Source organism: Mauremys reevesii, unplaced genomic scaffold (genome assembly GCF_016161935.1).
Source record: "Mauremys reevesii isolate NIE-2019 unplaced genomic scaffold, ASM1616193v1 Contig68, whole genome shotgun sequence".
Classification (NCBI taxonomy): domain Eukaryota; kingdom Metazoa; phylum Chordata; order Testudines; family Geoemydidae; genus Mauremys; species Mauremys reevesii.
Window position 1 is genome coordinate 519 of NW_024100882.1, and position 72,089 is coordinate 72,607.

Genomic DNA, 72,089 nt, shown 5'->3' on the forward strand with positions numbered 1-72,089 from the left:
CTGTGTGTTAATTGGCCTGTGGACACATTAAATGCACAAAAATATCTCTAGTGCACTTGATCTACTGCTGCATTCACACTTGTGCTGTACTCACCTGTGTGAGAGTCACTAGGACTTGTCCCAGGGCTCTCAATGCTGCTCCAAGCTGCACAGCTCTATGAATTTGTTGTATTGAATAGTGTGGGAGAACCAGTCTGTTCTTCTCAGGCCACTGCGGAGATGTGGTTTGAGCCCACCAAATGAGTAAAGAAAAATATATCTTGTGTGCTACCTCCATTGGAACTGGCGGAAAGGCAGGGGCCTGACTCTGGATAACCTGTTCCAGATGTTAACATCAATGCAAATCACATTTTGACAACAGCAGCAGTTATGGGCATGATACTACAAAGGACATTGTGACAATGGCTTGTTGCCCAAAGAAGGTGGCTGCATGCCCTGGTAAGGAGAAGGTGCAGACTGAATACAGACATGGAACAGTGGTGATAGCTGATGCAGCGTTTAATAGATGTGGATTCCCTCTGTGCTCACCTGTGGCTCTGGAGCAGGGCCACAAGCTCAGAGTGGTGGGACCACACTGTCATGCAGACCTGGGATGCTCAGCAGTGAGTCCAAGACTTCTGTATGAGGAAAGACTCCATTCAGCTATGTGAGAAGCTCCCCCGACCCACCAGCATAGGACACATAGGTGAGGGAGGCCATATCAGTGCAGAGGCAGGTTGCTGTTGCCATCTGGAATCTGGCTACCCTAAACTGCTACAGGTCTGTGGGTAATCAGTTTGGTGTTGGCAAGACAGCTGTTGGTGCTGTGGTGATGTATGTTTGCAAGGCAATTATTGGTGTGGTTCATTCATGGGTGGTGAAGATTGCTAATGTTACCCAAATAATGGTTGGCTTTGAGCAAATGGGCTTCCTGAATTATACTAGGCTCATCAAACATTGTCTCTCCTACCCATCTCCCACCCACGCCATCCCAAGGTGCACATGAACATGTAAACAAGAGAGGTCACTATTAGCTCAGTTAGCAGGGCTTGGCTGACCATAGAGAGCAAGTTTCATGGGCACCAATATGGGATTTTCTTCCTGATCCTGTACATGGACAGGACCTCTGGCCCACTGAGGGCCCCAGTCCTTAATACAGGACTGGAAGGACTTGGCCTAATGAGGCCACATAAGACTGAACGCTTACTCTGGGCTGAAACTATGATGAATTTATGACGACAAAGGAATCCCCTTGGGTGGAGGTTTGAAGGACAGCTCCTGTCAGAATCCATGTTGGGGTTGGGGGTGATTGCTGATAAGCTTCTTAGCATGTGTGTGAGTTATTTTATTATTTTAATAAAATAAAATAAATCTGTAATGCTTTTTACCTTATGGATAAAGTACATACATCATGCTATGTCATACCTTATAACTGTAGCAATTACACCTGTTAACTATCTGAGAAGAGAAAGCAAGCAGGTGCCCTGGGCAATCTGTCTGTGCCGGGAAATACACAGTGAAGGCAGGCAACTGTGCACCCTGAAAATATCCTGGTGAGAAGGACATAGAGATGTGAGTTTCTGTGCAAGAGAGGTGATGGGTGGGGAGCCGGAAGCCTGATATTGGGTGTCCTTGCTCAGCTGCAGAGGGGAAATACAGGTGCAGTTGTCCTGAACTGTGACAGTCATAATTGACCATCCCCACAAAGGGACACAATTGTGTATCAATGAGGTGCCATAAGGACAGCTTCCACTGTGTGCTGTGATTAACACAAACCATCTCTATCAGTGGTGTGCCTGAAGTACAACATTGAATCTATAAATATCATATTTTTCTTTGTTTGTTCTAAGCCCACATTGAGACAACCTCACTGGTACCTTGGGAGGTGTCTGTGGTGTTCTTAATCACCAGCTTCCATGACCAGTATATCATCCAACACCGAGTGCCAGGAATACCCTTTAATATCTAGTCTTTTATTTTCTTCTAAACTAAACAGTTGTAGAGATATTATCACATTCTCAGTGGACCCACCATGCTGTGACCTGCAAGCTAATGCATCTGAAATCCTCTGGTATTGTCCTCATGTTGTAATTATTGTGTATTGCTCATGAACCTCCATATTACTGTGTGAGCCCCAGTTTGTTGCAGTTCCTACAGGTTTTGTCCTTAAACCGTCAATCAGTTGTGCTGTGAGACTGTTTTCCAAATGAAAGCACCCAGTCTGTGTTAGCACTGTCCATTTTGCGCTTTCCGCTTGACTGCCAGTTTGTTTATTGCTCAAATCACATGATGTGATTGCCGCTCCATTGATATAGCACGTCCTACCACATGTTGTAGGGTCCAATCAGCCTCAGTCAATAACTGTTTTGGATTCCTTCATTTTGCTTATTGCACAATAACTCTCTAAACTGGCCATACTCTGTTAATATCATTAAATCAGCCACATATTCAGGAATTGTTTAGTTTTATTTTTAATTTTGTTTATAAAATCAGAAACACTCTGCAATTGCCAGTGGCTTTGGTAAGAGGTGATTTTGGAGAATTTCCATAATCTCAGCAAATGTTCTGTTTGCTGGTTCAGCAGGAGCTGTCAGGCTACACAACAGGTTACAGCCGTTAGTCTGCATTACACTCAGGGCTGGCTCCAGACCCCAGCGCACCAAGCGCGTGCTTGGGGCGGCGCGCCACGGGAGGGCGGCAGGCGGCTCCAGTGGACCTCCCGCAGGCATGCCTGCGGAGGGTCCGCTGGTCCCGCGGCTTCGGTGGAGCATCCGCAGGCACGTCTGCAGGAGGTCCACCGGAGCTGCGGGACTGGCAACTGCCAGAGCGCCCCCCGCGGCATGCCGCCCTGCTTGGGGCGATGCAATTCCTAGAGCCGCCCCTGATTACACTAAGTAAAACTGATATAATTTTGCTGAACATGTCATTAGCTATCACTAAGGTTACAATTCTGGAATGGAGGTCACATATTCCATGACTTTCTGGGTCCTCCAGGAAGGGCTGGAGCAGCTGTCAGTGTCCTGCAGTCAGCCCTGGTGCCACCAGAACATTGGTCTCTGGGCTGATGGAACAGCAGACAGGAGTCAACCCTGAGGTCGTCAAAGCCAGAGGGCTGATGGACAGAGCAGCAGTCCCCGGCCCCTGAAGCAGTGAGACTCTTGGGGCTGGAACAGTGGTGGTCAGTCCCTACCACAGGAGCAGCAGTGGGGCTGGAGCTGCTGCTTGAGGTTAGCAGTGCTCTGTTAGTCCCCTCACCTCTGGGGTATTTTTAGTAAAAGTCAGGGACAGGCAGTGGGCTTCTGTGAATTTTTGTTTATTGCCCAAACCTGTTCCTGACTTTTACTAAAACACCTGTGACAGAATTTTAACCTTAGCTGTCATGCTCTGTTCCACTCTCCCACCACAGCTCAGGGAGGACTGACTCACTTTATCAAAGAAATCAATTTTCCTCAAACAGCCAGACATTTACAAACCTTTCTCCTCCCCGCACAACCCCAAATGATCGGTTTTCTCACAATCCCAGTGGCTGCAGTTTCCTTTTAGTCTAGGACTCTGCAGTTATTCTCTGTTCTGCAATACGCTGGGATTGGGCTTCCCTCGTTGTTACCAATCATTGTGTCGTCTGCTCCTTACAAATACAAAACAATATTAAGAAACCACACAGGCACAGCGGATTCCAAATAAACAAGTTTACTAAATCTGCACAGGCCTAGGACTGTACATATTGTGGCTCTGACTAGTTTCTGGCACCTTCTAGTTCATAGACTATGGTGACCACAAACAGAAGGCTCATAGACTATTTAAAAGGATATTGCTCTATTTCTACAAACTATACAACCGATAAATAAAAACACTTAGTTTTTAAAAGGCTTTTGGCCAGTTTCATTGGTCACAGTTTCCTGAATGGAGGATCAAGAAGGTGCCCAGTCTAAGAATGGGCTGAAGGGTGGTAAATGGATGGTATGGCCGAGTTATTATAGTCAGATCCCCATCTAAGTGTTGAAGACTCATGAGATTCCAATCGGAGACAGGTGAGAGCAAGAGGTCTCAGGGTGGGAGCTCTCAGAGGGACTGAGAAGGGGTCAGAGGTGCAACTGTCTTGTAATTATGACAGTAACTCCTGTATGGCTGTGTAGAGGGATGGGGAGTATTTGATATTCCTTTACCCTGTTGTGTAGCTACACAGGCCAGTCACAAGCCCTACATTAGTTATAAGTTTGGTGGTGGAGGAGTTTCCAAGAGAAAAATGACTGTGTGAGACAGGATGGATTTTTCTCACATTAATATCCACCCAGCAGCTCCCACTTTGTCAGTTTTTGTCAGATATTTTAAGGATTTTCATGCTGGGTAATGGCAGCTGAGCTCTTGAAAATCTTGAAAGCCTAACTGTGGAAACTGATTTCTATTGAAAATCTATAACACAACTATCCTTTCCTTAAAAGCGTAGTCAAATAACACTATTTGCCAGAAGTAACAAAAAAAATAATTTGTTGTTGAAAGCAAGTAATTAAGATGGCAGCTCCCAAAGTGCAGAGTAAAAACTACAGTTCAAATTTTATTGGAGAGAAACTAGCTGTCATAGGTTCACAGCCATAAAATGAATAACAGTGCTGTTTTAGAGATGGCACCACAGAATTAATATAGAGGCAAAATGTAATTCAAATTCATTGATTGGAAATTTGATTTCAAAGATACAGTGGGATAAGTGAGTGGTGGTGCCACTTTAAACTCATTCATCTTCTCTTATAGAACAAATTCTCATTGATGTTTCTTTTTGGGAATTTTTGAAGAATGGATAAACCTCTCCTGAGAATGAACAATCATTAAATGTGAACAACACAGACATGTCAGTTACATTGAAAAAGGTCACCTGATTGTCTTGGTAACTAAGGTAAACTCCAATTTTCTTGGGCTTTTTTTGCACCTCGACCCGGGTCCATGGATCAGTTTTTGCCCAGTAATCTCTCCCACTGAAACCCAGAGCCCAGAATCTCTCTTTAGGGGACAGGGAAAGTTTTCCTTTTCTCTGTATGGATTCTCTGGCCACTCCCAGGTCCCAGTCATTGCTGCTCACAACCTCCACCTCCCAGTAGTGCTTTCCAGAAGAGAATCCTTCAGAGCCCAACACACAGACAGTCGAATCGAACCTCTCTGGAGTTGATGGAACATTTTGAGGTTGGGCTTCATGAGTAAATTTCTTATCCCCAGAAATGGAGAGGTTTGGGTGAGCTGTGCCTGCATCAAGAGTGATGTCATCTGCAAAGAGAGAATTTAAGAAACCCATGTCTAATTGCAGTATAAACTGAAACATGGGTGATATGGCTTGTGGGCCAATTCCTGCTATACTTACTCAGGCAAAGTGCCTACTGATAAGGGGTTTTGTTCTATTCTGACAATTTGGTTACACTAAAATATTTCAGAGATATGATATTTGATTGAACAGGACTCAAAAATGGAAAGAATCCTGGAATGTTTATCTTATTGATACTTAAATATATTTTGCCAGATTATGATATAAATTACACTGGTTGAAGAAACCAAATGAAAAAAGCCTGAGATAAAATGGAGTAGGGCCTCAGATTTCTTCTCCATGATAGCAATATGTTCTGTTTCTAGTTTTTTTTAAAACTATGAAGATGATTTCTTATTACCAGGAGAAATGTGTATTCTATTACCTGCGTACTTGTGAGTCTTTCTCCACTCTGAAATGAAAGTGAGAAACAACACACATTGAATTCAAAGAGGCACATACTGCTGATTTTCTACCTTTGGGCAGCAGAAATGTCCCAGGTTGAGAATGACTAAGGATGTCAGACACAATACAGAGTGATGTACTTGTGCAGAAAAGAGAAAGTAAAGCACATTAATGGTACACACACTCTGTGGTTATTGTACTGTTTTGGGGACCATTTGTGGCTCTTGTGGAGTCACCAGGTCTATTCCATACTTCACTCACTCCTCAGCTTGAGACAGAGACAGCAGATCACTAGGAAATAGGTGTGGTGAGGCTTGCAGTGTGGGGGATTGCACTGTCTCTCCCTGGAGCTGTTGGCTTCCCTGCTATGAGAGAGATGAAAATGGGCTACTACAACAAGGGAGATAGGAGAGGAATACAAGAGAAAGCCCTGCTCCCTCCAAATAACCAAGAGGGGAGTGAGTTTAAGGGTGGTGAGGGGATGAGTGGATGAGACATAAAAAATATCATTGCACAAAGATAAAGTAAACAGATGTTTGTGTGATAATGTTCTACCTTTACTTACTGATATTTCAACTGGGCGACACCCTTCAAAGTCTAATTGGCTTAGATCTGCCAGCTCTGTGGGATTTCAGATGACCCCTAATTTGCAAGGACTATGGGATTTCCCCATAAGCCATAGGTTTTCAGCTGTTTCTTTGGGGTAACCCCACTCTGATTGGCGACCTGCCCAACTCCTTTCCTTGCAGCCAATCAGAGCTGTTGCACATACTGAGAGGCAGCCTCTTCCCTCAGCTAATGAAGAAGCCTTCTCCCTTCCCATCTCCCTGTACCAAAAAGGTGGAAGAGCTCCTGAAGTCCTCAGCCCTTTCATCCCTGTGCCTGCTAGGAAGAAGCCAATCCATATTGGCTCTGCTACTTCTCTCCCCTCTAGCTCCACCAAGCCCCTTAGGTCAGGAGTGGAAGTGAAGAGATTCTCCCTCTACCAGCCCCCAAAGATGTGCATGTGCACCCCTCAGGCCTGGCCAGTGTAACAGGCTTTGGAGGGGCTCCTATATCCTTCAGATTGGCAGGAGTGTGTGTCTTGCCCTCCCCAGACCTCAAGGGAGGCAGGAGGGTCGTGGTGGAGAAGACAATTGCCAGCTACACCAAAAAATCAGCAAGGGTAATAGACAGTTCATATTTTGAATGTGGGATACTCACAAACAGTCACTGTCTCAAAGGGTGTGATTCTACTGCCATTGTTGATGTCACTGGCAAATTCCAGATCACATCATTGGAGACACATTGTCAGGGCCTAACACCTTTCAAAGACATGTAAGAATTGATTTGGGGTGAAATTAATCTCTGGACGGAGAAAGTGCTAGGATTATGCAGCGCAAGATACTCATGTATGCCCTATTTTGAAGGGATAGGTGGGGTTTTAGTAACACATAGCCCATTGCATAAGTGAGATTTGCACCCAATGGAAGCAGAAATTGGTCTGTAGCATTCACCTGTCCATCCTAGCAAATGTTATCAAAATAATATTCTAACAACAACAAAGATCCTTCAGTTCCCTTATTTCTAACTGTGAGAACTTCATTTCTATTTGCATCACTTTTCCACCATGGAATTGAATAAACTTTTACATTCAAAGAATCAACACATACTTACTCAGTTCTACTTGGAGTTCATCTGCAAAGAAAAAAAATATTCTTTTAATTCACACACTCTGTGGATTTCAGTTGGGTTAGCTAACAGATATTTTGCCTCTCCCCAGAAGCTTCTAATCTGATACCTCACATCAATTATGTTGCAAGAATCCAAACCAGACTCATCCGCTTACTGTAAAAAGTACCAATAAAACATGTCACTGCAATAAAAAAAATACTGAGCATTGTCATGGCTTTAGAGATGCTACACACTGCCTCTTTCTGGAGTCCAAACACAATGCATGAGACTAATTAAAAGATTATTAGGAAAAATATTTTTTCTCCCATACCTCTAACAGGGAACACACAGTTCTTTATAGATGTGTTACCAGTATAGTCAGTTTAACAGAATTATACTGAAGAAGAACCAATTAAAAGTTACCTTTTTTTCTGTTTTGATAGTCCTTTCTTCTTGCAGTCATTTGTGAGTGCGTGTGTGTAATAGGTTAACAAATACTCATGAACGTTACTTTTGAACAACTCCCAAGCCTTCAATATGAAACACTCCATATATTCCACTGCCAAACACACTCCCAACTGTTGTCCCTATGCCCAATACTCAACCAGACTTATCTCCCCTCCATGACGGACTTCTGAGTAAACCTCATCCCATGAAGAGGAAATCCTAAACCTTCTCTTAGCATGGGAAACTCTACAGACTCCTTCTCTTCCCATGGAAATTGTTCTCACAACCCATCACTCCCATCTGATAGACCCTTTTCATTGACACTCTGACAATCATCAATCTTTTCTGTACTGATAGTTCCACATCTCCACAAATATTATCCATCCAGACATCATCAAAACAAGAGAAGTCAATGGGACTTAACCATTTTCTTTCTGGAGTCTTCCTGAAAAAGAAAAACAAATAGAAAATCATGTGCTTAACCCTGTACTTCCAGTATTGTCTCCAGAGCACATAGAAATAATGTCATAGCCAGAAGCAAGACAAGGATTGGTAATTTATAAAATATAATAAGTACAGAAATAGTACAATGCAAGAATCAAAGCCAATGATACTTGGATACCATGGCGGATTCCTAGATTCCAAAGCCAGAAGAGACCACTGTGATTATATAGTCTGAACCCTGGGATAAGACAGGCCACAGAACTTCCCCAAAATAATTGTTAGAAACCCTTGGTAAATTTTTCAAATGATTAATTACTCTCACCATTAAAATGTACTTCTTATTTCCAGTCTGAATTTGTCTAGTTTCACGTTATAGCCATGTAACCACATTATACCTTCCTCTACAAGATTGAAAAAATGATTAGCAGAGAATGGTATAAGTTGAAATTGGCCAAATTCAGACAGGAAATTAGAGCCGACTGGGAATTTTTTCAATGAAATGTTTTTTAGTTGAAAAAATGCTGATTCATCAAAATCGAAACTGTTTGAGAAATAGTGTTTTGTTCACTGAATCTGTGAATCAAAACACTTTTTATAAAAGGTTAGAGATTTTAAAAACATCCCATTTCAACATTTTTGTACTAAGAAGTTTTGCATTTGAATTTGAAAGTAAAGAGATTTATTTTGTTTATAAATTTTAGTAAATATACACTAAAACGGTTTTGAAAAAGGAAAACACTTCAAAATATAAAAAACCCAACATTTCAAATTTATCAAATCAAGATGTTTCAATTGACCTAAAGTGCCTGGCAGGGGTAGGGGACCTTTGGTTTGTGAACCATTTCATGATTTCAACTGTTCATCCTGATTCAGGATGGAAAATTTTTTTGAAATGTTGAAAATTCTAATGGGACAGGAAAACCATTTTCCACCTACCGCTATTAATAACAAAATACAATAAAAGGGAATACATTGATAAAGAGCTGTTTGGCAGATGATACAGTTTGAAAACATTTGTCCTAGCTCTTGTAAGGTGAGGATGGAGGGCATGAGGTGAAAAGATAAAGAATGTGTCCCCACCTACTCACACAGCCTGTCACCTTTTCACCTTTTGCTAGGTGCAGGAGCGATGTTTTTCTAATAATGTGGAAAAAAATATTCATTCCCTTCTCAGAAAGAGCTGAACAGCTTTTGTTCAAAAACTTCCCAAAAGGGAAATAAAGTCTTTGGGCAGGAACATAACAGAGACCTCTCTAGACCAGAACAAGCTCTGAGCATCTGATAATAGGGCTTTATAACAGAAACAATTTTCAGCCTTCTTTCTATGTGCCACTGGTGGACCAGCTGTGATTTTAAATAGGGTTACTAAAGAATTCATTATTTCTTTACTCAAGAACACCAGAAGTTTCATTTTTTTTCTTACCTACTAGAGACCTCAAAGTCTGTAGTTCTGGGGGAAAAAGGCAGTAACAGGATCAGAAAAGTCTAATGTTGTTATGAATTTTCCAATTTCCATAATAGCCCACCCTTCCCCCACCCCTTGGATCTCTGTAATGGCCAGCTCCAGTTCCACTGGAGTGAAAGGAAAGAACAAGATGAGGAAACAATAAGACCTGTTATCCTCATTCTTACGTCTCTTCAACATAACTGGACCTTAAAGTCAATTACTTTTGCCAAGCAGGGCCATTCTGCAGATTCCCAACACAGACCCAGATTTGTCCTTGTGGTGTAGCTGCTCTATGCTCAGCCCTCAGCACAAGGCTGACAGCCACAGGAGGATTGGCCCATTGTAGGAGGATCCTCTGATAACACCGAGCCAGTATAGTGTCTGCTACACCATCCGGAACCTTGAGTCCTTCACTGGGGGTGTGTTCATGACAGTCAGAGCATGGAGAAGGGTTTATTTTCCCACCAATCCCAACTGCTGCATCAGTCCTGTGGAGCCAATGGCAGCTGTTGTAACTAGAGTAAACCTCAGGGATGGGGGTACTTGACTGGCTCAGCATGTGGGAAACTAAGAATTGGGGAAATGCAAAGCTGAACCTCACATCACCTCATTTGTACATAGAATCTCAGGGTTGGAAGGGACCTCAGGAGGTCATCTAGTCCAACCCCCTGCTCAAAGCAGGACCAAACCCAACTAAATCATCCCAGCCAGGGCTTTGTCAAGCCTGACCTTAAACACATCTAAGGAAGGAGATTCCACTACCTCCCTAGGTAACGCATTACAGTTCCTCACCACCCTACTAGTGAAAAAGTTTTTCCTAATGTCCAACCTAAACCTCCCCCTCTGCAACTCCCTGTTCTGTCATCTTCTACCACTGAGAACAGTCTAGATCCATCCTCTTTGGAACCCCCTTTCAGGTAGTTGAAAGCAGCTATCAAATCCCCCCTCATTCTTCTCTTCTGCAGGCTAAACAATCCCAGTTCCCTCAGCCTCTCCTCATAAGTCATGTGCTCCAGCCCCCTAATCATTTTTGTTGCCCTCCGCTGGACTCTCTCCAATTTATCCACATCCTTCTTGTAGTGTGGGGCCCAAAACTGGACACAGTACTCCAAATGAGGCCTCACCAGTGCTGAATAGAGGGGAATGATCACATCCCTCGATCTGCTGGAAATGCCCCTACTTATACAACCCAAAATGCCATTAGCCTTCTTGGCAACAAAGGCACGCTGTTGACTCATATTCAGCTTTTCGTCCACCGTAACCCCTAGGTCCTTTTCTGCAGAACTGCTGCCCAGCCATTCGGTCCCTAGTCTGTAGCAGTGCATGGGATTCTGCTGTCCTAAGTGCAGGACTCTGCACTTGTCCTTGTTGAACCTCATCATATTTCTTTTGGCCCAATCCTCTAATTTGTCTAGGTCCCTCTGTATCCTATCCCTACCCTCCAGTGTATCAACCACTCCTCCCAGTTTAGTGTCATCTGCAAACTTGCTGAGGGTGCAGTCCACACCATCCTCCAGATCGTTAATGAAGATATTGAACAAAACCGGCCCCAGCACCGACCCTTGGGGCACTCCACTTGATACCGGCTGCCAATTAGACATGGAACCATTGATCACTACCCGTTGAGCCCGACCATCTAGCCAGTTTTCTATTCACCTTACCGTCCATTCATCCAGCCCATACTTCTTTAACTTGCTGGCAAGAATACTTTGGCAGACTGTATCAAAAGCTTTGCTAAAGTCCAGAAATAGCACATCCACTGCTTTCCCCTCATCCACAGAGCCGGTTATCTCATCATAGAAGGCAATTAGGTTAGTCAGGCATGACTTGCCCTTGGTGAATCCATGCTGACTGTTCCTGATCACTTTCCCCTCCTTTAAGTGGTTCAGGATTGATTCCTTGAGGACCTGTTCCATGATTTTTCCAGGGACTGAGGTGAGACTGACTGGCCTGTAGTTCCCTGGATCTTCCTTCTTCCCTTTTTTAAAGATGGGCACTACATTAGCTTTTTTCCAGTCACCCGAGACCTCCCCCAATCGCCATGATTTTTCAAAGATAATGGCCAATGGCTCTGCAATATCATCGGCCAACCTCGGATGCAGCGCATCCGGCCCCATGGACTTGTGCTCATCCAGCTTTTCTAAATAGTCCCAAACTACTACTTTCTCCACAGAGAGCTGATCATCTCCTCCCCTTACCGTGCTGCAGAGTGCAGCTGTCTGGGAGCTGACCTTGTCTGTGAAGACAGAGGCAAAAAAAGCATTGAGTACACTAGCTTTCTCCACATCCTCTGTCACTAGGTTCCCTCCCTCATTCAGCAAGGGGCCCACACTTTCCTTGACTTTCTTCTTGTTGCTAACATGCCTGAAGAAACCCTTCTTGTTACTCCTAACATCTCCGGCTAGCTGCAACTCCAAGTGTGATTTGGCCTTCCTAATGTCACTCCTGCATGCCTGAGCAATACTTTTACATCATACTTGGCATTGAGTCTCCTACTCCTTTGCTGTAGCCAAAAAAAAAAAAAAGGTGCAAAAACGAGTTTCCCCAGATCCCTAGAGGCCTTAATGCTCCTGAAAGTTGGATTCTATCACATAGCAGGCGATGCTACTGCCATGTTTTATCTTTGATCATAGAAACGTCAGCCTGAAAGGGACCTCAAGAGGTCAACTAGTCTAGCTCCCTGAGTTGAGTCAGGGCCAGATAAACCTAGACCATCCCTGACAAGTACTTATCCAACCTGTTCTTAAAAACCTCCAACAATGGGAATTCCACACCTCCTTTGGAAGCCTACTCCAGACCTTAATTACCCTTGTAGTTAGAAAGTTTCTCCTAATATAGAGCCAGAATCTCCCTTATTGTAGAGTAAGCTCATTGCTTCTTGTGCTACCTTCAGTGGACAGAGAGAACAATAGATTGTCCTCTTTATTAAAGCCTATAATATATTTCAAGACTCTTATGAGGTCCCCCTTCAGTCTTCTTTTCTCATGACTAAACCTGCCCAATTTTTTTAAACCCTTCTTCATAGATCAGGTTTTTTAAACGTATTAGTTTTGTTGTTCTCTTCTGCACTCTTCTTCAATGTGTCAACATTAATGCTGACAAAGAGGTTTAAACCATGTGTGTGTTTGAAGAAAGCAACTTTCTACAATTAGCAACTTAATCCAGCAAAATAGTTTGAAATTAGCAACATTGATGAATCTCCAGTTCCAGAGGGATTCACTCTATTAAAAGCTCGGCCCTCCCATAAAGCACCTCCTTCTGCTGCAGTGGCACATGTCTTTAACTGGCATACAAAATATCTATTTGCCTTCTCCTTTCTCTTCTCTCCATATGACTGAGTGAGATTTGACCCAGCTGAAGGGCAAATCGGATTCTGGGAAACCTTACCTTCTTCATAATGCTTTTCTTTCCTACCTATATGCAGAGAAAGAAAGAGAGAACATTTATCATTGGTTAAACAGGCGTGTTTCTCATCTCCATGTCAACATACATACACTCTCCCAACATTCCTGATCTTGAACTTATTCATGAGGTTAATGGCAAATTCCAATCTGACACCCATGTGAAGTCCATTCTAAAAAATTCCCAACCAGACTCAGCTCCCACCTGTAAATCTCTCCCTGTTACTGCAATGGAGGAAATGCTGATCACTACCACTGCTTTAGAGATCCTATATGTTACCTATTTCTGGAGTTTGCACTTTGAAGTTTTGTTTTGACTGTTTAAAAAAATGAAAACAGAGAATTTGTAGTTAGTGAAATAAAACAATTTCCTACTAGTAAAAAGAACAGGAGTACTTGTGGCACCTTAGAGACTAACAAATTTATTTCAACACATGCTTTTGTGGGCTACAACTCACTTCTTTGGATGAGCTGTAGCCCATGAAAGCTTATGCTAAAATAAATTTGTTAGTCTCTAAGGTGCCACAAGTACTCCTGTTCTTTTTGCGGATACAAACTAACACGGCTGCTACTCTGAAACAATTCCTACTAGTGTAATTTTAACATTTAATTTTAACAAAACCCTCCCGCCTATCCCAACTCTTACCTTGCTATGGACCTGGACCGAGGTGGATTCATCTCCCAACACCGCCACTCCCAGGGCAAGGGATTGGGGCTGCCGGTGGATCCCAGCCCCGCTCATCCTTGGTCTTTGCCTTAGCCCTGGCATGAGCTGGACTCAGCCCGGGCTGCTGCTCTGCTCCCCTCTCCCCTCCCCTGGCAGGAGGCAGCACAGAGGGGAGGAAGAGGAGGAGGAGGAGGAGGTGATGACAAGCTGAGTAGGAGCGGCCCGCCCGGGCGCCATGTTCTCCCCATCCTCTACAGCCGGATCAGGGCCGCGCTACTGGCTCCCACCTGGGGGGTGGGGGTGGCCGCTGACTGTGGGAGAGCAGCGGGGACAAACTGAGGAGGAGCGGCCCGTCCTCTGCAGCCAGGGAAGGGCCACACTACCATCTCCCGCCGCTCCTCCGCGGTCAGCAGCCAACCCCCACTTCCCCCAGGTGGAGCCGGTAGCACGGCCCTGACCTGGCTGCAGAGGATGGGCCGCTCCTCAGCTTGTTCGCGCCACTCTCCCTCGTCAGTGGCCATCCCCTGCCCTCCCAAGTGGGAGCCAGTAGAGCAGCCCTGCCCCAGCTGCAGAGGACAGGCCGCTCCTCCTCAGCTTGTCTCTGCCGCTGCAAGCCAAGGAGCGGCCCCGGGCAGGGCTCCCACCGCTCTTCCATGGTCAGCGGCCACCCCCACTCCCAGGTGGAACTGGTAGTGCGGCCCTGCCCCACCTGCAGAGGATGGGCTGATCCTCAGCTTGTTTATGCCGCTCTCCCACTGTCAGCGGACACCCCCGGACCCTTCCAGGCAGGAGCCGGTAGCACCTCCCTGCCCTGACTGCAGGGGACGGGCTGCTCCTTGCCTTGCAGCAGCCGGGACAAGCTGAGGAGGAGCGGCCAGTCCTCTGCAGCCAGGCAGGACCACGCTACCAGATCCCACCTGAGTCGGGGGTGGCCGTTGCCTGCGGTAGAGTGGCGGGGATATGTTCTCCACTTAGCTGGCTCCCTGCCCCACCGTACTAGGTGGCAGAACAACAGGCTGGTTACCGCCCCCCGGGGCGGTCCAGATCCAGCCTGGGATGCCGCTTCAGGTATGAGCTGGGGCCCCAGTATTATGCCGCCCCATATATTTTGCCGCCCTAGGCACCTGCTTGTTTAGCTGGTGCTTAGAGCCGCCCCTGGCTATTGCTATCTCCTCCTGTGGTGTTTCCTGCAACAAATAGCTTCTGTGCCTAGGGGCAGGTCTACACTTAAAAGGCTGCAGCTGTAGCACTGTAACGAAGACACTCTAGGCTGGTGGCAGAGAGCTCTCCCGAGGGTATAGTTAATCCACCTCCCTAAGGCTATGACTACAGTAGAGATCATACAGCTGTTCAGCTCTAGCAAAGCAGCTGTGCTGCTGTAAGATTTCAAGTGTAGCCTCTCTACACCAACAGGAGAGAGCTCTCCCATCGACATAATTAAGCCTCCCCCCGTGAGCAGTGGTAGCTATGTTGGGGGACACCAACACCCCTGAGTGACATAAGTTATGCCGACCTAAGTGGTAGTGTAGACGTAGTGTGAGAGGTAGTAGCTATGTCAGCAGCAGAAGCCCTCCCCTCAACAGAACACTGTGGATAGGGGCAGGTTAGGTCAGTTTAACTATGTGGCTCAGGTGTCTGGATTATTCACACCACTGAGCTGACCTGATCCATCATGTAAAGTCAGAATCCCCTATAGCCAATCATCCTGATACACACAAGCATCATTCTGAGCCACAGAAAGTTCAATTTATGGTGTTCCTGGGCAGGGACTTCTGTGACACTGGAGGAAGGGGAGAATCAGGCTGTGTCTGCCCACCTGGTGTACCTCTAATCCTTTAAGTGTTTTGCTGGCTCAGATGGAGAGGATGACTGGGGCTATGGCACTATATGAGTTCAGTTTAGATGATAATTCTACTCAACCAGAATAAGTGAAAATCCTTTCCCCATTTGCTCTACTGTCACCCTGTGATAAATTCAGTTGATAAAGTAAAACTCCTCTGACTTATTTAGTAAAATGTCCAGCATATGGGCTGCAGGGGAAGCAGACCCATTTTCTCTGCCCCCTGTGGGGCACTGTACACACCAAGGGAGCAGGGAAAAAGCAGTGACTGTGTTCCCCTGAACACAAGGCTTGAAAGTCTGCCACATGAGAGGGAGGGGTATTTTCTTCCTGCTCATTCACACTGTGCACCTGCACCAGGGCCAACAGAATCTGCTTCTTGCCCCAAAGGCCACATGCCTTCCTAATTAACCGACTGTGAACTGATCTGGATGGAAAGAAAACCCAGCAGAAAACAAATGGCTGCATGTTGAGTAGTGACATCTGAAAGTAATTATACGGGATCACTCCCAGAGCGTTATTCTGTTTGGCTGTCAATGTACAGAAAGCATGGAAACTTACCCTCCATGTCTTGGACATGGTCTGAAAGAAAAATCACCAAGTTATCTTTACAGTTTTCTCACAGACTTTGTTTTGAACAGAGATGCAGTTCCCAGCGTGAAAAATTGCTGCACGTGTAACCCTCATCCCACATTGCTTAGCCTTTGTATTCTCCCCCACCCTTTGATTAATGGTCTGATCCAGCTCCCGTCGCTGGAAATGCTGCAGAATCTTTCATCACAAAATACAAGTGTAAAATGCATCTCATACCTACAAAAACACTAAGCCCCCATCTCCCTGCCACAGGGACACCAAAATCCCACTGTCTAATACAGAAAATTGCAACCAGTTCCAGACACACTGCAGGCTTCCACCACCCCCAAGCGTGCAGTGTTACCCAATCAATGGGGGGAGGGCAAAACCTGAACAGATTTTAATGAAATTCTGATAACACTAGCTGATGGCAGGAACCGAATCATATTCAGTAAATTTAGGGGTAATTCTTTCTTTCTTACCAGCAAAATTTTTATTTACTAATCTTAGAAAAAATATCAGTATGCAATCTTTGAACTATAATGTTAATAAACCCTTCAAATTAACTTCAACTTGTGGAACAATTCCCTCATTAATCACTGCACTGTGTGTTTCACTGAAAACACTTCTGATTAATAGACTATGTTGGGAGGTAGCACAGGTGAGATGAAAACCCACATCTCATTGCAGTCAATCCTCTGCCTTCAATTACATTAAAGCACAGGTGAGTCTGAGGTTAGAATTTATCCCTCTCAGTGTAACTGCTAAAACAGGAATGAACACTTACTCATTTCCATTTTCTGTGAATCTTCATAATAAAAAACAATATTTTCAATGTGTGCATATTTTTCCAGATTTGGTGGATTGTTTAATGGAATTTTGCAGAAATTAGTAGAAAATAAATCTACTAACCAATACTATATCCCTGTTAACCAATTAGAGGCAAAATTTTAAGTAAAAATAGGATCAAAAACATTTGGGAAGGCTTTTGATGTTGTTGTTGTTGCTGTTGTTGTTGTATAACAATAGTTTGGCTTTCAACTGTTGAAAAGTCAATGCAATCTTACCTTTTCCATCTCTTTTTGACCCTAGGCAAACAACAAAATATAGAGTGTCATTGTGAAACAAAGTCAAGAGGAAATCTGTGTAACAACATTTATATAAAACATTTTTTCTTCAGTGTTGAAATGTCAGAATAACATTATTAACTAGCAGCAAAGAATCCTGTGGCACCTTATAGACTAATAGACGTTTTGCAGCATGAGCTTTCGTGGGTAAATACCCACTTCGTCGGATGCAAGAGTGGAAATTTCCAGGGGCAGGTATATATAAGCAAGCAAGAAGCAAGCTAGAGATAACGAGGTTAGATCAATCAGGGAGGATGAGGCCCTGTTCTAGCAGTTGAAGTGTACTAACACGGCTACACCTCTGATACTTGGTTATTAACTAGATAGTCTTGTTTCTTAGGCTTGGTCTACACTGTGGGGGGCGTCGAACTAAGGTACGCGACTTCAGCTACGCGAATAGCGTAGCTGAAGTCGAACTAACCTTAGTTCAACTGACTTACCCGTCCTGATGCCGCGGGATCAAAGTCCGCGGCTCCCCCGTCGACTCCGCCACCGCTGTTCGCGGTGATGGAGTTCCGGAGTCGACAGGAGCGTGTTCGGAGTTTGAACTATCGCGTCTAGATTAGACGCGATAGTTCGAACTCCGAGAAGTCGAACGCTACCCGTCGATCCGGCCGGTAAGTATAGACGTACCCTCGGGTTTCTTTTAGGAACAATTGCTTTCCCTAGAGTGTGGGGCTCACAGCAGCTCCCTCTCCAATCTCTACAACTTTCCCTTTCCCTTTCAGTGTCCCACCCTCCCCTTCCAAGTCCCCCAAATCCCCACCTCCCCTCCCCCCCACCTTTCCCTTTCACCCACCTCCATACCACATCTTTCAGTGCAAGGAGCTCCTGGCCCTCAGAGACCATGTATGGACTTTGGAGGCCAGGGTGGCGGAACTGGAGGAGCTAAGAGAGGCAGATAGGTATGCTGATGAGGCTTTCCAGGAGACTGTATAATTGTCCCACCTCCGGTCAGACAGCCCCTGCGCTGTTGAGGAGGAAGAAAGGCCCAGGGAAGCAGAAAAGTCAATGGGAGCAAAGGGAAACCTTCCCATAGTTGGGACCCTCCTTCCAGATGGTGCTGGGGTTGCCTCTTGCACTGAGGTTACCTCTCCAGGGGAGGGAACTCCAGTTTCTAGGAAAAGGCAGGTGTTAGTAATGGGAGATTCGATCATTAGAAACGTAGCTAGCTGGGTTTGTGATAACCGGGAGAATCTTATGGTGACTTGCCTGCCTGGTGCGAAGGTTGCGGATCTCACGAGGCATCTAGACAGACTTATGTGTAGTGCTGGGGAGGAGCAGGTGGTCGTGGTACATGTAGGAACCAATGACATAGGGAAGGCTGGGGGAGAGATGTCCTGAAAGCCAAATTTAGGCTGCTAGGGAAGAGACTGAAATCCAGGACCTCTATGGTGGCATTCTCAGAAATGCTCCCAGTTCCACGCGCAGGGCCAGGTAGGCAGGCATAGCTTCAGAGTCTCAATGCGTGAATGAGATGATGGTGTAGAGAGGAGGGGTTTACGTTCATTAGGAACTGGGGAAACTTCTGGGATGTTCCTATACAGGAGAGATGGGCTCCACCTAAACCAAAGTGGAACCAGACTGCTGGCACTAAGCATTAAAAAGGTTGTAGAGCAATTTTTAAATTAGAACATGGGGGAAAGTCGACTGCTGCAGAGGAGCATGTGGATTGGACACAGACTTCTCTTATTAGAGAGTCTGCTGATAGAGAATCTCCAGGTTATAGTCAGGAGCAGAGGACAGAAGAGGATAATGTAAGGGCTGGATAAGATGATAAACAGTCACATAAAAAGGAATCTGGCACATCAGAAAAGGGCAGACAAATAAACAGGGACAAGTTTTTAAAGTGCTTGTACACAAATGCTAGAAGTCTAAATAATAAGATGGGTGAACTAGAGTGCCTTGTGTTAAAGGAGGATATTGATATAATAGGCATCACAGAAACGTGGTGAGCTGAGAGCAATCAATGGGACACAATCATTCCAGGGTACAAAATATAACAGAAGGACAGAACAGGTTGTGCAGGGGGAGGAGTGGCACTATATGTGAAAGAAAATGTAGATTCAAATGAAGTAAAAATCTTAAGCGAATCCACATGTTCCATAGAATCTCTATGGAAAGAAATGTCATGCTCTAATAAAAATATAACATTAGGGATCTATTATCGACCAACTGACCAGGACAGTAATAGTGATGATGAAATGCTAAGGGAAATTAGAGAGGCTATCAAAATTAAGAACTCAATAATAGTGGGGGATTTCAATTATCCCCATATTGACTGGGAACATTTCACTTCAGGACGAAATGCAGAGATAAAATTTCGATACTTTAAATGACTGCTTCATGGAGTAGCTGGTACGGGAACCCACAAGGGAAGGGGCAACTCTAAATTTAATCCTGAGTGGAGCGCAGGAGCTGGTCCAAGAGGTAACTATAGCAGGACCACTTGGAAATAGAGACCATAATACAATAGCATTCAACATCCCTGTGGTGGGAAGAACATCTCAACAGCCCAACACTGTGGCATTTAATTTCAAAAGGGGGAACTATACAAAAATGAGGGGGTTAGTTAAACAAAAGTTAAAAGGTACAGTGACTAAAGTGAATCCCTGCAAGCTGCATGGGCACTTTTTAAAGACACCATAATAGAGGCCCAATGTATACCAGACTTCAATGTATACCCCATATTAAGAAACACAGTAAAAGACCTAAAAAAGAGCCACCGTGGCTTAACAACAATGTAAAAGAAGCAGTGAGAGATAAAAAGACTTCCTTTAAAAGTGGAAGTCAAATCCTAGTGTGGTAAATAGAAAGGAGCATAAACACTGCTAAATTAAGTGCAAGAGTATAATAAGAAAAGCCAAAGAGGAGTTTGAAGAAAGGCTAGCCAAAAACTCCAAAGGTAATAACAAAATGTTTTTTAAGTACATCAGAAGCAGGAAGCCTGCTAAACAACCAGTGGGGCCCCTTGACGATCGAGATACAAAAGGAGCGCTTAAAGATGATAAAGTCATTGTGGAGAAATTAAATGGATTCTTTGCTTCAGTCTTCACAGCTGAGGATGTTAGAGAGATTCCCAAACCTGAGCTGGCTTTTGTAAGTGACAAATCTGAGGAACTGTCACAGATTGAAGTGTCACTAGAGGAGGTTTTGGAATTAATTGATAAACTCAACATTAACAAGTCACCGGGACCAGATGGCATTCAGCCAAGAGTTCTGAAAGAACTCAAATTTGAAGTTGCGGAACTATTAACTAAGATTTGTAACCTGTCCTTTAAATCAGCTTCGGTACCCAATGACTGGAAGATAGCTAATGTAATGCCAATATTTAAAAAGTGCTCTAAAGGTGATCCCGGCAATTACAGACCGGTAAGTCGAACGTCGGTACTGGGCAAATTAGTCGAAACAATAGTAAAGAATAAAATTGTCAGACACATAGAAAAACATAAACTGTTGAGCAATAGTCAACATGGTTTCTGTAAAGGGAAATCGTGTCTTACTGATCTATTAGAGTTCTTTGAAGGGGGCAACAAACATGTGGACAAGGGGGATCCGGTGGACATAGTGTACTTAGATTTCCAGAAAGCCTTTGACAAGGTCCCTCAACAAAGGCTCTTATGTACATTAAGTTGTCATGGGATAAGAGGGAAAATCATTTCATGGAGTGACAACTGCTTAAAAGACAGGGAATGAAGTGTAGGAATAAATGGTAAATTTTCAGAATGGAGCGGGGGTAACTAGTGGTGTTCCCCAAGGGTCAGTCCTAGGACCAATCCTATTCAATTTATTCATAAATGATCTGGAGAAAGGGGTAAACAGTGAAGTGGCAAAGTTTGCAGATGGTACAAAACTACTGAAGATAGTTAAGACCAAAGCAGATTGTGAAGAACTTCAAAAAGATCTCACAAAACTAAGTGATTGGGCAACAAAATGGCAAATGAAATTGAATGTGGATAAATGTAAAGTAATGCACATTGGAAAAAATAACCCCAACTATAGATACAATATGATGGGGGCTAATTTAGCTACAATGAGTCAGGAAAACGATTTTGGCATCATCGTGGATAGTTCTCTGAAGATGTCCACGCAGTGTGCAGAGGCGGTCAAAAAAGGAAACAGGATGTTAGGAATCATTAAAAAGGGGATAGAGAATAAGACTGAGACTATATTATTGCCCTTATATAAATCTATGGTATGCCCGCATCTCGAATACTGTGTACAGATGTGGTCTCCTCACCTTAAAAAAGATATTCTAGCAGTAGAAAAGGTTCAGAAAAGGGCAACTAAAATGATTAGGGGTTTGGAGAGAGTCCCATATGAGGAAAGATTAAAGAGGCTAGGACTCTTCAGCTTGGAAAAGAGAAGACTAAGGGGGGATATGATAGAGGTATATAAAATCAGGAGTGATGTTGAGAAAGTGGATAATGAAAATTTATTTACTTATTCCCATAATACAAGAACTAGGGGTCACCAAATGAAATTAATAGGCAGCAGGTTTAAAACAAATAAAAGGAAGTTCTTCTTCACGCAGCGCACAGTCAACTTGTGGAACTCCTTACCTGAGGATGTTGTGAAGGCTAGGACTATAACAATGTTTAAAAGGGGACTGGATAAATTCATGGTGGCTAAGTCCATAAATGGCTATTAGCCAGGATGGTTAAGAATGGTGTCTCTAGCCTCTGTTCGTCAGAGGATGGAGATGGATGGCAGGAGAGAGATCACTTGATCATTGCCTGTTAGGTTCACTCCCCGTGGGGCACCTGGCATTGGCCACTGTCGGTAGACAGATACTGGGCTAGATGAACCTTTTGGTCTGACGCGGTACGGCCGTTCTTATGTTCTTATGTATGTTCTTAAAAATCACAAATCATCTTTACAGTTTTCTCACAGACATTGTTTTGGACAAGATGCAATCCCCAGTATAAAAAATTGTTACACAAGCATTCCTCAGCCCCCATGGCCTAGACTTCACATTCTACCCTCCTCCTTGAGCCCTAGTCTGACCCCACTCCCCTCACCAGAAACCCTGCAGACTCTCACAGCATGAAATACTAGTGCAAAATCCACATCAAGCCTACAGAAACTCTGAGTCCCCCCTCTCTCCCTGCAACTGGGATTCAAAACTCCATCATGAGGTACAAAAACTGAAACTAGTTCTACATCTGCTGCAGACCTCCACCACTCCCAGGAGTGCAGTGTTACCCAACCAATGGGGGGCAAAATCTGATCATATTTTAACCAATGTATGACAACGCTAGCTGATAGTAACAGAATCACATTCAGCAAATATGCACTTTTTTTCTTAACAAAATTTTGGATGTTTTCAGTGTGTGCATATATTTTCCAGATATGGTGGATTGTTTAAGGGCATTTTCAAGAAATTATTAGAAAATGCATCTACTAATAAATAACACATCCCCATTAACTAATGTAGTGGGAAAGGCTGAAGTAGAAGCAGGATCAAAAACACCTGGGACTGTTTTTGTTGTATCACAATAGTTTTGCTTGTAACTGTTGAAAAGTCAATGCAATCTTACCTTTTTTCTTTTTATTTAAGCCTAGAAAAAACAAACAAAACAGAGTATCATGCAGCAAAGTGAAGAGGGAATGTGCACAACAACATTTATATAAATCATGTTTTTGGCCTGTCTTCTGATTTCTGAACGCTCCCTGCCATTACCAATATGTGGGTGACAATCAGTGTTGCAAACTCTCATATACTAGTGAGTAAGGTGATTTAGTCCCCTGGTGAAGGAGCACTTGCCAAAATATGCAGCTTAGATGAGATTTCTCTTGTTGGTGTAAAGCGCATGATATAACAGACTGAGGTTAAATGTCACCACTAATTTAAATCAGCAGGGGGCAGTTCAATAAATTAATTAACAAAGGTGGTTTACAATAGTACATTAAACTTATCTAATGGACATTTACACTGCCACCATTTACCCCCACCCCTGAGTATACTGTCCCCTGGATTCCAGAGTTCTAAACACTTGCTTGTGTGCGTGCACTTGGAGATCTTGAAGCTGCATGCAGCACTCTGTTGGTTTTGTGTAGCACGCAAAGCAACAAGCTACACAACCCCCTGTGAAAACTGGATTCTAATGATTCAGAGATCAAAAGGGAATATTAGCAATTAGATGAACCATGGAATAATAATATAATTGTCTTTATTTCTCTTTGAAGTTTGTAGTAAACTACACATGAACCTTTGGATGGTTAATGGCCTTATGCTAATCAGTGCAATTAATTATCTGCATATACACAGGAAATAGGACTTGACTGTTCAAAGCAACAATGTACCTTATTAGTGCTTGTGTTACCTGCAGTCGAGAGGTTATCACAACTTGCCACAGATCTATCAAAGAACTTTGGGACCTGATCTTTTTTTATCTCAAGTCTGCTTGAACTTATCAGAGGAGGTTTCAAGTCACAAGACTGAGGTCTCCAGGTGTGCTCTTGATTTCCCTGCTATTTCTCATGGAAGAATTTACACAGATTCTGCACATGGACTGCCTATTGGGTTATAATTTATGGAATTGATTCTGAAAGAACTTTTTGCAGGTCAGCACTTCACCATCTCTATTATGAAACTGACCTAAGAATTTTATTCATATCAATATGTATAATGATCTTTTAAATATAATCACTCTCTTTTCTTTTTAATAAATCTTAGTTTGGTTAATAAGAATTGGCTGTAAGCATGTGATTTGGGTAAAGTCTGAAATAGTCATTGACCTGGTGGCTAATGTGTCCAATCCCTTGGGATTGGTATAACTTTATATATGGTGAAAAGGATTTTAAGTAGTCCTCACCATATTTGACTTGGCTGTCTGGGTGGCTCAGGGCTGGATTGCTTAAGGGAAATGTATTTTATGACTTGTTGGTAACCAGTAAGATGTTATAGAAAGCGTTTTGTTGCTAGTTGGTGAATCTAATTATTAGAATAAATCACCAGTTTTGGGAATCACCTATCCCATCTTTTGTGGTTTGTCTTGATTTAGGAATCTCAGTGAGGCCCCTCCAAGCACTATGGTCACACCACCCTATATAATCCATGTTTTACACACAATGGAGAAACAAAGCCTCTTAGTTAACCTTGTATCATGGAATGTATTCCATCATCCAAATGGCCAGTGGTAGTGAGGTTTAATAAAATGCTTTAAATATAGCAAATATTTCTGAACAGAAGTCAGAGAAGCAGGTAATGTATGGTACAGAACTGGATGATGGAGCACTCATCACACCAATTCAACTTCGGAAATCAATGCATAGAACAATACTTACAATTTCCCATCTTTGGCTTTTCTGAAAGAGAAAAACATATACATATTGTTTAATTCCAAAAAAGCTATAAACAAGGCACTTATTCAGCATCTAAAATGTTTGCTATATGAAATTATCAATACTAACAAAAGTTATAGTACAGTAATGTTCTGACACATCTCAAGAACCAGATGAATCAGTTTAAGGTTCTCATGTTCTCAGACATTTTATTATTCACTATAAAAGCAGCAAGGAGTCCTGTGGCACCTTATAGACTAACAGACGTATTGGAGCATGAGCTTTCATGGGTGAATACCCACTTCATCAGATGTATTCACCCACAAAAGCTCATGCTCCAATACATCTGTTAGTCTATAAGGTGCCACAGGACTCTTTGCTGCTTTTACAGATCCAGACTAACACGGCTACCCCTCTGATACTTTTATTCACTATGTAAGTCTGAATTTCACAGGTGGAATTCCAAGATTTTGGTGGAAGTTTAGTCCTGGGAATTTTTCAATCAATCAGTATAGCAGTTGCAAATTATTTGAATTCCTGAGGGCTCATTGGTTCTCTGAATGCAGCTTCTGCTCTATATTAGTTTGTCTCTCAATATAAAAAAAAAAGATAGATACATTCAGACTGGAAATAAGGTGTAAATTTTTAATGGTGAGAGTAATTAACCATTTGAAAAATTTAACAAGGGTCATGGTGAATTCACCACCACTGACCATTTTTAAATCAGGATTGGATGTTTTTCTAAAAGATGTACTCTAAGAATTATTTATTATTCTGGGGAAGTCTCTGGCCTTCACTGTACGGGAAGTCATCACGGATGACCGCAATGGTCCCTTCTGGCCTTATGATAGCGCATATGGAAATAAACTGAGACCATGTATTAAACATTCTCCACAAGAAACTCTGCAGTCTTCTGTAATGGCACATCTAAAGTTATCTGGCTGTCAACCAATTTTGGCACCTATAATTTCTTCAATATTTTCCCTAATCTGGTCAGTTCATAATTATTGGAATGAGGATAATCAATGGGACATAGTAATACCAGAGTACAAAATATATCTGAAGGACAGAACAGGCCGTGCTGGTGGGACAGTGGCACTATATGTGAAAGAAAGCATAGAATCAAATGAAGTAAAAATCTTAAATGAACCAAGTTGTACCATAGAATCTCTATGGATAGTAATTCAATGATCTAATACCAAGAATATAGCAGTAGGGATATATTACTAACCACCTGACCAGGATGGTGATAATGACTATGAAATGCTCAGGGAGATTAGAGAGGCTATTAAAATTAAAAACTCAATAATAATGGGGGATTTCAACTATCCCCATATTGACTGGGTATGTGTTACCACAGCACGGGATGCAGAAATAAAGTTTCTTGACACCTTAAATGACTGTTTCTTGGAGCAGCTAGTCCTGGAACCCACCAGAGGAGAGGCAATTCTTGATTTAGTACTAAGTGGAGCACAGGATCAGGTCCAAGAGGTGAATCTAGCTAGACCGCTTGGTAATACTGATCATAATACAATTAATTTTAACATCCCTGTGGCAGGGAAAACACCACAGCAGCCCAGCACTGTAGCATTTAATTTCAGAGAGGGGGACTACACAAAAATGAGGAAGTTAGTTAAACAGAAATTAAAAGGTACAGCGCTAAAAGTGAAATCCCTGTAAGCCACATGGAAACTTTTTAAAGCCACCATAACAGAGGCTCAACTTAAATGTATACCCCAAATTAAAAAACTTAGTAAGAGAACCAAATACGTGCTACCGTGGCTAAACAACAAAGTAAAAGAAGCTGGGAAAGGCAAAAAGGCATCCTTTAAAAAGTGGAAGTTAAATCCTAGTGAGGAAAATAGAAAGAAGCATAAACTCTGGCAAATGAAGTATAAAATATAATTAGGAAGGCCAAAAAAGAATGTGAAGAACAGCTAGCCAAAGACTCAAAAAGTAATAGCAAAAAATGTTTTTAAGTACATCAGAAGCAGGAAGCCTGCTAAACAACCAGTGGGGCCACTGGATGATCGAGATTCTAAAGGAGCACTCAAGGATGATATGGCCATTGAGGAGAAACTAAATGAATTCTTTGCAGCAGTCTTAACGGATGAGGATGTGAGGTTGATTCCCAAACCTGAACCATTCTTTTTAGGTGACAAATGTGAGAAAGTATCAGTGTGGTAGCCATGTTAGTCTGGATCTGTAAAAAGCAACGGAGAGTCCTATGGCACCTTTAAGACTAACAGATGTATTGGAGCATAAGCTTTCGCATGCGTCTGACGAAGTGGGGATTCACCCATGAAAGCTTATACACCAATACATCTGTTAGTCTTAAAGGAGCCACAGGACTCTCTATTGCTAAATATGAGAAACTGTCCCAGGTTGAGGTGTCATTAAAGGAGGTTTTGGAACAAACTGAGAAATTAAACAGTAAGGCCTGGTATAAGGTGTCTGATGTAAGTCATAAGGTCGGGAACCTTTCAGAAGTGGTGTGCCAAGTCTTCATTTATTCACTCTAATTTAAGGTTTTGCGTGACGATAATACATTTTAATGTAGAGAGAGACCTTCTAAAAAACAAGTCTATATATAATATAACAAACTAGTGTTGTATTGTAAAATAAACAAGGTTTTCAAAATGTTTAAGAAGCTTCATTTAAAATTAAATTAAAATGTTGATCTGGCCCGCTCAGCCTACTGCTGGTCTGGGGTTGTTCACCTAGGCCGGCAGCGGGCTGAGTGGGGCCTGCGGCTGGGACCCCAGCTGGGAAGGGTCTGACAGCCAGACCGGCAGCAGGCTGTGCGGGGCCGGCAGCAGGGACCCCAGACTGGCTGTGGGCTGAGCAGCTCAGCCCACTGCTGCTCAGGGGTTCCGCCCTCCAGCTGCTGCCAGCCGGGATCTTGGCTGCCAGACCCACTTATCCCGCTGCCGGTCTGGGGTCCTGGCCCTGCCCACATACAGTGGGTACCTACCTTCTCCCTGGTTCTGGCCCATTCTCTTCCTCTCTCTGGACTGAGCTGAGGGTGGGAGTGCACTGAGCACAGGGCTTGGGGTGAAGGGTCTGGCCAGGAGCTACAATGAAGGAGGGGGCTCAGGGCTGGGGCAGGAGGTTTGGGTTGTGGGGGCACTTACCTGGGCAGCTCCCATTTGGTGTGAGGGGTGCAGGTGGGAATGTGTCTCCCGTTGGTGCTCAGGGTGGGAGTGGAGTTGTGCAGGGTGCATGGGATTTGGGGGAGCTGGGGATGTGGATGGTGCAAGAGTCAGGGCAGAGGACTGGGGGCATGTGAGGTGGTGCAGGTGTCAGGGTAGGGGGGCTGGGTATGTGTGGGGGTGCCAGAGTCAGGGCTGGGATCATGGGCAGGGGTGTGAAGGAGTCAACAGAGAGCCGGGTGGTACAGGGCTCAGGGCCGGGGCGTGGGGGGGCGTGGGGGTGCAGGGCTCAGGGCAGAGGACTGGGTGTGTGTGTGGGGGGTCAGGGCTCAGAGCAGAGGGCTGGGTGACTGCCCCCCCAGAACCCCCAACCCTCCACCGTTCCTTGTCCCAACTACCCCAACCTGGGACCCCAACCCCTATCTAAGCCTCCCTGCCCCTTGTCCCCTGACTTCCCCCCTAGGATCCTACCCCCTACCTGTCCCCTGACTGCCCCAGCCCTTATCCACACCCCCGCACCCAGACAGACCCCCTGGACTCCCATGCCTATCTATCCGCTCCCTGCCCTCTGACAGGACCCCCAGAACTCTGGACCCATACAACCCCCCCTGCTCCCTGCCTACCCCAACCCCTCTCCACACCCCTGCCTCCTGACAGCCCCCCCAGAACTCCCGACTCATCCAACCCCTAGCTCCTTGTCCCCTGACCACCCCTCCAGAGACCCCCACCCTAACTGCCCCCAGGACCCTCCTTGCTCCCGGTCCCCTGACTGCCCTAACCCCATCCAACCCGCAAACGGACCCCAGGACTCCCATGCCCCATCCAAACCCCCGCTCCCTGACTGCCCCTTCCAGAGTCCCCGCCCTAACCACCTCCCAGGATCCCACCCACCAATCCAACCCCCTGCTCCCTGTCCCTTGACTGCCCCCACCCCTTACCCAACCCCAGCCCCTTACCGCGAGACTCCCCACTCATCTGGAGCCCTGCTGCCGCCGCACGCGCAGCCCAGCCCCGCCCCGCCCCTCAGAGCGCTGTGCGCACGGCAGCAGGGCTCCAGATGCGCGGGGAGCATCTTTACCTTTCCACGTACCCAAACGCTGCCCCATGGGATCACGCAGCCCCAGCCCCAAGAGCACTGCACGCGCGGTAGCAGAAATCTGGGGGGAGGCGGGGGAGGGGCTGGCGGCTTGCTGCACTCGGTCAGCACTCCAGCCCGGGACCGCGGCCCCCGCGGCTTGCCACGTCCACAGGATTTTTAATGGCAAGCAAAGACCCAGCAGGCAGCCGCATGCCATTAAAAATTGGCTCACGTGCCATTTTTGACACGCGTGCCATAGGTTGCTGACCCCTGGTCTAAACTAAAGTCAGGTCCTGCTGATATAAAGCAAAGATAACAAGAGTCAGGCCATGAGCAAAAATCAGGCCCTGTTACAAAGCAGATGCCTGCTTGCAGGCTCATTATCTGATACATGAACTTCACAAGAACAGGGCTGGCATTGCAAAAATGCAAACACTCCTAAGAAATGCTAGGCACAGGACACTCACATAAACACATTCCAGAAGGGTGGTACCAGAACGCTTTGATACCAAGTTATGGTATAAACACACTCTCCGAAGATGATCCAGGGACACATTGGTCTCTCCTAAAGATAAGGTCAGGAGGACAGAGTGATGGCTAGAGATGTTTCGATTGAACCAAAATATACGAGATAAAGGGTGGTAACTAACCACATCGGAAGGGCAATACGTAACTTGTTTGTATCAGTGTATAAAAGAGGATCACAGAGCGGGTGTCTTTATCTGGCCTAGGGGAGAGCGGGAAGTCCTGGCACTCACTGAGCAGGTCCATTGTAATGGGCATACATGTCTTATTATCCCTGTAGAATCTATGGGGTGCATAGGTGCTGAGTTTCTAATCTGCCGGGGGATGCTCCCCCTCAGCTTCACCTAGGCTCCACACCCACTCCACCTCTTCCCCTAAGGCCGTATCCCCGCCCTACTTCTTCCCACCCCCGCTCTGCCCCCATCCCGCCTCTTCCTTCCCTCCCACTCCTTCCCCCTCCAGTTCTGCCCCTCCTCCTAGTACACTGCGCTCTTACTCCTCCCACCCTCCCTCCCAGCATCTCTTGATACCGCAGAACAGCTGATGCGTGGTGGGCAGTAGGAGCTGGAAGGGAAGGGGAGGTGCTGATCATCAGGTCCCACCTGCAGGCAGCAGGCGAGGTGCTGGGGAGAGTGGAAGGTTCTGGTAGGGGTGCTGCCGATGGATGCTCAACACCCACCATTTTTTCCCATGGGTGCTCCATCCCCGTAGCACCCACGGAGTCGACACCTATGATGGGGAGCTATACCCATGCTTCATCGACAATAAACCTGGCCAAGTGCCCTCACTGCTGAACCAAGTCTGTGGTGTTCTTGGGCAGTTTGATCAAGGTCTGCTGGGGCAGCACAGAAAGGGAACATACACACAGCCAACAACTGACAACAACAGGTATGTGATACATTGTATAGGTAGACATTTTCATAATCATTTAGGCAAAATCACAGTAAAGACAAATAGAAATGTAAGCATCACAGCATTTTCCTAACCTGTTGGTGTATATAAATCTTGAATACAATATTAAAGTATACATTTAAAACACAGTAGCAAGACTTATGCCTTATAAAAATAATTATTGTCTCTGTGAATAAACCTGTTTTTAGAAATCATGCATTTTTTTCATTACCAAGTTAACACCCTGAAATATGACTTCCCTCAGCTCATCTGTGATGCACTACACCACAATAATGATAGTGAGATACTGTATGTTGCTACACTATTAACAATTATGTTTATCGATAGACTTCCTTATCAATCAGAGGCAGGAACAGATACAGAGACAATTCTGAGTTAAGAAGAGAGAATTCATTGTCAACCACAAGCTGATCTACCACCCCATAGATAATCAAAAGTAAGTACATCAGCTCCTGATTTTCAGTAAAATAGAACTGTTAGGGTTCCCACCCCACTCTGGACTTTAGCGTACAGATGTGGGGACCCACATGAAAGACCCCTAAGCTTATTTTTACCAGCTTAGGGTAAAAACTTCCCCAAGGCACACATTTTTCCTTGCACCTTGGATTAGGTAAACACTGCCACCACCAAGTGATTTAAACAAACCTTTAGAGAGGGCCACTTGGAGCCCTATCTCCCCCCAATATCCCCCCAGGCCCTACATCCCCTTTCCTGGGGAGGCTTGAGAATAAACAAGGTGACCACAGACCAACCTTGGGATATTTAGGACACTAAAAATCCCATCAGTTTCTTAAAAAAAACAGAACTTTATTACAAAGAAAAAGAGTAAAAGTAGCACCTCTGTAAAATTAGAATGGAAGATAATTTTACAGGGCAATTAGATTTAAAACACAGAGGATTTCCCTTTAGGCAAAACCTTAAAGTTACAAAAAGAAAAACCAGGAATACACCTTCCCCTCAGCACAGAGAAAATTACAAGCCAAAACAAAAGATAATCTAACGCATTTCCTTGCTAGTACTTACTAATTCTATAGGAGTTGGTTTGCTTGCTTTCTTGATTTGCTTCTGGCAAGATCCACATGGAACAGACAGAAAAAAGTGCCCCCTCCCCCGCATTTGAAAGTATCTTGTCCCCTTATTGGTTAGGTGCCAGCTAGGTTACTTGAGCTTCTTAACCCTTTACAGGTAAGAGGATTTTGTGCCTCTGGCCAGGAGGGATTTTATAGTACCATATACAGAAAGGTGGTTACCCTTTCCTTCATATGGGCATTGCTTTTTTAGAGCATACACAATGGCGTAACATTATTTTTTTCTGATTGACCAGTGGCTTTTTTTTAGACAGTTTTTTTGCTGAGAAATACAACAGGATGGAATTTTTATTTTTATTTTATTTATTTATTTATTTATTTTGCATTAAAATTGCTTTTATACCACACTTGGATGCATATGTGGTTACTAGGAACTGTTAAAGTTTGGAGCCCTTAGCACAGGGTTAGACATGAGTGTTGCTTTAAGCTGGTTAAAGGCCTTTTGACACTTTTTAGTTTATTGAACTGCATTTGGCTGGTTTTCTTGGTTAGGTTTGTTAGTGGGGCAGCAATTTGGCTGTAGTGCAGTATAAATTGCCTGTAATATTTGGCCAAGCCTAAGAAGGATTGGACCTGTTTGTTTTTTTACTTTAGGACAGGCCACTTTTGGATAGTATTTACATTGGCCTGTAGGGGGTTGATATTTTTTTGACCCACCTGGTGTTTAAGGTAAGTTACTTTGTTTAGGCCTATTTGATACTTTTTAGCTTGACAATTAGTTTTGCCTTTTTTACACGCTTGAAGACTTTTTGTAAAGCTTTAGGTGTTTTGCCCATGAATTAGAAAAAATGGACACATTGTTAAGGAGTGTGATTGCATATTTTTTAAATTTTGCTAGGAGACCATTTACAAGTTTTTGGAAGCTGCTGGGTGCATTTTGCAGCCTGAAAGGGAGCACATTAAATTTATATAGCTGGACATGGGTGATGAAGGCTGACTTGTTTTTGGCAGATTTATTTAGCGGTACCTGCCAGCACTCCTTGGTTAAGTTTAAGGTAGAGATGAACTGGACACATCCCAGTTTTTTTTAATAGTTTATTTATGCTTGGCATTGGATAGTTGTTTGGGCGAGTTACAGCATTTAGCTTACGGTAGTTATGCAAAAATGTATTTTTCCATTTCGTTTGGGAACTACAACCACTGGAGATGCCCATGCACTGTTAGAGGGGCGGATTACACCCATTTGTAGCATATTTTGGATTTTCCATTTTATAGCAGTTTTAGCTTGAGGAGTAAGGTTGAGCTCTAATTGGGTGAGCAGTACCTGTGTTAATGGAGTGGTATGCCCATTCAGTCCATCCTGGGGTGGCTGAGAACATTGGTGCTAAGCTGGTGCACAGCTTTTTGATTTGCTGCTGCTGCATACATCCAAGGATTATGGAGAGGTTTACTGTTTTTATGCCACCATTACTTTTTTCTTTGTAGTAGACACCTTTAGGCCACTTAGCGTCATTTTCTTCCTGGTCTATAAACTGACAAACCTTTAATTTGGGGGGGGGGGAATAAAGGGGCTTTAGAGAATTAACATTGTACACCTTAGGCTTTAGGTTTGAGGTAGGGTTGCTATGAGATAGTTAACAACTCCCAGGCGCTTTCGGACCGTGAATGGCCCTTCCCAGGACACTTCCATCTTACACTGCTCTACAGCCAGAATACTTCTGAAATAAATGTAGTCCAACTTTACTAATTCTGGGTCACTGAGAATGAAAATGATGCTTAAAATTATTGATTGGCTGTAGTTTTCAAGATATGCTATTGGGTCAGTATATACGACCCTTGACTTGGGAATGGCGGAGGATAAGTGAGTTATAAAGGGAAGGGATCTCAATTTAAACCAGAAATGACTAAAATACATCTTTGACTGGATCTATGAATAAATCTATGACTGGGTTTGGACAATACTTGCTTTTTAGGCAAAACAATGAATGATGCAATCTGAAGCTGGTATTGCATCATCCATGATATGAATTGCATTATGTTATTCCTAGAAGTCATGGATGATGCAATCATAACGAAGCTTACATCACTCTGCTGAACAAATTGCCCTATATCAGCTCTAGAAATCATACAGTGTCATGCTCTCTTATTTGTCAGTGTTTGATTTTGCAAAGGGACACATTTCTGTTTAGCCAAAGTGAGCAGAGATCATAGAATCATAGAATCATAGAATCTCAGGGTTGGAAGGGACCTCAGGAGGTCATCTAGTCCAACCCCCTGCTCAAAGCAGGACCAAACCCAACTAAATCATCCCAGCCAGGGCTTTGTCAAGCCTGACCTTAAAAACCTCCAAGGAAGGAGATTCCACCACCTCCCTAGGTAACCCATTCCAGTTCTTCACCACCCTACTAGTGAAAATTTTTTCCTAATGTCCAACCTAAACCTCCCCCTCTGCAACTTGAGACCATTACTCCTTGTTCTGTCATCTTCTACCACTGAGAACAGTCTAGATCCATCCTCTTTGGAACCCCCTTTCAGGTAGTTGAAAGCAGCTATCAAATCCCCCCTCATTCTTCTCTTCTGCAGACTAAATAATCCCAGTTCCCTCAGCCTCTCCTCATAAGTCATGTGCTCCAGCCCCCTAATCATTTTTGTTGCCCTCCGCTGGACTCTCTCCAATTTATCCACATCCTTCTTGCAGTGTGGGGCCCAAAACTGGACACAGTACTCCAAATGAGGCCTCAACAGTGCTGAATAGAGGTGAATGATCACATCCCTCGATCTGCTGGAAATGCCCCTACTTATACAACCCAAATAGCCATTAGCCTTCTTGGCAACAAGGGCACACTGTTGACTCATATTCAGCTTTTCATCCACCGTAACCTCTAGGTCCTTCTCTGCAGAACTGCTGCCCAGCCATTCGGTCCCTAGTCTGTAGCAGTGCATGGGATTCTTCCGTCCTAAGTGCAGGACTCTGCACTTGTCCTTGTTGATGCCTCATACTTGTGTGAACAGTGCAGATAACTTTTGCTATGTTTGTGGTGAAGTGACTTTTGCATCACAAAAGTGCAGTATAACCACTATGGTTAAGAAAGCCTATCACCATTATTTTGGCTGCAAAATTGGAGATTAGGACAAGAGGTGGGCCCCACACATATGCTGCAACACTTGTGCAACAAATCTTCGCCAGTGGTTGAACAGGAAAAGGAAATCTATGCCTTTTGCAGTGCCAATGATTTGGAGAGAGCCAACAGATCATACCAGCAATTGTTACTTCTGCATGGTGCCTCCGGTTGGGAAAGGTGTGTCAAAGAAGGAAAAGTGGACTGTGCATTATCCAAACATTCCATCAGCTATATGCCCAGTACCCCACGGAGAAGGACTGCCGGTTCCTGATGCACCACAATCATTCTCACCTGAGTCAGACGAGGAAGAGGAAGAGGATGAAACTTCTGCTCCTGAGCCATCAATGTCACAGGACCCACATTTTCTCCCATCCTCCTCCTCTGAACCACACCTCATAACACAAGGTGAACTGAATACCTTTTCAGGGATTTGGAACTACCCAAGAGTAAGGCAGAGCTGTTGAGCTCCAGACTACAGCAGTGGAATCTCCTGGCAGGTGATGTTAGGGTTTCCATGTTCCGTGACTGTCAAAAGGATCTTGTCCCATTCTTCTTCACGGAAGGTGATCTTGTAGCCTGCAACAACATCGATGGTGTGATGGCAGCCTTCAACATCGTTCACGATCCAGATGAGTGGAGACTGTTCATTGATTCATCGAAGACGAGTCTTAAAGCTGTTTTACTGCATAATGGCAATGTTTTGCCATCAATTCCAGTTGGTCATGCAGTCCATATGAAGGAAACCTATAACAACATGAAACAACTTTTGAGGTGCATAAACTATGACCAACATCAGTGGCAGCTTTGTGGAGATTTGAAGGTTGTTGCTCTCTTGCTTGGTCTGCAGACTGGATACACAAAGTACTGCTGTTTTCTCTGCGAATGGGATAGTCGTGCAAGAGATTCCCACTACATCAAGAAAGATTGGCCACTCTGACAGTCATTGGAGCCTGGGAGGAAAAGTGTTCAGCATCCACCACTTGTTGAATCAAGGAAGATTTTGTTACCACCCTTAAACATCAAGCTGGGTCTGATGAAGAACTTTGTCAAGGCTATTGACAAAACAGAAGCAGCTTTCAAGTACCTCCATGGAAAATTTCCAAGGTTAAGTGAAGCTAAGACAAAGGAAGGTGTCTTTGTTGGTCCTCAGATTCGTGAACTTCTTCGAGATGATGCATTTGACCATGCACTGCATGGCAAGGAAAAGACGGCATGGAAAGTTAGTGGCAATAAATTTTAGTGGCAGTTAGTGGCAATAAATTTTCTCGGAAACAACAAGGCAGACAACTACAGGTTGTTGGTGGAAAACCTCCTCAAGGCATACAAAAGCCTTGGTTGCAACATGTCACTAAAGATACATTTTTTGCACTCTCATCTAGACTTTTTTCCACCGAACTGCGGAGCAGTGAGCGACGAGCACGGCAAGCGATTTCACCAGGACATTGCAACAATGGAGAAACGCTATCAGGGCAAATGGAGCCCATCAATGCTTGCAGACTATTGCTGGACAGTGACAAGAGATGCTCCATTTAATGAATACAAGAGACAAGCCAAGAAGCACTGAGTAGACACTGAATAGGACTAAACTATGTACATAATAGTTTTTTTGCTTTTTGTTTCATAATAAATTTTAGTTAGATAACCCTTTTGCTGATTTTTAAAGTGTTACATAAACAGGACAGGTGAAATATTATCATGTAAAGCAACCATAAACACATGAAAAGACCTAGGTTTCCAATTTATGATTAAAACTCTACTATCTACACAATATACCTAGACATAAAATATAAAAACTTAAATATCTTAGAAACAGTAGCCAATCAGTTGTTTAAATTGTCATATTTGAATTCAGCACATCAAAATACATAATAAATAGAACATTTTATCTCTGAAGCAAACGACTTCTCAAAAATTGTAGACCAGTGTTATGGGCCTGGAGCACCTTTAAGACCATGACCTGGTCCCCTACTTTGAAGGAACACTTTTTGGCATGTTTATTATACCAGTCATTTTGCTTTTTTTGAGCATTTTTTTAGGTTTTTTTTAGCAAGGGCTAAAGAGGTTTGGAGGGTGTTTTGGAGGTTGTTTAAAAAGTTTAGAATGTTAGTTTCTGGAGAAGTCATAAACCTCTTCCATTGCTGATTCACCAACCATAATGGCCCCTTAACATTGTGGCCATACACAAGTTTAAATAGCGAAAACCCTAAACTGGGATGTGGTACAGCTCTGTAGCCAAAGAATAACTGCTGCAACACTAGGTTTAATTATTGAAGTGCTTATTTATGAATGTATGTGTTATGGCCCCCAAAGTTTTATTAAACTTTTCCACCAGGCCATTTGTTTGATGGTGGTAAGGGGTGGCAACCAAGTGGTTTACCCCATGAGCTTTTAAAAGGCTTTTTATGGTTCCTGCCAGGAAATTAGTTTTTACCATGGCAAAAATGTTTAACGCCTGGCACACACTTTTAGCCCTGGTGTTGCTTAGAGCTACTGCTTCTGGCCATCGGGTGGCAAAATCTATGAAAGTCAGTATGGTACTGCTTTCCTCTGGGTGCCTTTTTCAAAAAAGGAACCAGAATATTCACAGCTACTTGCTGAACTAGAACCTTAATTAGGGGGAGCGGTTGGAGAGTGGCTTTGACCTGGTCTTGAGGTTTTTCCACTCTTTGGCATACCTTACAAGACCGGACATAGACAGAAACATTTTGCCCATTCCTTCCCAGTGGAAGGACTTCCCCAAACAGTCTTTGGTTTTGTTCACCCCAGCCTGACCACTAGGATATTTGTGGGCTAAGATCAAGAGCTTTACCTGGTACTTAGTTGGAACTACCAACTGTTTTTGAGGATGCCAGTCTTTCTGGTGCCCACCAGAAAGAGTTTCCTTGTATAAAAGTTTCTACCACAAAAAAGGAATCGATTAGAATAGCTGAAAGGGGATGGGTTGCTCCGTGCCGCCATTCAAGCTCCCTGGTGGCTTTTATTTGCTTTCTGTTTGGCCTGGAACTGTTCCCTTGATGCTGGAGACATCAGTTTCTCATTGGATTGTGGACTTGGGCTTGATCCCTCTAGAAGCAATGTAGGGGATGGGGCTGTTTCTGTTGACTGTGAACCGCTCTCCACTGCACTATGTTGGAGTTTAGGCTCCAACTGAGCCTTTTGTGTAGGTTTATTTGCTGCTACCAGTGCAGGGTCTGTGGTGCCCTCTGGAGTTGGGGTTCCAGACGGGGTTGCAAGTACTGGATTCAGTGCTGGCAATAGTTCTGGTGCTGGTTGTTCCGCTAATTCCGGTTCTGGGACTAGATCTGTCTGGGTCTCTGAGACTGGATCCACTACTGCAGCTGCAGACATGGGCATGGGGTCTAGTTCCATCACCTCAGTCTGGGTCTCGGGTAACACAGGATGGGCCCTTGTAAAAGGCTCAGGGACAGAGCTAGGTGTGAAGATGAAGCCTGGCTGCGGGTGACCATTCCCACCCTCTTGGCTAGCTTTACATGACTGGCCAAGTCTTCCCCCAGCAGCATGGGAATGGGATAATTATCATAGACTGCAAAAGTCCACATTTATGACCAGCCTTTGTACTAGACAGGCAACTTGGCTCTGGGCAAGTCAAACTCTTTTGACTTGAAGGGATGAATCATCACTTGGACATCTGGGTTGATTAAGCTGGGGTCCACTAAGGACTGGTGAAGAGCCACTTGTGTTTCAGTGTCCCTCCATGCTGTAACCTTCTTCCTGCCAACACTCACAGTTTTCCTTCACTCTGAGAGTATCTGGGAGGCATTTGAGCATGAGGACCTTTGGTGTGACCCCGGTGCTATGAACTGTAATCTGTTGGTGTTCTTGGGGCAGTTGGCCTTTACATGCCCCAGCTCATTACATTTAAAACATCATCCAGCTGACTGGTCACTGGGGCGAGGTGGGTTGCTGGAGAATGGTGTGGTAGAATGATAAGATGTCTGGGGTTTTCCTCGGGGTGTAGTTGGGGCCTTGGGCTGTGGCCTTGGGTGTGGCCTGAGGGTGTTCCTTCTGGTATGCACTCAAACTGCAACCAGGGTTGTTCCTCTCTGCTTCCTCCACTCATGTTATTCTGATTTGCCCCGCCTCTCTGGCAGTCTGGGTCTGCTAGTATTGATCAGCATCAGAAACAAGACTTTCTGCTTAGTCCATTTTTTTATCCCATAAACACTGTTTCATATCATCATTGATCATATTCAGGAATTGTTCCTGAGTAATTAAATCACACATTCCTTTAAAGCTAGTTAAACCTCTGCCATTGACCCATTTATCTAACAGATCCTTTATTTGGTTTACATAAGCCACATTACTTAGTCCAGGCCCTCTCTTAAGGGCTGTAAATTTTACTTTGTACATTTCAGGTATAACTTGAAATTGTTTTAAATCTCAATTCTTAAATTTACCATAGTCAGAAGCCTCCTCAATAGGCATCAGCTTGTCCAGAGCTCTTCCAGTCAATTTTGCTACCAGTGTGGTCATCTTGTGATCATCAGGAATTGCATGGAGTGTGCACAGTCTCTCAAAGGTGAGGAAATATTCAGCAATATTACTAGATTCATCATACTGTGGACATAGTCACTTCCATTTGTGGATTTTAGGGGAAGGATTGTTAAAGTTTTCCGGGAGACCCATTTTAACTCTTTCCAGATCTAAGCACTTCAGCACTAACTCCGTCTCCAAGCGTTTCGCCTCTGCCTCCAAAAGGTGCTTCTTCACCTCCATCTCCAAGTGGTGCTTCTCTGCCTCCACCTCCAAGCATTTCACCTCCATTTCCGCCTCCAAGAGTTTTAAAGCTATTTGTCTGTCATGATTTTTTGTCTCTTTTCAGCTTCAAATTTAGCTATTTCTAGTTTTTGTTGGACATTGTGTTTTGCCATCCTAGCTCCTGCTTGCCTAGCTTACCCAAGAGCTAGAAAGAAAAAAGAAACCTCCTTGTAAATTATCTGGCTGTAAGCTAACACCTCTGCCTCCAGGCAAAGAGAGAAAAAAAAACTCCTTAGGTCTGTGCTTCTGGTTCAAACTGATCTCTGGCTCAAAAGATCCCACCTTTTCCACCATGTCAGAGTTCTCTCCCCACTCTGGACTTTAGGGTACAGATGTGGGGACTCACGTGAAAGACCCCCTACACTTATTTTTTACCAGCTTAGGTTAAAACTTCCACAAGGCACACATTTTAGCTTGTACCTTGGATTAGGTAAATGCTGTCATCACCAAGTGATTTAAACAAACCTTTAGGGAGGGCTACTTGAAGCCCTATCTCCCCCCGAGTATCCCCCCAATCCCTACACCCCACTTTTCTTGAGAATAAACAAGATAAGCACAGACCAACCTTGGGATTTTTAGGACACTAAAAACCCCATCAGTTTCTTTAAAAAAAACAACAGAACTTTATTAGAAAGAAAAAGGGTAAAAGAAGCACCTCTGTAAAATTAGAATGGAAGATAATTTTACAGGGCAATTAGATTTAAAAGACAAAGGATTTCCCTCTAGTTACAAAAAGAAAAACCAGGAATACACCTTCCCCTTGGCACAGAGAAAATTACAAACCAAAACAAAAGATAATCTAATGCATTCCCTTGCTAGTACTTACTAATTCTATAGGAGTTGGATTGCTTGCTTTCTTGATTTGTCTCTGGCAAGATTCACATGGAACAGACAGAACAAAGCCTTCCCCCTGCCCTCCCAGATTTAAAAGTATCTTGTCCCCTTATTGGTCCTATTGGTCAGGTGCCAGCCAGGTTACTTGAGCTTCTTAACCCTTTACAGGTAAAAGGATTTTGTGCCTCTGGCCAGGACAGATTTTATAGTACTGTATACAGAAATGTGGTTACCCTTCCCTTTATATTTAAGACAAGGACTTTATACAATGCTCCAGTGAGCATCAAGAACACGTCGGATGACAGTCCTGGAATGAGTTGTCCCTGGCCACCAACATCAGTTGATTTAACAGTTGAGGCTGCAAAGTCTGCCATGCCAATTGAATTTTACAATTTGATGGTCTGGATTATTGGAGCATCAGAGACATCAACACTGGCAGTCTATGTTGATCTTCCAGATGATGTGGTCCTTAAACTCATAGCACTTTGCCAAGATTTTGTTTACTTTGCATCCAAAGGTCTATCCATAGAATCTTTATGGATAGATATTCCATGCTTGAATAATAAGAGAATAGCAGTAGGAATATACTACAACCACCAGACTAGCATGATGATGGTGACTGTGAAATGATCAGGGAGATTAGAGAGGCTACAAAAACAGAAAACATCTCAGGATAGGATGCAGAAATAAAATGTCTAGACACCATTAATGACCACTTCTTGGAGCAGCTAGTCCTGGAACCCACATGGGGACAGGCAATTATTAATTTAGTCCTAAGTGAACCACAGGTTCTGGTCCAAGAGATGAAAATAGCTGAACTTCTCAGAAATAGCAACCATAATGCAATGACATTTAACATCTTTGTGGGGGGGAAATGCCAAAGAAATTCAACACAATAGCATTTAACTTCAAAAAGGGAATTAAAAGGAACAGACACAAGAGTGAAGTGCCTGCAAGCTTCATGGAAACTTTTTTTAAAAACACCATAGTGGAGGCTCAAAGTAAATGTTTACCCAAAATTAAAACAACAACAACAAACAGTAAAAAGACAAAACAATTCCATCATGGCTAAACAGCATAATAATAATAATAATAATAATAATAATAATAATAATAAATAATAATAATAGAATAAAAATGGTGCTTAGAAGTAAAAAAAAATCCTTTAAAACTTGGAAGCCAAATTCTAGTGAGGAAAATCAAAAAGAGCATAAACTCTGGCAAGTTCAGTATAAAAGCATAATTAGGCAGGCCAAAAAAGAACTAGCAAAATACACAGAAACTAACAGCAATTTTTTAAAGTACATCAGAAGTAGAAAGCCTGTCAAATGATTAGTTGTGCCACTGGACAATCAACTTGCTAGAGGACCATCCAAGGAAGAAGATGATGTGGAAAAGCTAAATGAATTGTTTGCATCAGTCTTTACTCCAGATAATGTGAGGAAGATTACCACACCTGAGTCATAATTTTTAGGTGACAAATCTGAGGAACTGTCTCAGATTGAGAAGTCAAGAAAGGAAGTTTTGGAACAAATTGATAAATTAAACTGCAATAATTCACCAGGACAAGATGGTATTCACCCTGGGGTTCTGAAGGAAGTCAAATATGAAACTGCAGAACTAACTGTGATATGAAACTATAAGAAAGAACAGAATTATCAGACACACAGATTAACATGATCTGTTGGGCAACTGACAACATGTTTTTTAAAAAGGAAATCATGTGACTGTATCATGTTAGAATTCTTGGAGGGGCTCAACAAACATGTGGACAAGGGTGAGACAGTGGATAGACTGTACTTGGACTTTCAGAAAACCTTTGATAAGATCCCTCACCAAAGGCTCTTAAGTATGTAAGCAGTCAGGGATGAGGAGGATGGTCCCCTCATGGATTAATAACTGGTTAAAGATAGGAAACAAAAGGTGCTAATAAATGGTCAGTTTTCACAATGAAGAGAGGTAAATAGCCAGGTCCCCCAAGGAGCTACACTGGGACCAGACCTGTGTAATATATTCATAAATGATTTGGAAAAGGGGATGAACAATGAGGTGGCAAAATTTGCAGATGATACAAAATTACTCAAGATAGGTAAGTCCAAAGCAGACAGCAAAGAGTTACAAAGGGACCTCAAAAAACAGGGTAACTTTTTCAGAGTTAACTGCAGATTTGAACCAAATTTGTGGTCCTCCAGGAGGGCATCCACTTAGGGTTTTCAGGCTCCCAGCCATCACCTCGCTCAGGCAGAAACCTGCACCTCTCTCCCACCAGACTGTGATTTCAAGCTTGTGGTCCCTCTGCACCTCACTGTGATTTCCTCCGCAGGTCTGCCCAGGGTCCAGCACCTGTGCTTCACCTTTCCACAGGCTACCACAATGTATAGCAGTGACCGACCAGCCTTCACAAATCAAAACACACTTGTTCTTAGGGTAAAAACATTACAGAGAATTACAGATAAGTTCCTAGATGCATGCTGAAAATCTTACCACAGGTCACCAATCTGTCTTATGGGGCCTCAGTAAGCCAAACTTGCCCTCCCCACCCTTGGACAGAAGGTCTTGTCTGTTTGCTGGATCAGAATGAAGGCCCTGTTTCTGTTGAAACTCAACCTTTGTATGCTGCCCAAAGCCATTTCTTTGTCTGTTGGTCAAAACTCAGTTTGTCAGTATAGGGGAGTCTCTCCTGCATGAGGTATCTCCCTGAAGAGGTTTGCAACCTGAGTGATTCACCTTCATCACCTCCCCCACCTCATTGTTTTAGTTCCTGGCATTCTGTACAATTCCTGGCTCTCAGTGATGCATAAAGAAATCATATGTTCATACAATATGGTCCTCAAAGATATTGCCTGCAGTTGCAGTATCTCTCACACCAACTTCCAGCAACTTCCTACAAAATGCTACAGCCCACCCTCTTAGCCAAAAAAAAAAAGTCAACATTCATTCAGTGGTCTGCTTTGTGGGTTGGCTCTTTAATGAATACAGACAAATTCAAGGTGCTTATCCAGATATGCAAGGCTCCACACAACTGTCCCAATCGTACCCAAGGCCCTTGGATACTAGGGTGATGGGTCTGGTATGGAACCCTTAACAGAACAGACTAGAAATCCCCTCCCTTTCCACCATGACCAGCTGATCATTTCTATTCTCTACTGGAGCCATGAAACTATCCGCTAACAGAGGAAGTCTCCTGAGTTGATGAAAGAAAATTTCCATTGAAGCCAGCTCTAAGGTATGGAACTCATACTGACAGGAGAGAAGCATGAGCGCAGAACCCACTAAATGTAAAACTCCATTATTTGCCATAGATTTTCCACAATAACTTCTTCATGCACATAGAGACACACAACAAACTCACTTACACCCCCAACACCTACACATGCAGAATAAATGAATATCCCTAAAACCTAGTAATGCCACAGTGTGGGAAAGGAGGAAGAGAATTGCAATTTCCATGTTTAAATATATGGGACATGATCAGGGTAGTACCCTGGTGGAAGCCAAATAGGTAACTTGATAGATAGGGAGGGAGAGAGCCTAGGAGAAGGACAGTATGTATCAGTTAATTTCTAAACAGTTGTTTGCAAAGGGACAATTTTCCCCACTGCTACACAGGACAATAAGAAGACAGATTGCTTGTGCTCTCCTTTCTGCCCACATCCGGTCCTAGACCCAGTGGGATTGCTCCAGTTCCAGTGCAGAGAGTGCCCTAACTTACTGCAGAGAAGATAGCAAGCAGACTTTGCCCATAAAGGACTATGCTCTAATTTATGTGGTCAGACCTGTTTTTGATAACTATTCTTATCAACTACAAACATTTTCCCTGACATATTTCATTACTTAACATTAGGAACGCCCTGTTTTATTGCCTATATACCTCAGAGGTTTGTGTGATCTTTATATGAACACTTATAGAAAATAGAACACGGAAACTGTACACCATAGCTGCAATAAATGCAGATATAAATCTATATATACCTGTTTTCCTGTAACAGAAAGTGCTTTATGAAGCATATTTTGCTAAGTACCTATGGAATCTTTATATATTGTGACAAAGTTCCTCCTCTACGTTGGTGGGTCCTGCGCTTATTTGGCAGATTTGATCACCTCAGTGATCTTCCCCACAGTCTGGGTCAACTTCTCCTGTGTTTGATCAGGATGCTTTGTTCCTGTAACCTCCATAAGGCTCTCCTGGACTCCTTTCCCCCTCATTTTATTCTCCCAGGGGTTCCTGCCCATCAGTTCCCTGAGGGAGTCCCCCCCCCCTCTGCTTTGTAGCTGATCTCCCTCCTAACTAAACTAAACATACACACACAATTATAGCATTAACATGCTGTTTGCTGCTATCTTTGTTTGCTTTTCTTGTATGTTCTTCCCCTTCCTCATCCTTGTCAGTCTTGTCTATTTAGAATATAACCTCTTTCGGGAACCTCTTTTTGTTTTGTGTTTGTTCAGTGCTGGGCACAATGTGGTCCTGATCCATGACTGGGGCTCCTTGGCCCTAAATAATGTACAGCCCCTAGCACAATGGGGTCCTTGGCCATGCCTGGGCCTCCTAGGCTCTACCATGACATACACCTATAAATAACTTGTTCCTGGTCTGCAAATACCGAGAGAGAGTGAAGATATCTAACATTTGGTGGCTCTTTAATCTGTCAGTCAGAGGCATAAAAAAACATTCAGTTGCTCTAAATTCAAGCCAGAAATGTTCCAGCAGGAGCTAAGATGCAAAATTTGAATAATGAAGGTAATTAATCATTGGGACAGGTGCCCATAGCTTCTGGGGTATGGGGAGCTGACCCAATCACTCGTATTCCCTCCCTTGGATACTTTAAATCAAACCTGAATCTCTCTTTCTAAAAAATCTGCTCCAGCTCAACTGTGTTAGGGCCAATGCTGGAAACAGAAAGTGAAATTCTCTGGCCTGTTTGCACAAGAGATGAACAAAGCAGTCCCTTCCAGCCTTGGAGTCTATGAATCTATACATTCAATGTGCCTTCATAACGTATTAATATTATTATTATTTAATAAATTAGGGATCCGACACAAACCACTATATATATGCTACATATATTATTTGAACTGTGCTCAACCTAGCAACAGCCTGACAGAGCTACGCAGCATACACACATATTTAACAAAATAAAATACCTGTCCAAACAGGTTTACACTCTAAGTATGAACCAAGAGAAAACAAATGAATGAAACAAAAACTTGGGTTGGGGGGGGGGGGGGCATGTGGAACACAAGGAAACAATTAGATGATTGTGATGTCAGCTCCCTGGGTGCTGAACTACCCTTGAGTTTTTTGAAGGAGGAATTTGAAGGAGAACAATATTGTGGTCTGCATGTTTCATATCATGTATATATAAAAAATCATTAGCTCTTTCTTCAAGTGATCAAATAAAAGTTGTGATCATGAGGCCTTAGGCAGCCTTTTCTGAATGAAGGAAAATGTATAGCCTCCCTCTGGTCCATCTCCTTTATATGGGCTACTTATTGACAGAAATCGTTTATTTTAGGTTCTCAAAACAACTTTGGATTGTTTGCCCTGATCAGGACAGAGATCTTATTTTTTTCTTTTATTTCTCTATAGTTTCAAACAAACTTATACCACTGTTTTATTAATAAGAATTATTATTTTAATTTATATCATTTTATAAATGAGATGGCACTTTTTTTAAATCTGCAATTAATAGTGATAATAGAACTGAATGAATAATAGATTTTTCAATTTTCTGTCTGAAACACCCTCCCCCCAATTCAAATTAAACACAATGCTTCATTTAGTTTTTTGGGTGTTTTACTGTCTTGTTTTAATTAAACCTCATTAATATTTAGATGAAAGAGCAATTTGAAATGAAAGGTTAAAATGTTTCATTTACAAAAAGTCAAAACAAAACATTTCAACTTTTTCAGAAAATTGTAAACCATTTTTTTCAGCAAAAACTATTCACCAAATTCAACCTGAATTTGCCAACTGCTTCAGTTGCCCTGAAGAAAAAATAAAAATCACTTAGCTCTTGTTGACAGGCTGATGGTGCCCATCTGATCTTTAATTGGACAAACAGAAATTAAACAAGTAAAATTAAGCAAATTGACAGAAAATCCAGAATGAAATTACATTTTAAAAATTCACCTATTTATAATAAGATATGAAGAAAAAGGCAGCAAGTGTCATTTGCTACCTAAATTGGAGGATATTTTAAACACATCAAGCCCTCAGTGGGTGTGATGGAAAAAATACTCGAGACACTCCTGCAAAAATAGTCAATATTGTTATTTATGTATCAGGACAAGGGGAAAAGTTAAACATGCTCAAGGAGACACAGGAAAATAACAATTGCCATGTTGGAGCTGACAGGGTGGAAGAGCCCTTAATAGCCATTACTGAATAACCTGTACATACAGGATATTTTATCTGACGTTTTTTATGTTCCTTTACTACACTGCCTTTGCTTGAACTTGATTTCTAGTTTCCGAAGGACCCTTTGTCTATGTGCTCACTTTGTTGTATGTGTGTGTTACTCTGTATGGTACAAGAATTGTCTCTCCTCTTTTGTACTCTAAACCTTGTCACTTTTTTAATTTGTCCAGTTTGTGGTTAATTAAAAGTTACCCATTATTAAAGGTTTATTAGACTTGATTGCCTCTTTGATCAAACTCAATTTTTTGTAGATACCATCCTTTCGCTGACTGATAGGCTGGTAGAATAACCCTATAAGACAGAAACTTCAGCAACAAAACTTACAATTTGTAGCAAAGTAACAAAGCCTTATTTAGAAAAAAAATGAATATTGACTCACATTTTCACTCTGAAGTTAATCACAATCCCTGTGAGCACCTTCTGAAATTTCCCGTTGAGTAAGAGCTTTGATCGGAACTCACTCTATTCTCTCTTTAAAACAGAAACCAGTCTCCTTTCTAGAAAATCGATGTACTAGTTTCACTCACTGCAGCTGGAATGTAGAAAAGTCCAAAGGTTAAAAAAGCAAGGCTTTCCCTGTTATGTTCACAGCATACATACACAGAATTAGAAAGAAACAATCCTCTTGCTAGACAGTTGCAACATAAGACTACTTTATTTCTTTGAATCCAGAAATTTAACACTCAAAAAGCAAACACAGAAATAGACCAAGCAGACTGCTACCTAAGGCAGAGAGGCACAACTCAACCGATCCTGATCCAGACTGTCCTGACAGACTGATTGCTGAGGACCCAGATTGCACACTGCCACTCAGAGCTCCATGTTGCCAGCGGGACCAGAAAAAAAACATAAAATTTAAAGTGACAATTTGTAATTTTAATAACACACCATCTATACAGCATGGGTATTATGTGAACTTGCTCTTTAACTGTGAAGGTACATTTGATCTAAATCAAATAAAGTGGTAAGAATTCAGAACAAATGGGATTTCCACAAAATCAAAAATTTCCATGACAAAATTTCAATTTGCTGTAATGAAATAGCCATCATAGAGAGTTCTCTTAAAACATCTGCTCAATGTGCGGCAGCAGTCAAAAAATTAATAGAATGTAAGGAACCTTCAGGGAAGGGATAGATAATAAGACAGGAAGTATCATAATACCAAAATATGACTCCACGGTACACCCACACATTGAATACCACATGTAGTTCTGGTATTCTTATCTCAAAAAAATAATAGATTAGAATTGGAAAAGGTGCAGTGACAGGGTATAGAACAGTTTCCATATATATGGAAAGATTAAAAAGACTAGGACTGTTCAGCTTGGAAAAGAGATGAGTAAGGGGAAATATGATAGAGGTCTATAAAATCGTGAATGATAAGCAAACAGTGAATAGAGAAAGGTTATTTACCCCTTCACATACCACAAGAACCATGGGTCACCCAATGGAATTAATAGGCAGCAGATTTCAAACAAACATAAGAATGTACTTCTTCAAGCAACACATAGTCAACCTGTGGAATTCATTGCCAGAGGATGTCATGAAAGCCAAAACTATAACAGTTATCAAAAAATAATTAGATAAGATCCTGGAGGATATGTCCATCAATGGCTATTAGCCAAGATAGTCAAGAATGCAATCCCTAAACTCTGACTGCAAGAATATGGGAGTGGATGACAGGGGATGGATCACTTGATAATTTCCCTGTTCTGTTCATTCCCTCGGAAGCACCTGGGACTGGCTACCATTGGAAGACAGGATACTGATCCAGATGGACCATTGTTTTGACCCAGAATGGCTGTTGTTACATTCTTATGCCAGTGTCCCAGACATCTCTGTGTGAATGTGTTTACAATTTCCAAATTATATAATGAAACTGCTGCAGGAAACACTTTGTTTCTCTCTTCCCTTAGGAACAGCCTACATCCATGTCTACGTTACAAATGTTGGTTAATACAAGTTATGTCAGCATATAACCATCTAAGTTAATATATCTTCTGTGTATTGCTTGCAATGGTACTGCACATACTCACCAGAAGGGCTCATGTTAATGCAGAGTGCATTGCACCATGGGTAGGTACCCAGTGCGCCACACATCACTGTCTGATGCAATGCCTTTTGGGAACTTTTCATAATGTGTTGTGGGGTAGAAATGAGTCATGCAGGAATCTCTGGGAGCTTGAGGTTGAATTCCCATCATGCAACTTCTTCATCCAATGAGGCCATCCACATCCCATAATTTTCATGCATTGTTTAAAAATCCCACAAACTTGTGTGGCATTTTCCGATGTCCACTATCTCTGACAGAAGTATGGATACCACAAAAATCTGCATCATTCCCATGAACGTTGCAAATATAGGACACATGATTATCTTGTATTTGCAGATCTACAGGAAGTACCGCAACAATGATTTTTTCGTGGACAATTCCTTTATGGACAAGTTGCTGAAGTACATAGAGAAAAACAATTCAAGGGTCATTAATCATCTCCTGCTATGGAGGACTATGATTCTAGGCAATGTGCAGGAAATCATGGATGGATTTGCAACAATGGGGTTCCTGAACTGTGGTGGGGTGATAGAGGGGACACATACCCCTATTTTGGCACCAGCCCACCTTACCACAGAGTACATCAAGAGAAAGGGCTACTTTTCTATGATTATGCAAACATCGGTGGATCACTGGGGGCACTTCACTGATATCAGTGCAAGCTGGTCAGGGAGGGTGCATGATACTCACATCTTTGAAAACCCAGGGATTTTCAGAAAGCTACAAGCAGAGACTATCTTTCCTGGCTTGTGGATTACCACTGGTAATGTTGATATACCAATTGTGATCCTGGGGGACCCAACCTACCCGCTCATTCCCCAGGGTCATGGACTCATACACTGGCCACATTGACAGCCCCAAAGAAACATTCAACAACCAGCTCAGCAGGTGCAGAATGACAGGAGAATGAATTTTTGGTAGAATGAAGAGATTCTGATGTGGTTTACTCAAAAGATTGGATCTCAATAAGGCAAATATCCTAGTGGTTATAGCTGCCTGCTCTGTCCTGCATAATAGCTGTGAAGCAAAGGGGGGAAAGTTGCCATCAGGGTGGAGGCCGAATACTGAGTTAGAACAGCCAGACACAAGGGCTATTAGAACAGTTCAGCATGGAGAAATACAGCTGAGAGAGGCTTTGAAGAATTAGTTTAACAGTGAGCCACAGTGACGCATTGTGTTGTACTGTGGTCTACCTGGCCCTGTTGTTAGGAATTGTGTGGTGCTTGGTGTACATGTATGAATATAACACTGTCACTGCACTTATTATTTTTGTGGTGCTTGCTGTACTTTTATCATTATTTCACTGTGTCTCTGATCCTATGAATTGTGTCACATTGTACAGTAAGACGTAACTGAGTACTTTCAGAACTGCCAGGTAAGCTGTAGCCTATGTTGTGAACCAATAAAGATGAAATATTTTCCAAATAATAGCATTTTATTCAGTAACAAAATAGGTGAAAAGAAAAAAAATGCAATTTAAAAGCAGGTACATTAAAAACTTAATAAATTAATAAAATGGAACGTATCAAGGGGAAAGAAGATTCATGTCCATTTTACCTACACATACAATAACTGTGGCTTTCATAGATTAGTGTATGTGAAGCTGCCGTTGTCCTTAAAGTCTTGTGGGGTGGAGTAGGAGGGGCAGCTCTGTAGCCCCTGATACCACATAGAATGATGAGGGGGGTGCAGGGAGGTGCTGCAGTGGAGTTCTCCATGGACTGCAAAGGGAGGCAAGCCCAGGATCAATGAATCTGTAGGTCCACAAGAGTCTGCAGCATCAGTGTTTTGCTACCAGAGAAGCCCCATCATGTCCTGGTGCATCTCCCTCTCCCTTTCCTGCTGGGACACCTGGGTCTGTCTTCTCACCACTCTTTCCTTCTCCAGACAGTCAGAAGTGTTTACCCTCCATGCCTTGTGCTCACAGTCTGATGTAGCACTGGCTTGCAGGATTTCATTGAACATGTCCTCCCCATAGAACCATTGGCTAGAAGGGGCCATCATGAACATCTAGTCTGACCTCCTGGACACTGCAGGCCACAGAACCTCACCTGCCTACCCCTATAATAGACTCCTAACTTCTGGCTGAGTTACTGAAGTCCTCAGATCATCTTTTAAAGATTTCAAGTTACAGACAATCCATCATTTGCACTAGTGTAAACCTGAAAGTGACCCATGTCCCATACTGCAGGGTCTCTGCCAGTCTGACCCAGAGGGAAATTTCCTTCTCGGACCCAAATATGGTGATCGGTTACACCTTGAGCATGTGGGTGAGAGCCACTAGTCAGACACCTGGGAAAAAAGTTCTCTGCAGTAACGCAGAGCCCTCCCCATCTAGTGTCCCATCTCAAACAGGTCCTGGCTCCTGGCATAGCTGCCCCCCCCCCCGAGTTACATATCCCCTATCCTCATCCTGATCCTCACTGGTTACACCAGGGGTCTGTAGCTTGGGTTCTTCGGAGGTATACACAGTGATGGGTGGGTGGGTTCTCTCCCAAGTATGGCATGCAGCTAGTAAAAGTGGCAGGTTTTCTGCCCAGCACCGGATTGACTGTTGGCCTTCCTAGCCTTCTGCTATGCCTGGTACAGTTCCTTTGCTTTCACGTGGTACTGCTGTTAATCCTTTTTGTAGCCCTTCTTCTCCATCCCCTGTGCAATCTGCTCATAGATGTTGACATTTCTATGGCTGGCCTGTAGCTGTGCTTACACAGCCTCTTCTCCCCACAGGCTCAGCAGATCCAATATCTATTCCAAGGCAGAGCACCTCTGGCATGGGCAGTTAGGCAGATGCACCCAACAATGGAGAGCTACTAGGTGTGCTCACCAAATTGGGCAATCAAGAAAAAACATTTCAAACATTTGCAGGGCTTTAAGGGGAGAGGATCCTTCAGTCTGCGTGACCCCTGTGCAGTGGAGTTAACAATTGTGACCAGAGTGTACAGTGTCAACCATTGTGAGACATCTGCTGGAGGACTGTTAGGAGTGACACAGGTAGTGCAGCGTCTTCAATAGTGCTGAGTCAATCTCGGTATATTGACCATAGCTCAGCAATGCTTGGGGTGCTGGTGTTACTATGTTGGCATAATGGGGTATTTATATCAGTAGCGGACAAATTTAAATGTTTACATATACAGCTAGGTTGATACAAGGTCGCTTGTGTTGACATAACTTTGTAGAGTAGGCCTGAAATGGCAAAAACATAGAAACTACAACACAGGATTAAGAGGAAGCAATCTTCCAGCCGTGAACTTTTGTCATGTGATCGTTCACCCAGATTTCAAAAGTATTGGTGAGATGATGTTTGTAAAAACATTGTCAAGGGATGATTTATTCTTGTAAAGATTTTAATTAGATAGTTAAATGATATTGTAAATAAGGTACTAAAAATTGCTTTTGTTAAACACCAGATTTTTTGGAACAATGCAATTTAGAAACCTGCATAATGTGACGCTGTACCTGCCCCATGAGGCATTGCAAACTCTTCCCAAAGCATCCTGCAGCCAGCTGCACAGTGGGATAGCTACCCACAATGCACTGTTCTCTGTGTTGATGCAAGAGCTGCTAGTGTGGATGCACTCTGCCAACACAAGGAGCATAGTGTGAGCATGCAATTACGGTTTAATTAAAACGCTTTAATTAAAGTGGCATAACATTTGGTGACAAAACCCTGCAGTATAGACGTAACCTTAGTTAAGATCATTTGCCTCTGTTTATTTATAAATTCTTTGCCGTTTTCCATGCTAAACTTAACAGGAGCATTAAACAACATCCCTTTGCCCGTCTATTAAATTGTTTTAGTTGTCTATGATATATTATATGATACAAGATGATATATTAAGTCAGGATGCACTACTGATTGAGATAATGATATACTTTGTTCTTAACTTACATAGAAACAGGGACCGTTTATTGTGTAATCTCTGTACCAAAGCTCTACACAAGGGAGACATGCAGCAGAAATTGCAACAAAAATAAACATTGTGTTGTGCTTGCTTTTCTTTTCCTTTTCCTTTTTATATCAATAAAATGTTCATAATGAATAAGTAAGTATTTTGCTCATCTCTAATGATTGTGTCCCAAAGGATGCTAAAAACCACCTGTGACTAAAACAATGGGGATCACATCCCTGAATAGGCATTAACAGAGATCAATAAGATTTGTCCCACCTTTTCTTCTTTCTCTTCACTGCCAACATTAATAATTTTAAGAATAAAATGTCCTAGTGCCCAACATCTTAAATGATCCCATAAAGCATTACACTTATATATCCATATTTATCTCCGCCCATCCCTATCACCAGGGGGTGCTTTGCTGTCCTGTATGTAACTGACAGAAGTATGAAGGAGAAGGGTGTTTGTTGGGAATTGGTTGTCTGTGGCTAGAGGTTCCTTTCCCTCAATTGCCTTTCTGTTCAGATTGCATTTTTCTTTGTCATAGGCGGTAGCTGTGCAAGAGAGGGAGTGCACGTGATAGATCAGTATGAATATATGTCAGGTATTGAAACACTGTACCAGTCACAGCCCCTCCCACACATCCCACCTGTCTGCTTCCTTACAGCATCACCTTCACCCCCTCAATGCACTTTTGTTCCTTTCCTGTTTATCTTTCTCTTGCATCTGTCCTATAGGGGATATAGCTCCCATTCTGGCCGTGCATAAGAGAGATTGTCCTGGGCCATTACATATATGATTGTGCCTGGGTGAATAATGAACAAAAAATCATAAATAATGCATTTGATAATTAATGGAAAAATAAGCAAGCTATTCACTTGACAGCTGCTCAAATAGTAAAAAAAAAAGAAAAAGAAAAGAAACCTCTCACATTTTTAGAAATATTTCATTAAAAGAAAAATGCAAACATTTGTCAGATAATCTTGTTCAAACAAACAGAGGAAGATTAGTTTTGGGTCAAGGCACTGAAATTGGTCTAAAGAGATGTGAGTTCATTTCTCAGCTCCATCCCAGACTCCTTAGGCAACTTACTTAGTTCCCAATCAATCAGAGCAGGTAAGCACATGGTTAATTTTCAGTTTGTGAATAGTGTCACTGAGGACAGGTGTCTATTTAAGCATATGCCTGAGAGCTTTGTTGGATCAGGGCTTAAAGGTCTTTTGACCTTAGTTCCTCTACTGTAAAATGATAAAAAGGTAAATGTCCTTCCATCCATTTCCTGTCTTGTCTAGTTAGATTGCAATCTCTTGTTTGGGCAGGGGCTTTCTCTTACTATGTGTATTTACAGTACATAGCATGGCAGAGCTTTAATTTTTCTTAAGGTTTCTAGGCACTACAGAACTATAAATACACTAACAAAAGAACTTCATTAACACAGAATGAAGATGGATGTATCTTGTGACCTTTCAGAAAGTCAAGATCTGCAAAGTTCAAATCTTGTTCAGGTCTCAGCTCCACCACAGATTCCTGAGGCAAGTCACATGGGTCCCAATCAAGCAGACCACTTAAGCATAGCTTAACTTTGTCATGTGCCCATTTCCCTGAGTGATGTGCACTGTCTGCAAAGGAAGAGCATGTATGTCTGCTATGGGCCAGCGTTCAATGAGGGTGGAGTGAAGATTGCCTTGGCATCACACAGTCAAATCCCTGAAAGTGAAACCTCTGAAAACCAGGAAATACAGAGTTCAGGGAGTGCACACCTTTGGAAAGCTTGTTTCTTTTCCAGGGGACTGTATCTTAGGAATCCCTAAGTTAAAGGACACTAAATTTGGTTCACTAACTCTCCCTCATATCCCCATCAGGCAAATCAAATTTCAAGGCAACCTGAGTAACTGGATTTTAGAGCACTTACAATAGTCAATTTTTAAATAGGAAACAGGTTTTAAACTTAGCTAAAGCAGACCTGGAGGTCCACTATAATAAATATTAATAACAACAAATCAGCCAGCTGTGTACATGACCGTAGACTGCTAGCTCATCTGCTGTATAATATTTTAGAGTTTCCGTTGAAAATTGGATCATACATGAATTTACACATGTAGTTCTTTGGGTGATATTCTGTAATAATAGTTAAGGCTACGATTTAGTCATGGGCATTTTTAGTAAAAGTCACGGCTATGTCACGGGCAATAAATAAATATTCAGGGAAGCCATGACCTGTCCCTGACTTTTATTATAAATATCCATGACAAAATGGAGAGCACCCTGACCTACTGTGGCTGGAAGCTGCAGCCCTTGCTCCGGCCCCCGTGGCTGGGAGCTGAGAGCTGGGAGGTACCCCTGCCCGTAGTGGCTGGGGAGCTGCGGGGGATCCCCCACCGTGTGGGGACTGGGGAGCTCTGGGGGATTCCCCCGCTGGCAGCAGCAGCTGAAGAACTGCTGGAGACCCCCTGCCGCTCGAGAGGAGTGGGGAGCTCCAGGAGATTCCCCCCACCCACGGACACTGGGGAGCGCTGGGGGATTCCCACCATCTGTGGCAGCTGGGGATCTGTGGGGGATCCCCCCGCCACCTGCTGGTAGTGAGGAGCTCCAGGGGATTCCCCTGCCAGTAGCGGTGGTTGAGGAGCTGTCAGAGATCCCCTGCTGCCCACAGCAGCTGGGAAGCTGTGGGCCCCCCGACACTCCTCATGACAGGGGTACCCAGCAGCTCCCAGCCACCATGGATGGTGGGGGTACCCTGCAGCTCCAAGCTGCTGTGGCCTGAAGTCATGGAGGTCTGTGGAAGTCATGGATTCCGTGACTTCCACAAGCTCCATGACCAAATGATAGCCTTAATAATAGTATTTAGATTCAGAGAAGCTAATAATGGGGAAGGGATAGGCACAAAAAGGCTACATGGTTGATTATGGTGAGTGCAGTAGCATGAATATACCCCTTGTTTTCTCTCTACTATGGAGAGGGAGGGGTTCCATTTTTAGTTATTGCTTAGGTATTGGGCCAGGGAGTAAGTTTAGGTCCCACTGTGATTAGAATCAGACCTAAACTGTTCTGTCACGTTAAAGATTTTTATATCAAAATATTTGTTTGGGGAGCAAGGATGAGGCAGCCTGAAAACATTTTCAGTCGGTGAGAAAAACCGAAAAAAAGAAAGAAACAGGCAACAGGAGTTAAAAGTCAGCATCATCTTTCCCATACTGAGCACCAGTGGACGGGAGAGGACAAACAGCCTGACCAGCCAAGCTCACCACACTCCAGCACAGCTGCCAGAACAGCCAGTCATGGAGGCCTGCACCCACAGTTGGGACCAATCAGGAAAACAAGTCCAGTGATAAAGGAGGGAGAACAGAGAGAGATGAGAAGGCTGAACAGCCTGGGATAGTGGAGGGGCACCAGAACCTGTGCCAAGCTGCCTCTAAGAAACTGACAGGGAGACAAAGGAAGACTGGAGCTTAAGGGCTGCTTGACTCATTTTATATTAACTTGATGGACTGGGATAATTTGAGATGAACAGGGCCGGCTCTACCATTTTTGTCGCCCAAAGGCGGCCGGACTGTGCTGCCCCAAGAATGGATGGAATGCCGCCCCTTAGCATGAGCCACCCCAGGCATGTGCTTCTTCTGCTGGTGCCTGGAGCTGACCCAGGAGATAAATAGAGGGAGACCAGTTAGGATAAAACTGGGACCTAGCTTAGAGAGAATTCCCCAAGAGCAGTTGGCACCATCTGAGAGAATACAGAAGGTGTCAAGGCAGAGCAAACAGGTAAGTGAAGAGTAGTCAGTCCCCAAATGTTACTGTTTGATTGCTGGGTTTAGATTTCACTCGACCTGTCTTAGAGAATCTACTGTTTTTTAAAACCAGAGCAGATTTTCAGTGGCTCAGTGTCTCTTGTAACAGCAGAGCCTGGAGAGAAGAAGGGATAAAGTTTCTCTTCAAAGTTATCGGTAAAAGTGTAAAAATCAAATTTGCTGTCAACGTTGTAAAATGACAACTTTCCTGCTGACATGTCCAGGAACATCCCAATCTTACTTGGTTTTCCACTCACTGTTAAACGGGTCCAGGGATCTGTGCGAGCCCAATAATCTTTCCCATTTGTTAACCCTATGACCCAGTAGCCATTCTTTGGGGACAGAGTGATCTTCCCTTTTCTACACACATCTTCACGGGCCACCCCCAATTCCCAGTTACTTTTCTTCCCAGTGTCCACTTCCCAGTAATGTTTTCCAGATGCAAAACCTTCAGATGCCAGCACAAACATCTGGGAGTCAAATCTCTTCTCATTGTTTGGCACGTTTCTAACAGCTCCCGTGTCCCTCACACACTTCCCTCCTTCAGAAACTTCCAGTCTAGGATGAGCTGTGTCAAGGTCCAGAGTGACATCAGCTTCTGGAAAAAAAGGGAAAAGTCTTCACTGCACAAGCCTCCAAACTCTTGAAGCCTCCAAAACAGAATATGATTCTGTCTGTGCACTGTCTAGTAACAGGGACAGATCCTTTTTATTTAAAAGAAGAAATGTTAACATGCAATATTTACTCTGCATCTACAAACTCTCAGATGAGCTACTTCTGGTTATTAAGGATTACAAACACTGATTTTCTTTTGAAGAAAAAGAAGACAAACTTAACATCAAAGACCTTTAAATCTAAAGTATATCATGTAGGGTTTTTTTTTCAAATATAAATTCTAGAACACCCTTTTCTCATTTCTGAACTAATTTTGCCATTTGTGGGTTATTTTCTTCCACTCATTTTAACATGGCTTGCAAAGGATTTTTTTTTTAACCACACATTTTTGGACTTTGCATTTTCCCCCATTCTTAAATGCTCTGTGACATCAGAGCTGGGAAGGGAACACTGGGGAACAGACTCTTTCGGCGTATAGAGATAAACCCGACTGGTGAGAAGGGTTTCGGAATATGCTTACTTGGAAACTAACCCCAATAAACATCGCGTTATCTGTGCTTCGGACTTCTGGTCTTCTGCCTTCTGTCTATGTGACAAGAACCAGGGAAGTAGGAGGGTGAAGGGAAAGCCCTCTAACAAACCACATTATAGTTTTGGCCTTCATAACATCCCTTGGCAACGAGTTCTACAGGCTGACTGTGCATTGTGTGAAGAAGTATTTCCTTTTGTTTGTTTTAAACCTGCTGCCTATTAATTTCATGGTGTGCCCTGTTGTTCTTGTGTTATGTGAAGGAGTAAATAACACTTCCTTATTCAGTTTCTCCAACCATTCAAAATTTTATAGTCCTCTATCCTATCGCCCCTTCACCATCTTATTTCCAGGTTTTTTTTAATCTCTCCTCATACAGAAGCTGTTCGATATTCCTAATAATTTTTGTTGCCCGTCTCTGTAGCTTTTCCAATTCTGATATATCTTTTTTGAGATGAGGAAACCAGAACTGCATGCGGTATTCAAGATGTGGGCATACCATAGATTTCTATAGTGGCATTATGATATTTTCTATCTTAGTATCTATCCCTTTCCTAATGATTCTTAACATTCTATTAGCTTTTTTGACTGCCACTGCACATTAGGCAGTTGTTTTCAAAGAAATATCCACAATGACTCCAAAATCTTTCTTGAGTGGTAACATCCAATTTAGACCCCATCATTTTGTATGTATAGTTGGAATTATGTTTTCCAATATGCATTACTTTGCATTTATCAATATTGAATTTCATCTGCCATTTTATTACCCAGTCACTCAGTATTGTGAGATTTTTGTATAACTCTTTACAATCTGCTTTGGACTAAACTGCTGTAATAAGCCATATACACAGTGTCTCTCTTCAGGCCATGATTTTTAATGTCTAGCAGAGTTATGCATTTAGGCTCCCAAGCTCGTCTTTTGAAGTGTTGTGCAGGTTTACTTAGAGGATAAGGACTAATAGGTCAGATACAGAGCCATCATTTTGTGAAAAGTGTTTGCCCACAGGTGACATGATGTCATTTATCATTTTCCTGTGTTAATTCATTCAAGAATGTAGTGATTGTCTGGTTTCACCCACATATGTGTTAGTGGGGCATTTAGTGCACTGGATGAGGTCCACCACATGTTGTGATTGGCATACGTAGGACTCATGAATCTTGAAAAGTGTGCTGTGGGGGGTATTGATCATTGTAGAAGTGGCAATAAGTCTGCAACTTTTGTATCTGTTGTTCTGGCCAGGTCTGATTCTGCTTTGAGTTGGTGTCTTTGGGGAGCTTGTTTCTGATGATGAGCTTGGAGAGGTTGGGGGTGTGTGTGAAGGCCAGAAGTGAGGATTCAGGAAAGACTGCTTCCAAGAACTACTCGGTTTGAAGAAGGGTATCAGAATCTACCCAGCATAAGGTGAGTGTGAGTGAGTGTGGCAGAATTGGGCTCATAGATGTTAGGAATTATAATGGCACTTTAATAAAGCAAGGGATGAGGTTAGGAAACACTCCTCCAATGGCAGCAGGATCAGGCCTTTCTTTTTTTTTTTTTCTTGAGTGGATAAAGGAGGCAATATATATAGATAAAAATATCGCATGAATCCCTGAGCATTATTATGTTTCCCGTTAAACATTATGTCTGATTCTACCATCCCAATTTACAATGAGTTAAGTTCATCTCTGTGCCTATATGCTCATATAAAACATTCATAGAACAATTTTGAAAAGCAAAGAAATGATTGGAGATGTTCAGAGACAATTTGTGAAGTAAATGAAGGGGTAAAATCAATGAATATGTTTGCTATGAATGTTTTTCACAGTTCTCCTCCTAACCCCAGTCCCAGCTATGCTACTAGAACTAATGTCCTGCATTCATAAAAATGTATAAAAATATTCAGAATAGAAATCTAGCCTCATGGAATACCAATTTTACTCAAAGTTTATCAGAAATATTCCCTGATAATTCATCCACTTTCTGTGAAATAATTTAGATATCAGGCATTTCACGTCACATTTTGCATACAAGTCAATGGGCAATAAACATATTACGGGGGGCATAGAGCAATCCAATAAGATAGTGATTGTCTTTAAGAATGTTATTCTGCTTAAGTGTGAGCAGTACTTTTTCCAGGGAAAACTTATGTTAAATTGGAGTTAAGAATGAAAGTAGATGTCAGAAAATTAAGACTCAAATGCATCACAGGAATGTTGTAACCCCAAATCCAAGCATTGAAAATACAAGAAATTCAGAGTTAAGGTTTAACTTAGGAGAAATGCATACATCTTAAGGGATGAAAATGCTCAGTTAAGGAAACCACACAACCTTAACTCCATCCTGTAGTGATGCTGATGTGAAATACCCATACATTTTTACTGTTCACACTAGTTTTTCTAGTTCCAGATTGATCAGTAACAAATTGGTTGAATCCCAGTTTTAAGGGCCAAATTCACCTCACTCTTTGCTATCGAAGTAACAAGTAATTTGCATGAGAAGTGTTTCCATAATAATAACAATAATACAGATAAAGTAATAAATATTCAGAAATCAGTGCAAACTCACCATTTGCCCTCATGAGTTCCTCTTAAAAACAAAAGAAAAACAAAACCATTTCAATCACATGCACTTTTAAAAAGGTAATTATAAATGGAGGGCTAGATTGTGCTTTTAGCATGAAGCATACATGAAGTGGTGGTGGAGAACCATACTTCTTTAGGGAAGAACAAAGGGACACAGTGTTTCCCAGGGTTGTGCTGGGCAGAAGACAAAAGGGAGCGATGTATATAAAGTGATAGGGATGTGGTGCCAACCCCAGTGTTGGTCTCTTTCAACCATATGCAATTTCCACTGGTGACCCTGCTCATCTTCCCAACTGAGATGCCCTCCAGTATCTTCATACCCTAAAATTGGGAAGTGCGCAATGGTGAATGGATTATGAGTATATTTTGGAGGTGCCGAACTTCCTCAAAAATGCCTGCACCACTCATGCTACTAAAAATTTCCTCTTGTGGCCCTATAAACCCAGCCAAAGGTGGGATGAAAATGAGGAGCACACAAATCTTGTGCAGACAATATTAACTCAACTGGTATGTCTACAATGAAGTTAATGGTGAAATTTCCTTCTTGGTAGATGTACTTGTGGGCTAGCCCTTGGTCGAGTTATGACACTAAAAATAGTGTAGTCACAGCTCTATGAGCAGCAGGACAGTTTAGGTGCCCAGAGTACAACTCTCTCTAATTTATCAACATCCTTCTTGACCGGTGGGTGCCAGAACTGGACACAGTATTCCAGCAGCTGTCACACCAGTGCCAAGTACAGAGGTAAAATAACCTCTTGATTCCTATTCTGATCCCCCTGTTTATGCATCCAAGGTTCATATTAGCTCTTTTGGCCACAGCATCACACTGGGAGCTCATGTTCTGTTCAGCTGATTATCCACCATTACCACCAAATCTTTTTCAGTGTTATGATGCCTGGTCTCAAACCAGACAGCTTGATGTGATTCAACACCCTCCCCCACACCCTTAGCTTTGTCTCCCTTGCACCAGGGAAGAGAATAACTCTTTTCCCCACACTTCACAGCAAGAAAGAATGGGAAGGTACCCTGAGTTACACATACAGTTCATAAAAAATATTAAAATTCCCACATTCCCATTGCAGAGGAGTCAAGTAAAATATCCCTCAAGAATATTATTATGCTTGAGTGCAAGTGCTTTTTCCCTGGGGATGTACCTATGTGTTATGACTCATGGGTTTCAAATGTGGGTCTGCAGGATTTCTAGGTTCAGCCAGACTCCAGCTTTTCATCTGGCCATCTGTGAGGGCTTGTGTAGCTGGGACCCAGGAAGTACAACCTCAGTTTGAGTCTCTGCTCTTTCAGTTGTGTTGGCAGAGTCCCAATGCAGCTGACTGGCTGGCTGGCCTTACTTAAGCCAACAGCAGGAACAGGAAACTCTCTGAACAACTAGGCTCCACTCTCTTCTGTACTGCATGACTTCTGCTTCCTGACCCTACCCTATTTCCTGGCATCCTGACCTGGCCTGACTCCGGGCATCTGATTTGACTTTGGTATCCTGACCTGGCCTGACTCCTAAACTCCTGTCTTTTTGACCATGCAGTCTTGCTCTGACCACTAGGTCTGACTGCCCATGATCCAGCCATGACACTATTTTAACTTGAAGTTATGAATGAAAGTAGATATCAGTAGTTTGAGGCTCAGATATGTTACAGAAATGTTTTAATCTCCAAAACAGATATTGCAAATCCAAGAAATTCAGAGTTAGGGTTTAATTTAAGAGACATGCAAAGACTTTAAGGATGAAAATGTTCAGTTAAGACACTCAGACAACCTTAGCTCAATTATATATTAATGTGAAATAACCACACATTTCTGATTAGTTCACAGTAGTAGTTGTAGTCCCAACTTAAACCAAACAAATCAGTATCCAAGGGTACGTCTAGACTACCTGCCGTATTGGCAGGTAGCGATCGATTTCTCGGGGATCGATATATCGCGTCTCATCTAGATGCGATATATTGATCCCCGAATGCACTCCCGTTGCCTCTGGAACTCCACCAGCGCGAACAGCGGTAGCGGAGTTGACAGGGGGAGCCACAAACATCGATCCCGCACCATGAGGACGAGAGGTAAATCAATCTAAGATACTTTGACTTCAGCTACGCTATTGACGTAGCTGAAGTTGCATATCTTAGATCGACCCCCTCCCCAGTGTAGACCAGCCCTAAGTGGTTGAATCCTTGGCTCAGCTGCCAAAGTCAACTCTTTATTTTATATGAAACCATGAGAAGTGCTTCCATTACAACAAAAATTATATATTAGAATAATAAATATTCAGAAATCAGTGAAAACTCACCATTTCTCCTCTGGAGTGCCTCTTCAAAAAAAAAAACACAGAGAAGATTTCAATATATGAACTTTTTCAAAATAATTATAAATGGAGGACTAGATTATGCTTTTAGCATGGAGTGTACATGGAGTGGGGTTGGAGAACAACACCTCTCTAGGGGAAGAACCAAGGGACACAGGGTGTCCCAGGGGTGTGCTGGGCAGGAGAGGTGAAGGAGTCATTTATATCATCCCTTTAAAAGGTTCAGATGACCACTTATAGGGCTATGGAGCCATGGATCTGCCTAATCCATTCCTCCCTCCATGCTTCGTTACTCATATCTGCTGAATTGCTCATGGGAAGAATCATTTCAGATGCTGCCCCAAAATTCCAATGCTGTATTTACAGGCAGCTCATATACCAGATTTACTTACCCTGAAAAGCTGACAACAGTAAGGGTCAGAAATCAATGCAAACTCACCAACTGTCCTCTGGAGTTCCTCTTTTAAAAAAAAAAACCTCAATGAGCAAAGAACATTTCAATATGTGCACTTTTTCAAACTAATTATAACTGGAGGTCTAGATTGTGCTTTTAGCATGGAGAATATATACAGTGGGGGTGGAGAACCACACCTCTCCAGGAGAAGAACCAAAGGGCACAGTGTCTCCCAGGGCTGTGCTGGGCAGGAGAGTGGAGGGAGTAATTTACATCCGTGGTTCTCACCAGGGGTATGCGTGCTCCCAGGGGTACACAGAGGTTTTCCAGGGTTACATCAACTCATCTAGATATTTGCCTGGTCTTGCAACAGTATACATAAAAAGCACTAATGAAGTCAGGACAAACTAAAATTTCATACAGACAAGATGAGAAAGTAAGCAATTGTTCAGTAATAGGGTGCTGTGACACTTTTGTATTTTTATGTCTAATTTTGTGGCAAGTAGGTGAAACTTGGGGTACACAAGACAAATCAGACTCCTGAAAGGGGTACAGTAGTCTGTAAAGGTAGAAAACCACTGATCTACCTCAGCTCTTTAAAAGGTTCAGCTGACCAGTTGTAGGGCTATGGAGCCATAGATCTGCCTAATCCAGTAGTCCCCAACCTTTTTCGTCTGGTGGGTGCCAGATGAAGGACTATGGTGGCGGACGAGCATCCACCGAAATGCCGCCGACAAGTGGCATCATCCAGAGGCGTTGCCACCGAAATGCCTCCGAAATTCAGCGACATTTCGGCAGATGATCATCTGCTGGCCAGTACGCGGGTGCATTTAGAGGCCCCGGCGGGCACCATGGCGCCCGCGGGCACTGCGTTGGGGACCCTTGGCCTAATCCATTCCTCCCTCCATGCGTCTTGACTCATCTTTGCTGAATTGCTCCTGGGAAGAATCATTCTGATGTTACTCCCAATATTCCAATGCTGTAATTACAGACAACTCGTATACCAGATTTACTTAGATGGGCTTATAGCCCCAGAAAGCTGAATAAAGTAAGTGTCAATAATCAATGCAAACTCACCATTTCCCCTCTGGAGTTCCTCTTAAAAACAAAAACAAATATCATTTCAATAATATGCACTTTGAAAAAGTAATTACACTGATCTACAATTTTTGAGAAGTCGTCCGCTTCAGAGATAAAATGTGCTATTTATTATGTATTTTCATGTGCTGAATTCAAATATGACAATTAAAACAACTGATTGGCTACTGTTTCTAAGATATTTAAGTTTTTACATTTTATGTCTATGTATATTGTGTAGATAGTAGTTTTAATCATAAATTGTAAACCTAGGTCTTTTCATGTGTTTATGGTTGCTTTACATGATAATATTGCACCTGTCCTGTTTATGTAACACTTTAAAAATCGGCAAAAGGGTTATATAAATAAAATTTATTATGAAACAAAAGGCAAAAAACTATTATGTACATAGTTTAGTCCTATTCAGTGTCTACTCGGCGCTTCTTGGCTTGTCTCTTGTATTCATTAAATGGAGCATCTCTTGTCACTGTCCAGCAATAGTCTGCAAGCATTGATGGGCTCCATTTGCCCTGATAGCGTTTCTCCATTGTTGCAATGTCCTGGTCAAATCACTCGCCGTGCTCATCGCTCACTGCTCCGCAGTTCGGTGGAAAAAAATCTAGATGAGAGTGCAAAAAATGTATCTTTAGTGACATGTTGCAACCAAGGCTTTTGTATGCCTTGAGGAGGTTTTCCACCAACAACCTGTAGTTGTCTGCCTTGTTGTTTCCGAGAAAATTTATTGCCACTAACTGGAAGGTTTTCCATGCCGTCTTTTCCTTGCCACGCAGTGCATGGTCAAATGCATCATCTCGAAGAAGTTCACGAATCTGAGGACCAACAAAGACACCTTCCTTTATCTTAGCTTCACTTAACCTTGGAAATTTTCCACGGAGGTACTTGAAAGCTCCTTGTGTTTTGTCAATGGCCTTGACAAAGTTCTTCATCAGACCCAGCTTGATGTGTAAGGGTGGTAACAAAATCTTCCTTGATTCAACAAGTGGTGGATGCTGAACACTTTTCCTCCCAGCTTCCAATGACTGTCGGAGTGGCCAATCTTTCTTGATGGAGTGGGAATCTCTTGCACAACTATCCCATTCACAGAGAAAACAGCAGTACTTTGTGTATCCAGTCTGCAGACCAAGCAAGAGAGCAACAACCTTCAAATCGCCACAAAGCTGCCACTGATGTTGGTCATAGTTTATGCACCTCAGAAGTTGTTTCATGTTGTCATAAGTTTCCTTCATATGGACTGTATGACCAACTGGAATTGATGGCAAAACATTGCCATTATGCAGTAAAACAGCTTTAAGACTCATCTTCGATGAATCAATGAACAGTCTCCACTCATCTGGATCGTGAACGATGTTGAGGGCTGCCATCACACCATCGATGTTGTTGCAGGCTACAAGATCACCTTCCATGAAGAAGACTGGGACAAGATCCTTTTGACGGTCACGGAACATGTAAACCCTAACATCACCTGCCAGGAGATTCCACTGCTGTAGTCTGGAGCCCAACAGCTCTGCCTTACTCTTGGGTAGTTCCAAATCCCTGACAAAGTCATTCAGTTCACCTTCTGTTATGAGGTGTGGTTCAGAGGAGGAGGATGGGAGAAAATGTGGATCCTGTGACATTGATGGTTCAGGACCAAAAGTTTCATCCTCTTCCTCTTCCTCGCCTGACTCAAGTGAGAATGATTCTGGTGCATCAGGAACCGGCAGTCCTTCTCCGTGGGGTTCTGGGCGTATAGCTGATGGAATGTTTGGATAATGCACAGTCCACTTTTTCTTCTTTGACACACCTTTCCCAACCGGAGGCACCATGCAGAAGTAACAATTGCTGGTATGATCTGTTGGCTCTCTCCAAATCATTGGCACTGCAAAAGGCATAGATTTCCTTTTCCTGTTCAACCACTGGCCAAGATTTGTTGCACAAGTGTTGCAGCATATGTGTGGGGCCCACCTCTTGTCCTGATCTCCAATTTTGCAGCCAAAATAATGGTGATAGGCTTTCTTAACCATAGTGGTTATACTGCGCTTTTGTGATGCAAAAGTCACTTCACCACAAACATAGCAGAAGTTATCTGCACTGTTCACACAAGTACGAGGCATCTCTGCTCACTTTGGCTAAACAGAAATGTGTCCCTTTGCAAGATCAAACACTGACAAATAAGAGAGCACGACACTGTATGATTTCTAGAGCTGATATAGGGCAATTTGTTCAGCAGAGTGATGTAAGCTTCATTATGATTGCATCATCCATGACTTCTAGGAATAACATGACGCAATTCATATCATGTATGACGCAATACCAGCTTCAGATTGCATCATTCATTGTTTTGCCTAAAAAGCAAGTACTGTCCAAACCCAGTCATAGATTTATTCATAGATCCAGTCAAAGATGTATTTTAGTCATTTCTGGTTTAAATTGAGATCCCTTCCCTTTATAACTCACTTATCCTCTGCCATTCCCAAGTCAAGGGTCGTATATACTGAACCAATAGCATAATTTGAAAACTAGAGCCAATCAACAATTTTAAGCATCATTTTCGTTCTCAGTGACCCAGAATTAGTAAAGTTTGACTACATTTATTTCAGAAGCATTTTGGCTGTAGAGCAGTGTTATAAATGGAAGGCCATTACTCTCTACAAAGCTACCTGACAGACCTTGGCAACAGATTTGTTTTTACAGAAAGAACATACAAACATTATTGCTGTTGATTACTTCTCCAGGTACATTGACTTGGCTATACTTACACAGACTTTGCCGGCACAGGTCATCCAGAAATTAAATATTTGCTAGACATGGAGTTCCTAAAGTCCTCACCTTGGTTAATGGGCCTCAATTTACCTCTCAAAAACGTCTAGCATTTGCATGAAGCATCAATTTTGAACACCATATTAGTTCTCCATAGTGCCCCCTTCTGACAGGAATATGACTAAAGATGCCCTACCTGTTACACTAATACAACTTAAACCAAAGTAGCCTATGTGAAGGACTTTCAAAAATGGAATGCTGAAATAAAAATTCATCAGCAACAAAACTTAAATATTTGGCACAGAACTAAAGCTCTACTTCAACTGAGACCAGGGAATAAAATTTAGCTCCAAACCTCTGAGACATTTGGAAACTCCCAGATCCTACCTAATGGAGACTCCAGAAGGACTTTACTGGAAGAATAGGGTTCATCTTCATTATTTCCCCAACACAACAAAGAGAAGATCTGTGACCTACATGTACTCTTTCAGGAAGTGATCACTCTCCACGGGGAACTCCATGCACAAACTCAACAGAAGCGAGAACATGGTCTGAAAGATTCATCAGACCCCCTCAAAAATTTTATCTTTGAAACATTGCTCAGGACTATTTAAAAACAACTGATAAGAGGACATATTAATGTAAATAGTTTTAAGGAACTTGAAGTTTATTTTGAATTGTTGCATATATACACAATGGTTTATAATCTAAATTTTAATATTTTCTTATAGAGAAAGGGAGGTTTGAAGTGGTTCTAGAGTTCCTGGTCCTCCATAGTAACCAGAGAGGACCAGGGTGTATTGCAGGGGGATCCTAGTAAAGAAAGGGACTTCTCTAGTTACTGCTTCAAGCATGGCTCTTTACGTTTATGTCCTCACACTGCAACCACTAGAGATCACTGACCTACAGAATCTGTAACTGACTGCAGGTGTTCTGGGTCTCAACATTACAGGGTGTAGATCGTATTTTGCCATTGATCTTATTGGTTCCCATTGATTATCCGTTGCTGAATTTGTTTGTAATCCTCTCCATCTGCCACTCATTCATGCTGCTCATCACACTCTTCCCTAATAGCATTCACCCTCCTCCTCTTTCCTCCAGTCTCCTCTTTTCCCTTTCCCACCACTGGCTCCATTTCTTCTTCATTGTTACTTTCACCACTCTCAGTTGTCAGTAACTCTTACTAGTCCTCGCCCCTTCTTCACTCCAATCTCCCTTCTCCTCCCACCAGTGGAAATCTATGTCCCAGATCTGTATTCTTCTCCTCCCATCTGGTGCTGTCTGCCCCAGCTCTGGCTCTCCCTCCATTTCCCATACCCTTCTCACCAACCACTCTGCCCCCTCTCACCCCACCATTTCTAACCTCAGGCATTTTACCCATCCCTTCCCCACCCCTTCCCCTTCCCCTCTGTTGCTGACTCTGGAATGCCCATTCCATATCTAAAAAGATCACAGCCAGCTACAACCTCTCCATATCTCGCTCCCTCCACCTCCTGGCTCTCACAGAGATTTGGACCCCTTCATCCGGCACTACCCCTGCAGCTTTCCTGTCTCATGGAGGCCTCTCCTTTCACCCTCCCCACCCTGGATGGCAGGGTCTTGGGCTTCTCCTCTCTCATTCTTGCCACTTCTAAACCCTCCCTCCTCCTCTGACCCACTCCTTCTCCTATTTTGAACAGCACTGTGTCTGATGCTTCTCTCCTCTTTACCTCCATGTTCCTGTCATTTCCTGTCCACCTAGCTCCTCCCCACCAGCCTTCCTTTAATCTTTTGACTCCTGGTTCTCTCTCTTCCTCTCTTCACAATCTTTTTGGTGACTTCAACTTCCATGTTGATGGCCTATTTGAAATCTAAGCCAAATGGTTCCTCACACTCACCTCCTCCTTTAACCTACATCTCCGAGTCAATCCACTCACTCACCAAATGGGCATTCATTGGCCAAGCTGTCACTAAGCACTGATCTCTCTAATCTTTGTGTTGCTGAGTTCTCTTTCTCTGACCTCTGTCCTCTCCCTCTGTCACCTTACTCTTATAGGGCTTCCAATCCACCAGTGCTGCTGACTTCTTCTCTGCTCTCAGCCCTCTCCTTTCCTTCACCGATATGGTGTCGATTCTCTCCATGTTTCACTCTCCTCCACCCTTGACTCTTTTGCTCCCCTTTCGCATTACAAAGACCCTCTGCCAACCCCCTGCCCAAGATCACCACATCTGCTTCCTCCACTCCTGCCATGGAGCGTCTGCTGGGAATCCTGTGACAAAACCAGCTTCCGCCACTACAAACTTGTTTTCTCTTCCTCAGTTCTGACATCTTCCTAGCCAACAACTTTACATCTCTACCTTGATTGACTCCCACACACCCATAATCCCAACTGACTTTCAGCCATCTCCTCACACCTTCTGCCCTGCACTGCCTACACTTCTCTCTGCACAGGAATTTGTTGGTCTTTTAAAAAGAAAACTGACAAAATATAATGTGACTTTCCCTTTCCCCTCTACCTGACTACCTGACTACCCTTCTCCTCCACTCTGTTCTCCTTCCCTTCCACCTCCCCTATTCTGACTTTGCCTTTCCATTCCCTTCCTGCAACTCTCTTTTCCATCTCCCTGACACAAATGCAGAAGTTTCCCATCTGGTCTTCTCCTCTAACCCCTCCACTGGTCCCAGTGAGCCCATCCCATTCCATGTTCTGATATTAATTGTGCCCTTGTTCATTTTACAATCACTCTTCACATTAATCACCTCTTCCCTGGCTTCCCAGAATATGAACATGTTTTAGTCTCTTCCATATTAAAAAAAACAAAACAAAGAAACTCCTTTACCCCCACTTGCCTCTCCAGCTACTGGCCCATGTCTCCTCTCCCTTTCATCGCTAAGGTCATTGAACATGTTGTTTGCAGTCTCTGTCTGGAATTCTTCTCCAGTTCCATCCTAAGTTGTCTTCTGATTTCCACCTCCTGCATGGAAATGTTTCTCACTAAAGCCCTTAATGACCTCCTCCTGGTGAAAGCTCAGAACTAGTGATCCAGCCTCATCTCCCTTGACGTGTCAGCCTCCTTCAATACAGTCAACCATGCTCTTCTCAAAATCTTGCCCTTTCTTGGCTTTTGTGTTTCCATCCTTTTCTAGTTTTCCTCTGACATCTCTAATGGCTCCTTCTCTGGCACTATCCCACCCCCAACTTTTGGGTGGGGGATCCATGGGTTTTCTTCTTGGTCCACTTCTCTTCTTCCTCTGCTCTTAGTTTCTGAGTAATCTAATCCACAAAACAGAAATGTACTATTACCCTTATGCTGATAACTCAACAGATCTACCTCTGTACTCCAGAACTGAATCCTGTCAAAACTGAAATAGTACTGCTCTGATTTTTCATTCTGTATGTCCAGATGTCAGTTTAAACTCAACATGGCCAAAACAGAGCTCTTCATCTGTTCCCCCAATCCCCTTCCACTCCATCCTTTCTCCATCACTGTGAACAAAACAACCATCCTTCCAATCATTCTGGCCCGTAATCTGGGCATCAACTTCCACCATCTTCTACCTAGATCCTCATATCCAGGCTGCATCCAAATCTTTCTGAGTCTTTCTTCAGAACATTTCTATGAAATAGCCTTTTCTGTCTGTCCACATAGCTAATATTCCGGCCCAAACCATCATCATCTTGATTACTCAACATCCTCCTTTCCGACCCAACAAATCCCATCTTGCTGTGCTCATATCCATTTAGAATGCTGCTGTAAAGATCATTTTCCTAATTTGTTGCTTTGCCTATCTCATCCCTCCCTTGCATACCACCCTTAGGTCACTATAGCATCATACAGAATCTAATTGAATTCATGGCCTTTCCCCACAGATCCCATTCACCATAAAGAAACTGACTCCCTCCTCCAATCAGCCGATGGTGCCAACCTTCCTTGCACACCTGTGAAATTTTCAGTTAAGCATCTCCATACTTTCTTCCACACTGCCCCTCACCCTTGGGAGAGGCTCCCTGTGAACATCTGCAGTATCCTCTCTCAAAACCTTCCTTAAGAATCTTTTTCAATGTTTGCAAAACACTTGACAACATTTAAGCAGCTTGTGTGCTGAGAGTGAGACCAATGTTTATCATGCTGACTACTACTATCCCATTGGTTCCTTGTGTCCTCATGTCTGTCTGTATGTATTCCTCTGCTACCTCTTGTCTTATACTTAGACTGTAAACTGTTTGGGTCAGGGACTGCCTTTTTGTTCTGGTCGAGGCACAACAGGGGCGTGGTCAATGATGGAGGATTCTAGCTGCTACTGCAGCACATATACTAAATAAGAATCACTGCTTTCCGGGCTACATTTCCTCATCCTGTCAGTGTGATTTGCATACTTTGTTCCTAGATATGTATTCTTGTTATTTCAATACACCCAGTTTACAAGCAATCCAGCTCGCTCTCTATATAAGTGCTTTGTTCTTATTTTTATTTACCACCATATCAAACTTTGTTAAACTTTGGCAAATTTTATTAGCAATGATTTTGAATTTTCTTCCAGATAATTGGAAAAAAAATTGACCAGTGTTAGGCTGGGAATCAATCCCTCGGAGACTGTTCAAGAAGTAAGCCAGTTTATGATCATTCCTCATTTACAAATATGTTTTGGGATCTGTCAATTAGCCAGGTTTTAATCAATTCAATATGTGATACATTAACTTTGAGAAGTGCTATTTCTTCAAAAAAAATCAGATTAACATAAGTCATCAGCCTTGCAGGTGTCTAAGTATACTATATCAACACAGTTACCTTTATCAATCTAATTTGTAATATCATCAAAACCCAATATTGTTTTAATTTGATAAAACCTAGTACTTTTACTTCATGTTTACCTTATCAATTGTCTGCATCACTATTGAATATAATCAGATTATACATAAAAAAAATCAGTATAGCAATCTGGCCTTATATAATAACAAAATTACTTAATGTTTATCAGAAATATTCATTGCTATTTCATCCTCTTCCTATGAAATAATCTAGACACCAGGCATTTCACTTTACATTTTGCTTACAATTCAATGGAAAATAAACACATTATGGAGCGGATAGGGCAAACCGGTAAGATATCACTTCAAGAGTATTATTTTGCTTGAGTGCAAACAGTATTTCCCCTGCCTCTCCCTCAAAAAACTCTGCTGAATTGTAGTTAAGAAGAAAAGTAGATATAACCATAATTTAACACATTACAGGAATGTCATAATCCCCAAAACAAGCACTGCAAATTTAAGAAATAGTTTAGGTTTAATTTAAGAGAAATCCAAACATCTTAAAGGATGAAAATGCATAGTTAAGACATAAAAAACCTTAAATCATCCGGTAGCGATATTTTTATGGAATATCCATAATTTCTGCAGTTCACAGTAGTGTTTGTAGATTAAATCAAACTGATCAATAATAAAGTGGACGAATCCCTGCTTTAGGTGCAAAATTCAACTCAGTCCTTGCTATGGAACCATGAGAAGTGCTTCCCTAATAATTAAAAATAATACAACTAAAATAATAAATATTCAGAAATAAGTGAAAACTCACCATTTCTCCTCTGGAGTTCCTCTTAAAAACAGAACAAAACAAAATCAAAGACCATTTCAATATATGCACTTTTTCAAAGTAATTAGAATGGAGGCTTTGATTTGTGCTTTTAGAATGGGGCAAACATGAACTGGGGGTAGAGAACCACA

General features: G+C 42.8%; 1 protein-coding gene across 1 annotated transcript; it reads right to left on the bottom strand.

Annotated features, from left to right (window-relative positions):
• Window positions 1–4,506: 4,506 nt before the first annotated feature.
• Window positions 4,507–38,871, bottom strand: LOC120394579 (butyrophilin subfamily 1 member A1-like). The gene is made up of 9 exons (XM_039518807.1): window positions 38,796–38,871; window positions 17,214–17,234; window positions 16,135–16,155; window positions 13,053–13,079; window positions 9,642–9,668; window positions 8,199–8,219; window positions 7,331–7,351; window positions 5,655–5,681; window positions 4,507–5,235 (listed from the first exon to the last, which is right to left on the bottom strand). The coding sequence occupies exons 1-9, from the start codon at window positions 38,869–38,871 to the stop codon at window positions 4,709–4,711; spliced, it is 768 nt and encodes a 255-aa protein (XP_039374741.1). The 3' UTR covers window positions 4,507–4,708.
• Between the last annotated feature and the right edge of the window lie 33,218 nt (window positions 38,872–72,089).

Bases quoted from the DNA above. Each gene is read 5' to 3' on its own strand.
- LOC120394579 (XM_039518807.1), bottom strand. From the start codon at position 38,871: ATGACCACACTGGTAGCAAAATTGACTGGAAGAGCTCTGGACAAGCTG. The intron at 17,235-38,795 runs GTAAATTTAAGA...TTGTTTGCCTAG, and splicing joins TGAGGAGGCTTCTGACTATG to GGTCAAAAAGAGATGGAAAA. The intron at 16,156-17,213 runs GTAAGATTGCAT...TTTTTCTTTCAG, and splicing joins GTCAAAAAGAGATGGAAAAG to ACCATGTCCAAGACATGGAG.